This window comes from Lutra lutra, chromosome 6 (assembly GCF_902655055.1).
Source record: "Lutra lutra chromosome 6, mLutLut1.2, whole genome shotgun sequence".
NCBI lineage: Eukaryota > Metazoa > Chordata > Mammalia > Carnivora > Mustelidae > Lutra > Lutra lutra.
In genome coordinates, this window is record NC_062283.1 from 111,112,997 (window position 1) to 111,185,085 (window position 72,089).

Genomic DNA, 72,089 nt, shown 5'->3' on the forward strand with positions numbered 1-72,089 from the left:
GTAGGCCCCCACCTGGAATACTCCTCCCCTAATTTTGTCTGTTGAAATTCTGTTTATCCTCCAAGCTCTGATTTAAATACCACTAGAGGCCTTCCCAGATCCCCTCAGTTGGAATTCCTTCCTCTGGGCCCCAGGGTGTCAATAGCTCTGGGACAATTTTAAGGCTTGTTTCTTGGCCTTCCTCACCATGCAGATAGTATAAATTAGAATTGTATACCCAACATGTCACAGAACTTGGGTTTTGATTTCTAGTGACTGTTTTCTTTTTTTAATATTTTATTTATTTATTTGACAGAGATCACAAGTAGGCAGAGAGGCAGGCAGAGAGAGGCGAAAGCAGGCTCCCCACTGAGCAGAGAGCCCAGTGCTGGGCTCCATCCCAGGACCCTGAGATCATGACCTGAGCTGAAGGCTGAGGCTTTAACCCACTGAGCCACCCAGGCGCCCCTCTAGTGACTGTTTTCTAACCCAAGGCCCCAGACAAACAGCAATTTTTCTCAAGCTTTTTGCAAATTAGTGGGGAGTTTTTCTGGTCCCTTTTCCCCAGAGCAGGCCATGCTTCTTAGCTCTAACCTTCACTCCCAAGGTCCAGTTTGGCTCCCAGCCTGATGGGTTCCAGGTTGAACTGCTTATCCTTGAGTTAGCTGTCCCTCGGGCTTCCCCTTCTGGCCCCTTTAGGCTACTTTTGTGACACACTGCTCTGACTTTGGCTTCTTGGTGTCTGCTTCCTGCATCTTTACCTTTCTTTTGTGATAGGCTTGAATTATGACGTTGTCCTGTTTTATCCAGCATGTCTATGTTTTGGGAGCTATACGTAGGAACGATGATGCAGGGAGGGACTCTGGTCACACCAGACTATTCTGCCATGTTGCCTGATGTTGACAGAATGGTATAAAGCTCTGTTTAATTATGGAAGTCACAATTATTAACTCTATTTGAGAGAGCTCCTGAATATGCTTATTTATATCACTACTTCTCTAACATCTAGATATCTAGGGGTCCCACACAATATTGTTTCTGAACTTTTTCCAACTAAAGAAATAGAAACTGGTGAGGAAAGTTTTAGTGGCCAGCAATGACTGGGAGAAAGGGAGGAGATGAAGGGAAATTTCTAACTAATGAAAATGTAGTCAGTTTTCAATTACTTGGGTAGATGGCACTTTGCCATATGAAGATAACCAGGAAGTTATCACAACCTTATGCCAAATAATATTTAAATTATAATTTAGCATTCTAAGCCCCACACTTTGAGTACTTTTCATATAACTAAAGTGTCTGTTACAACCAGTGAAACAAGGGATAATTTATATTGAAAATAGTTTGCATTTTAACAGCTAAATATTATTTTACAAATCAATGGACTAGCTTTACATAATTTCAATCAAGTCCACAATAGGAGAATAATACAGGACTGTGGTTAGAAGCCATACATGGCATGGCATTATTTTATATTTCTAAATTTGGATCTACAGAAAATTAAGGCAACTTGATCAGTTATTGATAATGCTCACTTTTTAGTTGTCATGTACATATTTTTAGAGTTTGATATTATAAGTATCCTCCCTGAAGTTATAGCTCCCAGAGTGAATCCTTGAATTTATTCCTATACTATGACTGGGAAAACACGGAATTAAATCTTTTTGACAGATAGGTTCTGTTTACTGCCAAGGCTCCATGAGAACAGATACTTAGTACTATAAGGAATGTTAGCAAGGAATATAAAAAGTGGGGCAGAAAACCCAAACCCAAAGAATGATGAAGGAAGGGATCCTGACATTTTACTGTATCATGGAGCCACAGGGTTTTATGTCAGAAGGGTATTCAGAGATTGTGAAGAATAGCTTCATCTTTTTGACACCAGAAACCAGGCTTGGGAAAGGTAAAATGACTTGCTCAGGGTCACATGGCTAGAAGCAGGGCTGCAGCTGGGACCCAGGCTTCTTCCTACTCAGCTCCTCAGAGGCACATTCATTACTGGGATAATTTGAGGAGCTTTGTGTAATAGCACTTGAAGATAATGGGCTCTTTTGGAATAAATGTCTACATCTTGGCGTAATAAGCACCGCCTGTGTATGTGCAGCTTTGTTACAGAAGGAAGCAGACACATAATTGGTCTATTTTTTTCTTCTAGCTCTTGATTCTAAACCAGCTAAATGTTTCTAAACATTCTGTAATATAAGGAATTAAAACTTGTTTCTCATATTTTGTGAAGGATTTGTGTGGTACTATGTGGTATTTATGTGGACAAGTTGGGAATTGTGATGGGAAGCTAACGATGAATAGACAGTAAAACAAGAAAGATATTTTTCTTAGGTGACCTGATAAAACAGTAAAAATTACAGTGTGCATTTTAAGGAACAGCAGGGATCCTGACCCCCTGATGCATATAGCAATGTACTTTTTTTCCAGATTGGCGGATACCCAGCCTCTGCATTTAACATTATTGTTATCTGGCTGCTCACATAGACCCTTGCTTGGGAAGCATTCACCGGACCCTTGTTTGTGGACTAATTCTTCGCATCACGGAACTGACCAGTCCTGAGAAGTTGCTTAAATCTTTATTCCACAGTTGAACAAATAAACAAGAGTGAGGGTATAGTTTTAGACTCCCAAGTTGCTTAGCATATCTAGGATACTTTTCTGAAGTTCTAATATTGATCTAGGAGTGTTTTAAAAAATTACTATGGCAACAATCCCTATTCAGTGGGGGAAAGCAGTGCATTATCTATGCAAAGAAAAGTGAGAAGAGTATTTCGGATACTGCCTGCAGATGTGCCCTGGTCTCTTAGCATTATTTTTGCTGAGGACAGTGTCTGGGGAAAAAAAAAAATCCGAGAGTTACTCACTGACTCTGGAAGATATTAGCAATTCAAGCACTATGTCTTGGAAAACAGCATCTCACTGATTTAAGGTTTTCCACAAAATGAATACTTTCATTATACTTGAAGTCTATCAGGTTATCATGTGAGAACACCCTGAAAAAAAGATGTTTTCAGCCAGTAGCTGAAAATTGCTGCAGTGTATGCATTACAGAGATATAGCTGTAAGTGTTCATGAGGCATTCACCGAACAAATGTTTATGGAGCATAGTCTATGAGAAAGAAGAATGCTAGATGTCAACTCCATCAGCAAGAGTTTTAAGAGTCTACTGATGCTTTTTGAACATTTACAACCAAATTTTGCTTTTATCATTGAACAAGTCAAACCTCAGCCAAGAATGATCGGATTCAACATTTCACTTCTCTTTCTTCTGCACAGAATTTAGGAATAGTAGGTAACCCACTATAATTTTTGTTTAAAAAATAAGAAAACTAAGGTGAGTAGGTTGTCTAGATAGCATTAATCGCAGTGTAAATTGGGCAACTTCCAAAATTTGCTTAACAGAACACTTAAAATATACATGTATGCATTCATAGGTATACACATATACACATGTATTTATATGTGTGCAAGTACATGAATTATCTGGATTAACTAGGTAAGCAAATTACTCCATTGCTTTATGATTTGTTACTGAAGAATTGTCCTTGGGCCAGCAGCATCACCTGGGAACTTATTAGAAAGTAAGACTCTCAGCCCTCCCCTAAATCCACCAAATCAAATTGCCTTTTAACAAGATCCCCAGGTGATTCATATACAATTAAACTTTGAGAAAGACTGTTGTAACATATTTTAACCAGCAAAGTGAGTTGAGAGTTAAGACAGTTATCTATGGGGGAGAAAGCCTGTTTCAATTACCTAAAATTTTTAACAAGTGATGGTGGGGGGTGCCTGGGTGGCTCAGTGGGGTAAGCCTCTGCCTTCCCCTCAGGTTTATGATCCCAGGGTCCTGGGATCAAGCCCACATCAGGCTCTCTGCTCAGTGGGGAGCCTGCTTCCCCCTGCCTCTCTGCCTAGTTGCGACCCGTCAAATTAAATAAACTCTTAAAAAAAAAATTAATGTTAGGGGGATAGGTGAGGGGGGGTGGTCAGAATGTTAAATTATCTGGAAAGGTACCTCAATTTTCAGGACTTTTTTTTTTTTTTTTGCCAGTGTTGGTACTGCCATGATGACTGTTTAAAGGTGATCATTCAATATCTTTAATCCCTAATGGACTGGGAGAGTGTTATGCTAGATAGCACTGTTCATCATTTATTATACAGTGACAAAAATTTAAAAATTACAAAAAACCCCTAAATCTTACCATGTGGCTTTTCAACTTCAAAGCCTTGTTGGTATTTGTATATTCACATAAACTGATTTGTTTATTCCAAGCTAAGGGGTGAGCATGTACAAACTTGTGGAGGTTCAATGAAAAGAATGTGATGTTTAAAGCTTTTGTATTTATACTTTTTCATATACTGCTATGTTGAGCTAATCGTAATAATGATGATTAACAATTCCAACCATAATCAAACTTCCTAATCATGATTTGTAATGTCTGTGTCACATTCTATTGTGTTGATGCACAGAGATTGTTTAATCACTCTCTATTCAGATAGTTTCCATGTTTTGTCATTATAAATAATGTAGTAACAAACATTCTTGTACAATATTAATTCATTAAATTCATTTCCATAGCATAAATTACCATTAATAGAATTACTGAATTTAAGTATAGAATATTAGAGGGTTTTAAAAACTTGTGGAATTTAGAAAAGGTCTATAACATTTTGAAACCTGCATTGTTAAAGCATTCTAGCTTCACCACATCCTGCCAGCAAGAGAAATAATTATTTCCAAATTTGTTAATCAGTATGCAGCTCATAATTTTTCACAATAATAATTAAAACTACCATTAAAATTCACTTTTTCTCCTTTTCTTTGAGCAAAATTTCCCAACAGGTGTTCTGCAGCCTAAGCCATAAATGCACTGCAGGTGTGTTGATATATTGTGCTCAGTAATTTTCTGAGTAAGGCTGGAAGTAGCTAAAGCCTCCTGGAGAGTCACCCCCTACCAAGAACAGGTTGAGAGAAGTTTGGGAAGTACAGCCTGTGCTCACCGTTTTCCCTACTTTGGCTCTCTTTCCTTCTCTTCTTTTTAATAAAAAATTACTTTTTGAGCACTTTCATGTTTATAGAAAAATTGAGCAAAAAGTATAGCGAGTTCCCATATGGTACGGGAAACTCCATCCTTCCTCCTACTCTCTACCTCCACTTTCCCCTATTATTAAGCAGCTTGCATAATGTGGCACATTTGTTACACTGAAGAGCCAATATTGATATATTAGTATTGACTAACATCCATAGTTTACATTAGGGTTTGCAGTGTTTGCCAAATAATGCCGTATATCCACCATTACAATAGCATACGGAATAGTCTTCCTGCCCTAAAAATCACCTGTGCTCCCATTTATCTCTCTTCTCCTGAACCTCTGGCATGATTAATCTTATTATCTTCATAATGTTATGTAGTTGAAATTATACTGTATGTAGTCTTTTCAGATTGGCTTCTTTAATTTAGCTATATGCATTTAAGTTTCTACATATGTTTTTGTTTCTTTTTTATTTCATTTTGTTTTGTTTTTTTGGTGGCTTAATAGCTCATTTTTTCTAATTGCTGAATAATATTTCACTGTATGGATGTAACACAATTTGTTTATCCTTTCACCCTTGGTTCCTTCTAAGTTTTAGCAATATGAATAAAGCTGCCATGAACACATTTGTGTGAAGGTTTTTGTGTAGATAGTTTTCAACTCATTCTGAGAATATACCAAGGAGTTCAACTGCTGTATGATATGGTAAGAGTATGTTTAGTTTTGTAAACACTGCCAAACTGTCTTCCAAAGTGACCATACCATGTTGCATGTCCACCAGCAATGAATGAGAATTTCTGCTGCTCCATGTTTTTGCCAGCATTTGGTGTGTCAGTGTTTTGGATTTTAGGTATGTAGCAATATATCATTGTTGTTTTAATTCACAGTTCCCTAATGATATATAGTGTTGAGCATCTTTTCATAGGCTTATGTGCCATCTGTATTTCTTTTATGATGAGATGTCTGTTCAGATATTTTACCATTTTTTTTAATTTTATTTTTTATAAATCATATAATATATTTTTATCCCCAGGGGTACAGGTCTGTGAATCGCCAGGTTTACACACTTCACAGCACTCACTATAGCACATACCCTCCCCAATGTCCATAATCCCACCCCCCCTCTCCCAACCCTCCTCCCCCAATCAACCCTCAGTTTGTTTTGTGAGATTAAGAGTCACTTATGGTTTATCTCCCTCCCAATCCCATCTTGTTTCATTTGCTCTTCTCCTACCCCCTTAACCCCCCATGTTGCATCTCCTCTCCCTCATATCAGGGGGATCATATGATAGTTGTCTTTCTCCGATTGACTTATTTCGCTAAGCATGATACCTTCTAGTTCCATCCACGTCGTCACAAATGGCAAGATTTCATTTCTTTTGATGGCTGCATAGTATTCCATTGTGTATATATACCACATCTTCTTTATCCATTCATCTGTTGATGGACATCTAGGTTCTTTCCATAGTTTGGCTATTGTAGACATTGCTGCTATAAACATTCGGGTGCACGTGCCCCTTCGGAACACTATGTTTGTATCTTTAGGGTAGTGCAATTGCTGGGTCATAGGGTAGTTCTATTTTCAACATTTTGAGGAACCTCCATGCTGTTTTCCAGAGTGGTTGCACCAGCTTGCATTCCCACCAACAGTGTAGGAGGGTTCCCCTTTCTCCGCATCCTCGCCAGCATCTGTCATTTCCTGACTTGTTAATTTTAGCCATTCTGACTGGTGTGAGGTGATATCTCATGGTGGTTTTGATTTGTATTTCCCTGATGCCGAGTGATATGGAACACTTTTTCATGTGTCTATTGGCCATCTGGATGTCTTCTTTGCAGAAATGTCTATTCATGTCTTCTGCCCATTTCTTGATTGGATTATTTGTTCTTTGGGTGTTGAGTTTGCTAAGTTCTTTATAGATTTTGGATGTTAGCCCTTTATCTGATATGTCATTTGCAAATATCTTCTCCCATTCTGTCAGTTGTCTTTTGGTTTTGTTAACTGTTTCCTTTGCTGTGCAAAAGCTTTTGATCTTGATAAAATCCCAATAGTTCATTTTTGCCCTTGCTTCCCTTGCCTTTGGCGATGTTCCTAGGAAGATGTTGCTGCGGCTGAGGTCGAAGAGGTTGCTGCCTGTGATCTCCTCAAGGATTTTGATGGATTCCTTTCTCACATTGAGATCCTTCATCCATTTTGAGTCTATTTTCGTGTGTGGTATAAGGAAATGATCCAATTTCATTTTTCTGCATGTGGCTGTCCAATTTTCCCAACACCATTTATTGAAGAGGCTGTCTTTTTTCCATTGGACATTCTTTCCTGCTTTGTTGAAGATTAGTTGACCATAGAGTTGAGGGTCTATTTCTGGGCTCTCTATTCTGTTCCATTGATCTATGTGTCTGTTTTTGTGCCAGTACCATGCTGTCTTGATGATGACAGCTTTGTAATAGAGCTTGAAGTCCGGAATTGTGATGCCACCAACTTTGGCTTTCTTTTTCAATATTCCTTTGGCTATTCGAGGTCTTTTCTGGTTCCATATAAATTTTAGGATTCTTTGTTCCATTTCTTTGAAAAAAATGGATGGTACTTTGATAGGAATTGCATTAAATGTGTAGATTGCTTTAGGTAGAATAGACATTTTCACAATATTTATTCTTCCAATCCAGGAGCATGGAACATTTTTCCATTTCTTTGTGTCTTCCTCAATTTCTTTCATGAGTACTTTATAGTTTTCTGAGTATAGATTCTTAGCCTCTTTGGTTAGGTTTATTCCTAGGTATCTTATAGTTTTGGGTGCAATTGTAAATGGGATTGACTCCTTAATTTCTCTTTCTTCTGTCTTGTTGTTGGTGTAGAGAAATGCAACTGATTTCTGTGCATTGATTTTATATCCTTACACTTTACTGAATTCCTGTACCAGTTCTAGCAGTTTTGGAGTGGAGTCTTTTGGGTTTTGCACATATACTATCATATCATCTGTGAAGAGTGATAGTTTGACTTCTTCTTTGCCAATTTGGATGCCTTTAATTTCCTTTGTTGTCTGATTGCGGAGGCTAAGACTTCTAGTACTATGTTGAATAGCAGTGGTGATAATGGACTTCCCTGCCGTATTCCTGACCTTAGTGGAAAAGCTTTCAGTTTTTCTCCATTGAGAATGATATTTGCGGTGGGTTTTTCATAGATGGCTTTGATAATATTGAGGTATGTGCCCTCTATCCCTACACTTTGAAGAGTTTTGATCAGGAAGGGATGCTGTACTTTGTCAAATGCTTTTTCAGCATCTATGGAGAGTATCATATGGTTCTTATACTTTCTTTTATTAATGTGTTGTATCACATTGATTGATTTGCGGATGTTGAACCAGCCTTGCAGCCCTGGAATAAATCCCACTTGGTCGTGGTGAATCATCCTTTTAATGTACTGTTGAATCCTATTGGCTAGTATTTTGGCGAGAATTTTTGCATCTGTGTTCACCAAGGATATTGGTCTGTCGTTCTCTTTTTTGATGGGATCCTTGTCTGGTTTTGGGATCAAGGTGATGCTGGCCTCATAAAATGAGGTCGGAAAGTTTTCCTTCCATTTCTATTTTTTAGAACAGTTTCAGGAGAATAGGAATTAGTTCTTCTTTAAATGTTTGGTAGAATTCCCCCGGGAAGCCATCTGGCCCTGGGCTTTTGTTTGTTTGGAGATTTTTGATGACTGTTTCAATCTCCTTACTGGTTATGGGTCTGTTGAGGCTTTCTCTTTCTTCCTGGTTCAGTTGTGGTAGTTTATATGTCTCTAGGAATGCATCCATTTCTTCCAGATTGTCAAATTTGTTGGCGTAGAGTTGCTCATAGTATGTTCTTATAATTGTCTGTATTTCTTTGGTGTTCGTTGTGATCTCTCCTCTTTCATTCATGATTTTATTTATTGGGTCCTTTCTCTTTTCTTTTTGATAAGTCTGGCCAGGGGTTTATTGATCTTATTAATTCTTTCAAAGAACAAGCTCCTAGTTTTGTTGATTTGTTCTATTGTTTTTTTGGTTTCTATTTCATTGATTTCTGCTCTGATCTTTATGATTTCTCTTCTCCTGCTGGGTTTAGGCTTTCTTTCTTGTTCTTTCTCCAGCTCCTTTAGGTGTAGGGTTAGGTTATGTACCTGAGACCTTTCTTGTTTCTTGAGAAAGGCTTGTACCGCTATATATTTTCCTCTCAGGACTTCCTTTGTTGTGTCCCACAGATTTTGAACCGTTGTGTTTTCATTATCATTTGTTTCCATGAATTTTTTCAATTCTTCTTTAATTTCCTGGTTGACCCATTCATTCTTTAGAAGGGTGCTGTTTAGTCTCCATGTATTTGGGTTCTTTCCAAATTTCCTCTTGTGATTGAGTTCTAGCTTCAGAGCATTGTGGTCTGAAAAGATGCAGGGAATGATCCCAATCTTTTGATAATGGTTGAGACCTGATTTAGGACCAAGAATGTGATCTATTCTGGAGAATGTTCCATGTGCACTAGAGAAGAATGTGTATTCTGTTGCTTTGGGATGAAATGTTCTGAATATATCTGTGATGTCCATCTGGTCCAGTGTGTCATTTAAGGCCTTTATTTCCTTGTTGATCTTTTGCTTCGATGATCTGCCCATTTCAGTGACGGGAGTGTTAAAGTCCCCTACTATTACTGTATTATTGTCTATGTGTTTCTTTGATTTTGTTATTAATTGGTTTATATAGTTGGCTGCTCCCATGTTAGGGGCATAGATATTTAAAATTGTTAGATCTTCTTGTTGGATAGTTCCTTTGAGTATGATATAGTGTCCTTCCTCATCTCTTATTATAGTCTTTGGCTTAAAATCTAATTGATCTGATATAAGGATTGCCACTCCTACTTTCTTCTGATGTCCATTAGCATGGTAAATTCTTTTCCACCCCCTCACTTTAAACCTGGAGGTGTCTTCGGGTTTAAGATGAGTTTCTTGTAGGCATCATATAGATGGGTTTTGTTTTTTGATCCATTCTGATACCCTGTGTCTTTTGATTTGGGCATTTAGCCCATTAACATTCAGAGTAAGTATTGAGAGATATGAATTTAGTGCCATTGTATTGCCTGTAAGGTGACTGTTATTGTATATTGTCTCTGTTTCTTTCTGATCTACTACTTTTAGGGTCTCTCTTTGCTTAGAGGACCCCTTTCAATATTTCCTGTAGAGCTGGTTTGGTATTTGCAAATTCTTTCAGTTTTTGTTTGTCCTGGAAGCTTTTAATCTCTCCTTCTATTTTCAATGATAGCCTAGCTGGATATAGTATTCCTGGCTGCATGTTTTTCTCGTTTAGTACTCTGAATATATCATGCCAGCTCTTTCTGGCCTGCCAGGTCTCTGTGGATAAGTCTGCTGCCAATCAGGAAAATATTTTTACCATTGTACGTTACAGACTTCTTTTCCCGGGCTGCTTTCAGGATATTTTCTTTGTCACTAAGACTTGTAAATTTTACTATTAGGTGATGGGGTGTGGACCTATTCTTATTGATTTTGAGGGGGGTTCTCTGAACCTCCTGGATTTGATGCTTGTTCCCTTTGCCATATTGGGGAAATTCTCTCCAATAATTCTCTCCAATATACCTTCTGCTCCCCTCTCTGTTTCCTCTTCTTCTGGAATCCCAATTACTCTAATGTTGTTTCGTCTTATGGTGTCACTTATCTCTCAAATTCTCCCCTCGTGGTCCAGTAGCTGTTTGTCCCTCTTTTGCTCAGCTTCTTTATTCTCTGTCATTTGGTCTTCTATATTGCTAATTCTTTCTTCTGCCTCATTTATCCTAGCAGTGAGAGCCTCCATTTTTGATTGCACCTCATTAATAGCTTTTTTGATTTCAACTTGGTTAGATTTTAGTTCTTTTATTTCTCCAGAAAGGGCTTTTATGTCTTCTGAGAGGGTTTCTCTAATATCTTCCATGCCTTTTTTGAGCCCAGCTAGAACCTTGAGAATCGTCATTCTGAACTCTAGATCTGACATATTACCAATGTCTGTATTGATTAGGTCCATAGCCTTTGGTACCGCCTCTTGTTCTTTTTTTTGTGGTGAATTTTTCCGCCTTGTCATTTTGTCCAGATAAGAGTAGATGAAGGAGTAAGTAAAATACTAAAAGGGTGGCAACAACCCCAGGAAAATATGCTTTAGCCAAATCAGAAGATATCACAAATCGTGAGGGGGGAGAAAGGGGATAAAAAGAGGTTCAGAAAGAAAAAAAAAAAAGAAACAATTAAAAAAAGAAAACCAATAAAGAAGAAATATAAAAAGGAAAAAATATATATATATATATTAGATAAACTAGTTAAAAAACGTTAAAAAAGAAAAGGGTAGAAGTTAAAAAAATTTAGCAGAAGAAGAAAAAAAAATTGAAAAAGAAAAAAAATTAAATTAACTGCAAGGCTAAAGAATCATGGGGAGAAAGCCATGAGTTCCGTGCTTTGCTTTCTCCTCCTCTGGAATTTCGCTGCTCTCCTTGGTATTGAAATTGCACTCCTTGGTAGGTGAACTTGGTCCTGGCTGGGTTTCTTGTTGATCTTCTGGGGGAGTGGCCTGTTCTAGTGATTCTCAAGTGTCTTTGCCCCAGGAGGAGTTGCACCGACATTACCTAGGGCCGGTCTGAGTAATCCAATCGGGTTTGCTTTCGGGAGCTTTTGTTCCCTGAGCGATTTCCGTAGAGTTCCAGAGGGCGGGAATGAAGATGGCGGCCTCCAGGTCTCCGGCCCAGAGGGGCCGAGAGCCCGGGGCCCCACTCCTCAGTGCGCCCTCAGAGAACAGCGCCCAATTACTCCCGTCACCCTGGCCTCCAGCCGCGCTCCGAGCTGACTGAGCCTGAGACCGGTTCAAGGTAACCCCGAGATTAGAGCTCACTCCTCGGCTCTGTCTCTGTAACTGGCTTCCCCGTTCTAATACCTGTAAGCTCTGTGACACTCAGACACCCCCGATCCTTCTGTGACCCTGCGGGACCTGAGGCCACGCTGACCCCGCCTGGGCTTCACCCCGGTTAAGCCTCTGGAGCGATGTCCCTCAGTGGAACAGACTTTTAAAAGTCCTGATTTTGTGCTCCGTTGCTCCGCAGCTTGCTGGGAGCCGGCCCTTCCCCCGCGGTCTATCTTCCCGTTGCTTTGGATTCACTTCTCCGCCAGTCCTACCTTTCAGAAAGTGGTTGATTTTCTGTTTCTAGAGTTGCTGTTCTTCTTCTCTTTGATCTCCTGTTGGATTTGTAGGTGTTAGCAATCTTTAGATAAGCTATCTAGCTGATCTCCTGCTACCTGAAGTAGTCTCAGCCTGCTACTTCTCTGCCATCTTGACTCCTCCGCTAGATTTATTTTTATCTAAGGTGTTTTTTTTTTTTTTTTTGGTGCTAACATAAATGATATTGTGTTGTTATTTCAAATTCCAACTTTTCATTGATGGTATGTAAGAAAGCAATTGACTTTTATATGTTAACCTTATATCCTGAAATTGTGGTACAATTTCTTATTAGTTCTAGATTTTTTTGTTGATTCTTTCACATTTTTTATATAGACAATCATATCATCTACAAAGATAGTTGTATTTTTTCTCTGCCATTCTGTGTACCTTTTATTTCCTTTTCTTGTCTTAGTACATTAGCTAGGACTTCCAATATAATGTTAAATAGAAGTGGTGATAGCAGACATCCTTACCTTCTTCTGGTTCTTAGGGAGAACTCATCTAGTTTCTCACCATTAAGTATGATGTTAACTGTAGGGTTTTTGTTGATGTTATAGATCAAGTTGATGATGTTCCCCTCTTTCCTAGTTTGCTCCAAAGTTTTTATCATGAATGTGTGTTGGATTTTGTCAAATGCTTTTTCTATACCTATGGATATGATCATTTTATTTTTCTTCTTTTAGCATGCAGATATGATGGATTACATTAATTGATTCTTAAATGCTGAACAGTCTTGCATACCTGGAATAAATCCCACTTGGGATCAGTAGGGATGTTTTCTCTTTCCTTTCTGATATTAATAATTTGTGTCTTCTCTCCTTTTTTCTTAGTTATCCTAGCTAGAGGTTTATTAATCAATCTTCAGAAAGAACCATCTTTTGGTTTTGTTGATTTTCTCCATTGACTTCCTATTTCCAATTTCATTGATTTCTGTTCTAGTTTTTATTATTAATTCTCTTCCACTTACTTCAGGTTTAATTTTTTTCTTTTTCTAGTTTCTCAAGGTAAAAACTCAGATTATTGATTTTTTATTTTGATTTATTTATTATTTATTTTGATTTTTTATTTTAATATATGCATTCAATGCTATAAAACTCCCTCCAAGCACTGCTTTTGCTGTACCCCACAAATTTTGTAGGTTGTACTTTCACCTTCATTTAGTTTGAAATACTTCTTTTCCAAACCCTTGAGATCTATCTTTGACTCATGTGTTATTTGAAACTGTGTTGTTTAATAGCCAAATATTTGGGTGATTTTCCAGCAGTCTTTTCTTGATTTTCAGTTTAATCTGACTGTGGCCTAAGGACATCCTTTGTACAATTTCATTTTTAAATATCTCTTAAGGCATGTCTTATGGCTCAGAATGTGGTGAATGCTCCAGGTGAGCTGCTTGTTGTTAGATGGGAGTATTTTATAAATGTCAATTAGATCCAGTTGATTGATAGTGCTCTTCAGGACAACTGTATCTTAACTTATCTTCCACTTGCTTGATCTCTTAACTACTTAAAAGAAGGGTGTTGAGGGGCGCCTGGGTGGCTCAGTGGGTTGAGCCGCTGCCTTCGGCTCAGGTCATGATCTCAGGGTCCTGGGATCGAGTCCCGCATCGGGCTCTCTGCTCAGCGGGGAGCCTGCTTCCCTCTCTCTCTGCCTGCCTCTCCGTCTACTTGTGATCTCTCTCTGTCAAATAAATAAATAAAATCTTTAAAAAAAAAAAAAGAAGGGTGTTGAAGTTTCAATATAATAGTGGATTTATCTATTTGTCTTTCAGTTCCAACAATTTTTGCTTCACATATTTTGACACCTTGTTAGGTACATACACATTTAGGATGGTTATACTTGTTGGACAAAAATAGACTCTATCTATGAAGTCAAGAGTAATTGCCTAAAATTAATCCAAGATTTACAAAAAATCAAATAAAATACCTTTCAGCTACAACCTCCAAACAGTATTCACAATTCCATCCACTGTATTTTAAAGATTAAAAAAGGAAAAAGAGGAGAGGGGAGCAGGAATATGACAATGGAGTAGGAGGACCCAACGCTTGCCTTGTCCCATGAACACAACTAGATAACTATTAAATCATCCTAAATATCGCAGAAGTCAACCTGCATATTGAAAGTAAGTGGATGGAAAAACATTTATTATGCAAATAGATGTCAAAAGAAAATAGGAATATCAATACTTATATCAGAAAAACTAGACTTTAAAACAAAGACTGTAACAAAAAACAAAAAGGGGTACTATATAATAATAAAGGGGACAATCCAACAAGAAGATATAACAATTGTAAATATTTATGTACCCAACATGGGAGCACCCAAATATGTAAAACAATTAATAACAAGAATATAGGAACTAGTTGATAACAGAATAATAGTAGAGGACTTTAATACTCCATTTACATCAATGGACAGATCATATAAACAGAAAGTAAGCAAGGAAACAATGGCTTTGAATGACACACTGGACTGGATGGACCTAATAGATATATTCAGAACATTCCATTCTAAAACAACAGAATACACATTCCTTTCACATGCACACGGAACATTCTCCAGAGTAGAAGATTACATATTTGGTCATAAAACAGGCCTCAGAAAATACAAAAATACTGAAGTCAAGCCATGTACCTTTTCTGACCACAATGCTATGAAACTAGAAGTCAATCACAAGAAAAAATCCAGAAAGACCACAAATACATGGAGGTTAAGCAACATGTTACTTACCAATGAATGGGTTAACCAGAAAAATCAAAGGGGAAATTAAAAAAAACAATACATGGAAACAAATAAAAATGAAAACACAGCAGTCCAAAACCTTTGGGATACAGCAAAAGTGGTACAACGAGGTACGTATATAGCAATACAGGCCTACCTCAAGAAGCAAGAAAAATCTCAAACAACCTAACCTTACACCTAAAGGAGCTAGGAAAAGAGCAACAAATGAAGTCTAAATTTAGCAGAAGGAGGGAAATCATAAAGAGAACAGAAATAAATGATATAGAAACTAAAAAATAATAGAACAGATCAATGAAACAAAGAGTTGGTACTTCAAAAAATTAATAAAATTGATAAAACTTTACCCAGACGTATCAAAAAGAGAAAGGACCCAAACAAATAAAATCACAGATGAGAGAGGAGAAATCACAACCACCACCACAGAAGCACAAACAATTATAAAAGAATACTATGAAAAACTATAAACCAACAAATTGGACAAATTGGGAGAAGTGGCTAAATTCCTAGAAACATATAAATTACCAAAACTGAAACTGGAAGAAATAAAAAACTTGAATAGACTGATAACCCACGAAGAAATTGAATCAGTAGTCAAAAAACTCCTGACAAACAAAAGTCCAGGACCAGATGGTTTCACAGACAAATTCCACCAAACATTTAAAGAAGAGTTAATACCTATTCTTCTCAAAGTACTCCAAAAAATAGAAATGGAAAGAAAACTTCCAAATTCATTCTTTGTTGCCTGCATTACCTGATACCAAAACCACATAAAGCCACCGCTAGAAAAGAGAACTACAGGCCAATATCCCTGACAAATATAGATGCGAAAATTCTCAGTAAAATACTAACAAACTGAATCCAACAATACCTTAAAAAATTACTCACCACGATCAAGTTGGATTTATTCCTAGGTTGCCAGGGTGGTTCAATATTTTCAAATCAATCAACATGATACATATCTCAAGACACCAAAAGCCACATATGAAAACCCCCTGGCTAAGATCATCGTAAACGGAGAAAAACAGAGCTTTTCCTCTTTAGTCAGGAACAAGTTGGGGATGTCCTCTCTCCCCACTTTTATTCAACAGAATACTGGAAGACCTAGCCAAAACAATCAGACAACAAAAAATAATAAAAGGCATCCAAATCAGCTAAGAAGATGTAAAATTTTCACTATTTGCATATGATATGATACTATATATAGGAAACCCAAAGGATTCCAACAAAAGCTACTAAAACTGATAAACAAATTCAGTAAAGTTCCAGAATCCACCACCTGTTGCATTTCTATACACCAATAATGAAGCAGCAGAAAGAGAAATAAGGGAATCAATCTCAATTACAACTGCACCAAAAACAGTAAGATACATTGGAGTAAACCTAACCAAAGAGGTGAAAGACTTATACTCTGAAAACTATAAAACACCAATGAAAGTGAAGATGACACAAAGAAATGGAAAAACATTCCACGCTCATGGATTGGAAAAACAAATATTGTTAAAATGTCTATGCTACCCAAAATGATCTACACATTTAATGCAATCCCTATCAAAATACTGACAGCATTTTTCACAGAGCTAGAACAAACAATCCCAAAACTTCTATGGAACCACAAAATATCCAGAATACCCTAAGCAACCTTGAAAAAGAAAAACAAAGTGGAGGTATCACAATTCTAGACTTCAAGTTATCTTACAAAACTGTAGTAATCAAAACAGGATGGTGTTGGCACAAAAGTATATACATAGATCAATAGAACAGAATAAAAAAACTCAGAAATAAACCCACAATCATATGGCCAATTAATCTTTTTAAAATTTTTAAAATTTAAAATTTAAATTCAATTAATTAACATATATTACTGGTTTCAGAGGTAGAGGTCAGTGATTCATCAGTCTTATATAATACCCAATGCTAATTATATCATGTATCCTCCTTAATGTCTATCACTCAGTTACCCCATTCCCCCCCAGTTCCCCACTCCATCAACCCTCAGTTTGTTTCCTATAATATAGAGTCTCTTAGGGTTTATCTCTCTTTCTGGTTTTGTCTTGTTTCATTTTTTCCTCTCTTTCCTTATAATGCTGTTTTGTTTCTTAAATTCCACATATCTGTGAGATCATATGACAATTGTCTTTCTCTGATTGACTTATTTCACTCAGCATAATACCCTCTAGTTCCACCTACATCATCGCACATGGCAAGATTTCATTTTTTGATGGCTGAGTAATATTCCATTACATGCACATGTGCGTACACACACACACACACACACACACACACCATCTTCTTTATCCATTCATCTGTCTACTGACAGCTGGGCTCTTTCTATTGTTTGGCTATTGTGGACATTGTTTCTATAAACATTGGGTTGGAGGTGTCCCTTTAGATTACTACCTTTGTATCTTTGGGGTAAATACCCAGTAGTGAAATTGCTGGGTCATAGGGTGGCTCTATTTTTAACTTCTTGAGGAACCTCCATACTGTTTTCCAGAATGTCTGCACCAGCTTGCCTTCTCACCAACAGTTTAAGAGGGTTCCCCTTTTTTCACATCCTTGCCAATATCTGTTGTTTCCTGACTTGTTAATTTTAGCCATTCTGACTGGTGTCTGATCGTATCTCATTGTGGTTTTGATATGTATTTCCCTGATGCTGAGGGATGTGAAACATTTTTTCATGTGTCTGTTGGCCAACTGTATGCCTTCTTTGGAGAAATGTCTCTTTATGTCATCTGCCCATTTCTTGATTGGATCATTTGTTCTTTGGGTGTTGAGCTTGTTAAGTTCTTTATAGATTTTGGATTCCAGCCCTTTATCTGAAGGGTCATTTCCAAATATCTTCTCCCATTCTGTTAGTTGTCTTTTGGTTTTGTCGACTGTTTTCTTTGCTGTGCAAAAGCTTTTTATCTTGATGAAGTCCCAATAATTCACTTTTGCCTTTGTTTCCCTTTGCTTTGGAGACATGTCTAGCAAGAAGTTGTTGTGGCTGAGGTCAAAGAGTTTGCTGCCTGTGTTCTCCTCTAGGATTTTGACAGGTTCCTGACTCACATTTAGGTCTTTCTTCCATTTTGAGTCTATTTTTGTGTATGTAAGGAAATGGTCCAGTTTCATTTTTCTTCATGCAGCTTTCCAATTTTCCCAACACCATTTACTGAAGAGACTATCTTTTTTTCATTGGATATTCTTTCCTGCTTTGTTGAAGATTAGGTGACCACAGAGTTGAGTGTCTACTTTTGTGCCAGTACCATACTGTGTTGATGATTATAGTTTTGTAATAGAGCCTGAAGTCTGGAACTGTGGTGCCACTTGCTTTGGTTTTTGTTTATTTTTTTTTTCAACATTCCTTTGGGTCTTTGGGGTCTTTTCTGGTTCCATTCAAATTTTATGATTATTTGTTCCAGTTCTGTGAAAAAAGTTGATGGTATATAATAGGGATTGCATTGAATGTATAGATTGCTCTATAGCATCAGCTTTTTTTGTTGTTGTTCCACTGTGATTTATTCAGGACACATTGCAGCTCTTGAAAAGATTGACACATATTTTGAAAAAAAAAAAATCCTTCCATAGTTAAAATCTTGATGACATATATATGTCCATCTCCAAAATATTTCATGGAAATGTATAAATTTGTAAGAATATTATATTTCTGTGATTTTATTAAGATATGCATATTTTATTTTCCTGTGTAAGTTTAGGGTTTTTTTCCCTTTATTTTTATTTCTTTTCAGTGTTCCAGAATTCATTGTTTATGCACCACACCCAGTGCTCCATACAATATGTGCACTCCATAATACCCACCACCAGACTCACCCAACCCCCCACCCCCTCCCCTTCAAAACCCTCAGTTTCTCAGAGTTCACAGTCTCTCATGGTTCATTTCCCCCTCCAGCATTGACATTTTAACAATATTTTCTTTCCAATCCATAAGATTAGAACATTTTTACATTTCTTTGTGTCTTCCTCAGTTTCTTTCATGAGTGTTCTATAGTTTTCGGAGTACAGATCCTTTTCCTCTTTGGTTAGGTTTATTCCTAGGTATCTTATGGTTTTTGATACAGTTGTAAATGGGACCAACTCCTTAATCTCTCTCTCTCTCATTGTGTGTGTATAGAAATGCATTGATTTTATAGCCGCCACTTTGCTGAATTCCTATATGAGTTCTAGCAATTTTGGGGTGGAGTCTTTGGGGTTTTCCACATAGAGTATCATGTCATCTTCAAAGAGTGAGAGTTTGACTTCTTCTTTGCTGATTCAGATGCATTTTATTTCTTTTTGTTGTCTGATTGCTGAGGCTAAGACTTCTAGTACTATGTTGAACAACAATGGTGAGACAAGTGGTGAGAACAAGAGTGGACATCCCTGCTGTGTACCTGACCTTAGAGGAAAAGCTCTCCATTTTTCCCCATTGAGAATGACATTTGCCGTGGGCTTTTCTTATGTGGTTTTATGATATTGAGATATGTTCACTCTATCACTACACTGTGAAGACTTTTAATCAAAAAAGGATGCTGTACTTTGTCAGATGCTTTTTCTGCATCTATTGAGAGGATCATGAGATTCTTTTCCTTTTTTTTTTTTTTTTACTTAATATAGTGTATCACATTGATTGATTTGTGGATGTTGAACTACCTTGCAGCCCAGGAATAAATCCCACTTGGTTGTGGTGAATAATCCTTTTAATGTACTGTTGGATCCTATTGGCTAGTACTTTGGTGAGAATTTTTGCATCCATGTTCATCAGGGTTGTTGGTATGTAATTCTCCTTTTTAGTGAGGTCTTTTCTGTTTTGGGATCAAGGTAATGCTGGCCTCATAGAAAGAGTATGTAAGTTTTCCTTCCATTTCAATTTTTTGAAACAGCTTCAGAAGAATAGGTGTTAATTCTTCTTTAAATATTTGGAAGAATTCCCCTGGGAAGCCATCCGGCCCTGGGCTCTTGTTTGTTGGGAGATTTTTGATGACTGCTTCAATCTCATTACTGGTTATGGGTCTGTTCAGATTTTCTATCTCTTCCTATTGCAGTTTGCTAGTTTTTATGTCTCTAGGAATGCATCCATTTCTTCCACATTGTCTAATTTGTTGGCATATATAGAGTTCAGTCAGTCTTTGACGAAGTGGAAAGAATATCCAATGGGAAAAAGAATGTCTCTTCAACAAATGGTGTTGGGAAAACTGAACAACAGCATGTAAAAGAATGAAACTGTACCACTTTCTTACACCATATAAAAAATAAATTAAAAATGGATTAGAGATCTAAATGTGAGATCTGAAACCATGAAAATCCTAAAAGAGAACACAGGCAGTAACTTCTTTGACATCGGCCATAGCAACTTCTTTCTAGATATGTCTCTTGAGGAAAGGGAAACAAAATAAAAAATAAACAACTGGGATTACATAAAAATAAAAATCTTATGCACAGCAAAGGAAACAATTAAAAAAAAAAACCTAAAAGGCAACCTATGGAACAAGAGAAGATATTTGCAAATGATGTATGTGTTAAAGGATTAGTATCCACATTATAAAAGGAATTATAAAACTCAACATCCAAGAAATGAATAGTCCAGTAAATAGAAAAAAAATAGGCAGAAGACATGAATAGACATTTTGTCCAAAGACACACAGATGACCAATAGGCACATGAAAAGATACTTAGCATCACTCAACACCAGGGAAATACACATCCACGCTACAATGAGATATCACCTTACACTTCTCAGAATGGCTAAAATCAGCAACACCAAAAACAACAGGTGTTGGTGAGGATATGGAAAAAGGGGAACCCTCTTGCAGTGCTGATGGGAATGCAAACTGATGGAGCCATTCTGGAAAACAGTATGATGGGTTCCTCAAAAAGTTAAAAATTTAGCACTCCTATGATCCAGCAATACCACTGCTAGGCATTTACCCAAAGAATACAAAAATACTAATTCAAAGGAATACATGCACTCCAATGTTAATAGCATTATCTACAATAGCCAAATTATGGATACCGCCCAAATATCTACTGACTGATGAATGGATAAAGAAGATGTGAGATATGTGTGTGTGTGTGTGTGTGTGTGTGTGTGTGTGTGTATGATAGAATATTACTCAGCCACGAATAAGAATGAAATCTTGCTATTTGCAGTAATATGGATGGAGCTATAGAGTATTATGCCAAGTGCAATAAGTCGGTCTGAGAAAGACAAATATCATATGATTTCACTCATATGTGGCATTAAAAGAACAGACAAGCAAACAAGCAGCAAAGAGTTAAAAGAGAGAGAGAGAGAGAGAGAGAGGCAAACCAAGAAACAGACTCTGACTTATAGAGAACAAACTGATGATTACCAGAGGTGGGAGGGGGGATGGGTTAAATAGATGATGGGAATTAAGGAATGCACTTGTGATGAGCACTGGGTGGTGTACAGAAGTATTGAATCACTATACTGTACATCTGAAATTAATATTACACTGTAAATTAACTAACTGGAATTTAAATTATAACTTTAAAAAATAAAAAAGGAAAAGAGGAGATATACCACCAATTGAGTCAACCAGTTCTAAGTTTGGTGTGCAAAGTTTCTATCAAACAGTTGTAAAGAAGGGAGAATATCACTGTCATGTACAATGTTCAGCCAAGATAGACTGGTAGGGTAGAGACTGGTGCCATCATAATGCTCCCTATACAAATAAAACCAGTTATTAAATCAAGCATTAATTTAAAACTCAGATTATTAAGTATACATGATTAATGTATTTTAAAGGTTCTTAGATTTGGTTAACACATGATATTTGCATAAAAGCTGGTTCAACTCAGATGTAAGGGGAAAAAAAGCCATCTCAAACTTCGAAAAGTTAACTGATATTTAGAAATGGTGTCTGATCATGATGTCTAGTAATGATGTCTATTATCCAGCCCTCCCCAACTCCGGCTAATACTTGTCTTCTATAGGAGACTACTCTACCTATTAGTCTATTAATGATAAAAATTCAGAGACTGAAGCTCTGTCACAATCAAAGTGGTGCTTGATATATGGAATATGTGGACTTGGAGAAGCTACAAAACTTGTCCTTCATGAGAAAATACCAGAGCCTTGTCTGTAAGACCTAATCTCTTCATTGCAAAGTAATGGCAAAATTTTACTAACTCTTTACTCATAATACTCAGTTGGAGCTTCTAAAAGGTCTGCATTTCCTAGATTGTCATTTAGAGAATAGGAGCACAGAAACAAGTCCATTACATACAATATTATTAAAACCCCCTTTGAGACTCTGGCTTATGCTGAAGATGGAAGATGAGGGATCAGTATTATCTGACCACCTCTAGCAACTCCCCACACTCCAGTTCTCCAAAATCAGGAAAAAATATATGAGAAAACTGTTTTTTTCAAGACACTTGCCATCAGGCAATAAAGTAGTTACCTCTGAAAAATTGGAAATAAGTGAGATGAGCCTAAAGTTGCCTCAGTATATTGTCTTGAAAAAGTTTCCAGTCTGTGGCACAGGGAAGATGAAGCCAATCAGAGCCTTGTGGACTCCCTGATTTGAGGAGATGGAGTTAACATTGTATAATCATAAACAGGTCAATCTACCACAAAGACATTGCAATTATAAATGTAGATGCACCAAACAAGAGTTTCAAAATGTGTAAAGCAAAAGCTGACAGAACTGAAATGAGAAAGAGATGATTCAACATTATAGTTGGAAACTCCAACACCAATTTCTCAGTAATATATAAAACAACTAGACAGAAAAGTTAGCAAAGATATAGAACTCAAAATCACCATTAACCAACGAAATATCACTGACATTTATAGAACATTCCACCCTATAACTGGATACAGATTCAAGTGCCAGTGGAACACATACCCAAACAGACCGTATTCTGGGCCATAAAACAAAGCTCAGCAAATTTAAAAGAACTGAAATCATATAGAATGTGTTCTCCGACCACAGGGGAATAAAACTGTGACTCAATAACAGAGAGGTAATGGGAAAATGTCCAAACACAAGAAAACTAAAGAATACACTTATAAATAATCCATGGGTCAAAGAGGAAGTCTCAAAGGAAATAAGAACCTAGAAAAAGATAAAATAAATCCAAAGTAAGCAGAAGGAAAGAAATAAACATATGAGTAAAACTCAATGAAATTAAAAACAGAAAATAAAGTCAATGAAACAAAAAGCTCATTCCTTGAAAAGATCAGTAAAAGAAGTGACAAACCTGTAGAAAGACCGACCAAAAAAAAAAAAAAAAAAGAGAGAGAGAGAGAGAAGACACATTATCAATATCAGGAATAAAGCAAAGGATGTCATTATAAACACTGCAGACATCAAAAAGATAATAAGGGAATACTACAAAGAACTCTATGCCCATAAATATGACAGCTTAGGGAAAATGGACCAGTTCCTCAGAAAGCACAAACCACTAAAACTTACCCAACAAAGAACAGATCATTTGAAAAGCCCTACAACTTTAAGAAAATTGACTTCAAAATGTAAAAACCTGCCCCCCAAAAGATGTATCAAGGCCCAAATGGTTTCACTGAAGAATTCTACCAAATGTTTAAAGAATTAGCACCAGTTTTATACAACCTCTTCTAGAAACAAATACTTCTCAATTCAATCTGTGAGGCCAGCTTTACCCAGATACCCCCAAAAGACAAGACAGTACAGAAAAAGAAAACCATAGACAAACATCCTCAAGGATTTTGATTTTAAGTCTTTAAAATATTATTAGCAAGTAGAATTCAGCAACATATAAAAAGAGTTATACATTATGATTAAGTGAGGTGTATTCCAGGAATGCAAACCTAATTCAATTATCAAAAATAAATCAATATAATCCATCATATTAATAGGCTAAAAAGAAAAATCACATGATCATATCAATTGATGCAAAAAAAAAAAGCATCTGAGGAAATTCAGCACTCATTCATGATAAAAATTCCTAGAGAAACAGGACTAAGGAAAAATTCCTCAACTTTTTAAAGAACATCTACAAAAACCTATAGCTAACATTATATTTAATGGTGAAGGACGGCATGCTCTCCTTCTAAGTTGGGAACAAGGTAAAGATGTCTGTTCTCATCACCTTTATTCAACCTAGTACTGGAAGTTCTAACCAATGTAGAAAGACAAGAAAATAAAAATTATTCAAATTGGAAAGTAAGAAATAAAATTGTCCCTACTTGCATAATAATGTGATTATATAGAAAATGCCAAGAAATTTGCACAAAACTTCTAGAATAAATAAGTTTAGTGAGTTCATAGAACGCAAGATAAATGAACAAAAATCAATTGTATTTCTATACATGAGCAAAAGATATACAGAAACTTAAAGTGAAAATACAATACTATTTAAAATCATTTAAAAATAGGTAAAAAGATAACAAAATGTGCATAGCATATATGGTAAAGATTACAAAATAAATAAATCATAATTGGAAATTAATGCCATGTTAATGATCAGAAGATTCACACAGTAAAGATGTCAAGCCTCCTCAAAATGATATGCAGGTTTAACACAATTCCTATCAAAATTTCTTGTATATACTAACAGATTATTCTACAATTTATATAAAAAGGAAAAGGATCTAGTACAGATGAAAAAAATAAATTTTGCAAAAGAAAAATAAAGTGGGAGAAAACAATCTATTCTATTTAAAAATTTATTATGTAGCCACAGTCATCAGGACTCTAGTGTTGGCAGAGGGATAGACACATGGATCACTGAAATAAAAGAGAGAATCCAGAAATAGACTCACATAAATTTGGCCAACTGATCTTTGACAAAGGTGCAAAAACAATTCAATGGAGCAAGAACAGCCTTTTCAACAAACTATACAGGAGTAACTGGATATCCACAGGCAAAACAACAACAACAACAACAAACGGTACATCTCACACCTTATACAAAGATTAATTCAAAATAGATCACAAACATAAACACAAAACACAAAGCTGTAAAACTTCTAGAAAAAAACATAGAAGAACATCTTCAAGATCTAGAACTAGACAAAGAGTTCTTGATACCAATAGCATGACCCATCAAAAGAAAACTAATAAATTGAACTTCATTAAAATTAAAAAATTTTGCCCAGTGAAAGGCCCTATTAAGAAGTTGAGGGATGGCTGGGTGGCTCAGTCAGTTGCCTTTGGCTGGGGTCATGATCTCAGGGTCCTGGGATCAGCCAACATAGAGCTCCCTGCTCAGTTGGGATTCTGCCCCTTCCTCTCCGTCTGCTGTTCCCCCGTTTGTGTTCTCTCGCTCGCTCTCCCTCTCTCTCAAATAAATAAATAAAATCTTAAAAAAAACAAAACTGAAGTTGAAGTTGAAAAGACAAGCTACAGACTGGGAGAAAATATTTGTAAGCCGTATATTTGACAAAGGACAGTATCTAGACTGTCTAATATATCAAAGTGCCTAAAATATTTTTTAAGTGACATTACCAAATGTTGGTAAGATGCAGAGAAACTGGATCACTCATACATTGTTGTAGGAAGGTAAAATGGTACAGCCACTCTGGAAAACAGTTTAGCAGTTTCTTTTAAAACTAAACCTGCACTGAGGTGCCTGGATGGCTCAGTTGGTTGAGTGGCCAACTCTTGATTTCAGCTTAGGTCATGATCTCAGGATTGGGAGATGGAGCCCCGTGCTGGGCTCTGTGCTCAGTGAGGAATCTGCTTGAAATTCTGTCTCTCTCCCTCTGCTCTCCCCCACTCATATACACATTTGCTGTCTCTCTAAAATAAATAAATATTTTTAAAAATAAAAAAAAGAAACATGCACTTAGCGTACAAAAGCAGTTGTGCTCCTGTCATTTATTCCAGAAAACTGAAAGCTTTGTTCATATAAATATCTATACACAAGTGTTTATATCACCTTTATTTGTAATAGCTAAAAACTAGAAAATCCAGATGTCTTTCAATAGGTTAATGTTAAACTATGTTTTATTCATACCTTGGAATACAACTCAACAATAAAAAGGAACATACTTTTGATACACATAGTACACTGAGTAAGAAAGAAAAGGCTACACACTATATGTGCACCCCAAAGGATACACACTGCATGATTACATTTATAGAGCATTCTTGAACTGACCAAATTATAGAAATGAACAATAGATAAGTGACTGCCAAGGGTTAAGGAGGGGTTTGAATAGCAGAAAAGTGGATGTGCTATAAAAGGACACCATGAAGGGTCTCTGAGGTGAAGAATATATTCTCTGTTTTGATTGTATAAATATTAAATTATGCTTGCTATTTTACTATAGTTTTGCAAGATGTTATCTTTGGAGAAAACTGGGTAAAGAGCAGTGAATCTTCTCTATATTACTTCTTACAACTACATGTGAATCTACAATTGTCTCAAAATAAAAAGTTTAATTTAGCAAATAGCAACTGTGCGTTGCTTACCAAAAATACAACTCAAATAGAAAGCCACAACGAGGTTAAAAATAAAAGGACAGACAAAGATATACCATGCTAACTTTAGTCAAAAGAAAGCTGGCTTAGCTATTTTAACATAAGAAAAAAGTAGATTTCAAAGTAAAGAATATTACCAGGGATTAAGAAGGTTATTTCAGAAAGTAACTGCGTTATTAATCATGAAAACATAAAGATCTTAAACATTTATGCCCCTAATAATGGAACCTTCAATATATAAAAAGTAAAAATTGATACAGCTGCAAGAAATAATGGGAAAATCCACAATCATAGTTAGAGACAGCAATACCCCTCTCTCAATAATTGATAAAACAAGTAAATATAAAATCAACAAGGATATAGTTGATTTGACAAACACTATCAACTAATTTGACCTAACTAACATTTATAGGACACACCACCCATCAAAAGTAAAATACACTTTTAAGTACACAGGGAAATTTACTAACATAGACCATACTGTAAACCAACTAATCTCAATAAACTTAATGAAATTAAAGTAATACAAAAAATGTTTTTGACCCTTACATAATTAAATTAGAAACCAATAATTAAAAAAATCTGAAAATTCCCAATTTTTAAAAACTAGATACCTAAATACCACACTTTTTTTTTAAAGCTCTTATTTATTTATTAGACAGAGAGACACACAAGAGAGGGAACACAAACAGGGGGAGTGGGAGAGGGAGAGGTGGCTTTTCCACTGAGCGGGGAGCCTGATGTGGGGCTGGATCCCAGCACCTTGGGATCATGACGTGAGCTGAAGGCAGACGCTTAATGACTGAACCACCCAATACCACACTTCTAAACAACCCATGGATCAAAGAAAAAATCAAAATAAAAATTAGAAAGTATTTTGAACTGAATGAAAATGAAACAACAGCATAGCAGAAACAGTGAGCTAATGCTAAAGCAGTACTTAGGAAGAAATTTATAGCACTGAACACCTATATTAAAAAATAAGAACAGTCTTAAATCAATGACTTCATCTTTCATCTTAAGAAACTAAAAAAAGAAGAGTAAACTAAATCCAAAATAGGAAAAAGAAAGATTAAAGAAGAAACTAATGAAATAGAGTATAAAAATAATAAAGCCATTGTAATCAAAAGCCAATTCTTTGAGTGTATATTAACTAATAAACTAATATTAACTAATAAACTAATAAACTTCCAGCCAGACTGAGAGAAAAGGCATAAATAACTAAGATCTGAAATGAGAGATGACATCATTATTCTACAGATATTAAATGGATAATAATGAAATATTATGAACACTGTAATGACAGTGAAATTGACAAGTAAGATGAAATGGAGTCCTTAGAAGATACAAACCGTCAAAGCTCACCCAAAAAGAAACAGACAACCCAGACCTTTATCTATTAAAGAGATGGAATTTGTAGTTAAAAATGTTCCCATGAAGAAATATCCAGCACAATAAATAATTCACAGATGAAATGAACCAAATATTTTAAAAGACAATAATGATAATTTACCACTTTTCCAGAACAGTGAAGAGGAAAGAATATTCCCAACTCACTCTATAAGCCCAGCACTGCACTACTACTAAAACTAGACAAAGATATTACAACAAAAGAAAACTACAGATAATATCCTTCATGAACATAGATATAAATGTTTTAAACAAAGTATTAGCCAACTGAATGCAACATTACATAAAAATGATAATACATTATGCCCAAGTAGGTTTCATCTCAGGAATGCAGTGTTGAGTTAACATTAGATAATCAACAAATATAATTCATCATATTAAGAAACTAAAAAAAAAATCATCTCAATGACACAGGAAAAAAACCTTTGACAAAATCCAACATACAGTCCTGATTTAAAAAAAAATTCAGCAAACAAGGAATAGAACTTGATAAAAAAAACAACTGTAAAATATGTACAGTTAACATCATATCTAATGGTAAAAGACTGACTACTTTCCATCTGAGATCAGGAAAAAGACAAGGAGGTCTACTTTTACTACTTCTACTTAACTTTAGACTGGGAGCTATGGATATTTCAATTAAGCAAGAAATATAAGTAAAATATATCCAGATTGGAATGGAAAAAGTAAATGTGTCTATTCACAGATGACATGATTGTCTATGTAGAAGAGCAAAACCCTTGTACAAAAAAATCTATTAGAACTAGTTAGTAAGTTTAGGAAGATTGCATTATATGAGATCAATATACAAAATTTAGTTGATTTTTATATACTAGCAATGAACAATCAGAAATGAACAAATCAGAAACAATCAAAAATAAAAAGTAATACCATTAATAAAACAATTATATATGAAATTCTTAGGGATAATTCTCACAAAAATATAAAAAGTCTGTATGCTAAAACTATAAATCGTTGCTGAGAAATATTAAAAAAATATAAGGAGATTTACTTTATTTATGAGTCTGAAGACTCACTAATGGTAAGAGTTATATTATCCATAAATCAAAGAATTCAATGCAAGCCCAATAAAAATCTTAGTAGATTTTTTTGTTGGAACAGACAGGATGACTTTAAAATTCATATGGAAATGCAAAGACCTAAAATAGTCAAAAAAATTTTAGAACAGCAGAGCAAAATTGAAGGACTAAAACTACCTGATTTCAAGACTTATAATAAAGCTACAGTAATCACAACAGTGTGATATAGGAGTAAAAACAGACATTATCAATGGAACAGAATATAGTGCTGAAATGGACTCATGCATATACAGATAACTGACTTCTGACAATGGTACAAAGGCAATTTGGTGAAGATTTTTTTTCCCAACAAATGGTGCTGGACAATATCCATATGTTAAAAAGTGAAATTCAAACCATACCTCTGCTCATTAAAAACAAAACAAAACAAAACAAACACCCCTAACTCATCCATAAAAACAAAAACAAAGACAAAACAACAAAAAACTAACAACATCCATAGAAGAACAAATAGATAAAATTGGCTATATAAAAATTCAAATTTTCTGCTCCTGAAAAGACACAGTTAAAAGAATAAAAAGCCAAACTACAGACCAGATGAAAACTTGGCAAAACACGTATCTGACAAAAGACTTTTATCTCAGATATATAGAGAACTCTCCAAAGTCAATATTAAGGAAACAAAGCAATCTAAAAAATGGGCAAGAGACTAGAACAGACACTTCACAAAAGGCCAATTAACACATAAAAAATGTCTAACATTATTAGGCATTAGCGTAATGCAAATTAAAATCACATTAAGATATTTCTTTATACTTATTAGAACAGATGAAATTTAAAAGCATGACCAAACCAAGTTTTGGCATGGATGTAGAGGAATTAGAACAATTTTACACTTCTGGGAAAATGTAAAATTGCACGACTACTTTGAAAAACAGTTTGGCAGTTGCTTACAAAGTTAAACATACATTTACCATATGATTCAGCCATTCTACTCTTATTTACCCAAGACAACAAAGCATATGTCCACACAGATTTATCTACCAGAATGTTCATACTAACTTTATTTATAAGAGCTCTAAATAAGAAACATTTCCCCAGTGTCCACGAACAGGATAAAAAACTGTGTTAAATCCATACAATGGAATACTATTCAGCAAGTAAAAGAACAAACTTATTAACATACGTGACAACACAGATGAATCTCAAAATAATTTTGCTGAGTGAAGGAAGCCACACAAAGGAATACATACTCTAAATTCCATTTATATAAAATTCTAAAATAATACAAACTATAGTAACAGAAAGCACATCAGTGGCTACCTGGGACAAGGGAGTGGATATAGGGAAGTGAAGATGATTACAGAGGGAATGAGGAACTTTTTGGAGTAAAGACTATGTTCACTGTTTTGACTGTGGTTATAGTTCACAGGTATTTACATATATCTCAAAAATCTCTTAAAATGTACACTTTGGACATGTGCTGTGTATTGTATGGCATATCTCAATAATCCTATTTTTTTAAAGATTTTATTTATTTATTTGAGAGAGAGAGAGTATGAGAAGGGGGAGGGTCAGAGGGAGAAGCAGACTCCCTGCCAAGCAGGGAGCCCGATGCGGAACTCGATCCCAGAACTCCAGGATCATGACCTGAGCCGACGGCAGTCGCTTAACCAACTGAGCCACCCAGGCGCCCCCTATTTTTTTTTTTTAAGATTTTATTTATTTATTTGACAGAGAGAGATCACAAGTAGGCAGAGAGGCAGGCAGAGAGAGAGAGGGAAGCAGACTCCCTGCTGAGCAGAGAGCCCGATGCGGGGCTCGATCCCAGGACCCTGAGATCATGACCTGAGCCGAAGGCAGCGGCTTAACCCACTGAGCCACCCAGGCGCCCCCTATTTTTTTTTTTTAAATCTCATTTTGGGACAGATTCTTTACTAGCATTTCAAAGCCCTCAGTGTATTTTTAAGGTGAGTACATGTGAACTGCAAAACTTCACTTTTGGGGGCGCCTGGGTGGCGCCCAGTCTGGTATGACTGGGCCTGAGTATACCAAAGAATAGTATATGTATTATTAACATATAACCTGAAACTATGGGATAACGCCATAGTTATAACACCCTGTGGGGTTTGTGCTGTGGTAGTGATAAGGAGCAGAGTTAGAGGTAGAATCATAAAGAAATGAGACTACTGTGGGCAGTAAGCTTTGAGTTCAGAAATTAGGACAGTTTAGGCTTGTCACCTAGAAGTTTGTATTCAAAATGCAGGGTGAAAGGCACATCTATTTGGAGGAATTCAATGAACAAAACAGGAAAGAAGGTGAGTTGGGTTTGGAGTGAGTGTGGGTAAAACAGTACTGAAATGGGATTATGAAATAGACTTTGTTCCTGAGTAACCAAGGGAAATGAGAGTACTGGTTCTTACCATGGACTCAAAGGTAAAAGAAAGAGGCACTCTATAGTCACAAAAATTGCAGTGGAAACCCAAATCAAGGCAAATTCTAAAATTGGTTTATGTATTAATTTGGGGTACATGTAGTTGAGTGGGGCTACGCACCTATAACCTGAATTATTACAGACGGCACCTTATTCAATCATAGAAAATGTGGCGTAGAAAGCCCTATAAATAGAGGGATTTGAGAGTTACCATCTGCCTTCTATCAAGACTTATTCACAATGCAACACTTACTTTCACAAAATGAGACCACATTTCTCTAGAATATGATTTAATTTTCAAAGGCCTTTTCAACCCTTGTTATTAAAGTAGAGAAAGAACATCTTTTGGGCACTCCTCTTTCCCTGAAACCTTGTAAATTCTTATTGCTGTAAGGCTTTTAAAAAGAAGGGCCTTTGTGGGCAGCTGTATTAGATGAGAAAATAAAGGGATGGGAGAGGATGAGGCTGAAATAAGAGCATGAAACTAATAAGTGAACATGTGATAGTTTGAGATGATGTGACTATTTGAAACCACCATGCCTATATACAAAAATCCAGGGGGCTTCCTAGAGTTTCTACCACAAAATCCCTCCACTGTGGAGAAATACAGTTCTAACTGATGGACACAGAATGAGGTCACAACAGGGGTAAGGGTGCCAAACGAAAATATAGGAGAGAAATTCTGTTTTTAGAAACTTGCATCAGGAAGAAGGTTTTTTTTTTTTTTTTTAATGGTAAATAGGATAAAAGTGAGGGCCTTCTCTCTGGGGGATTATAATGTGGAATCCTTTTTTATCAATTCAAGAGTATTAACGTGAAAGTAAATTTATCTCCCAGACACCTATTTTCATAAATACAGTAATGTTAGTAACTTTGTAAAGTAATGTTTTAGCAATACTTAGAACCGTTATATTAACTGGAGGTACATATGCATTTTTCATGGTCATCTTTTCACTGGCAGTGGTTTTTCTCTTCTGGTTGTGTGTGTGTGTGTGTGTGTGTGTGTGTGTGTGGTCATCTCAAGCTGCCCACTGGATATTTCCACTTGACTTCCTTTGATACCTCCAACTTAACTTTAACCTTAACCTTTTGATCTTCAACTTAACCTGTCTAAATAAAACACCTACCTATTTTCCTAATTCCCTTTACTTGGCTCCTCTCCCTCATCTATTTTAGGCGGCTAGTCACTCTATTTTGTGAATCCTTCCTTTGTAGTTTCATTCCTTTTTTCATTTTTATGGCGATCCTTTATTTAGGCCTTTGTTATCTTGTGTTTTTATCACCAATCTTCAAATTGGTGTTTCTTTTTAGAGCACTTTTGAGGTCCTCTAAGGTAGATAATGGGATCAGATAAAGGAATTTTTTTTATAGCAATCTACCTATTTTTTAAAAAAATTTTTAAATTTATTTTCAGCGTAACAGTATTCATTGTTTTTGCACCACACCCAGTGCTCCATGCAATCCGTGCCTCTCTAATACCCACCACCTGGTTCCCCCAACCTCCCACCCTTCAAAACCCTCAGATTGTTTTTCAGAGTCCATAGTCTCTCATGGTTCACCTCCCCTTCCAATTTCCCTCAACTCCCTTCTCCTCTCTAACTCCCCTTGTCAGATAAAGGAATTTTACCACCTTGAGGGTATGCCAAGTTTACTCACACAAAGGAAGTTCAAGGTAAAGTCAGCCGAGGAGAGATGAGATAGTTTTTTGGGTGGAGTGGAGAAGAGTCACAGAAGACTGCCAGGCAGGGTAAGAGATGAATGAACTGAAGTGAGGCAGGTCTGAAGACTGAGGATGTTAATTCTTGGTCCTTGGTATCCAAAGGTTAGATTAGGGTCAACCCCTTTTGATAGTGTGTCCTCAATATTTACCTTTCACTTATTTGTGGCTTCACCTGGAGATAGTGTAAGTTTGTTGAGGACAGATATACTTTTTCTTAACTTAGATGAATAACACAATATTCATAGTATTTTATGAGTGATTTGTATTGTTGCTATTAGAGATAATATTTTCATATTCTTTATTTCAGAGTAAAGTCTTTTAGCTCCTTTTTGAGACCTTTAATTTTCATTTAGGTTATCTTTGAAGCTGTTTATTTGGCCATTAATTTTTCCTTGAGTTAAATTACGTATCTTAGAGTTTTTTTTTTTTTAATTTTATTTATTTATTTGACAGAGAGAGATCACAAGTAGGCAGAGACAGGCAGAGAGAGAGGAAGGGAAGCAGGCTTCCTGCTGAGCAGCGAGCCCGATGCGGGACTCGATCCCAGGACTCTGGGATCATGACCTGAGCCGAAGGCAGCGGCTTAACCCACTGAGCCACCCAGGCGCCCCCGTATCTTAGAGTTTATGGGACTTCCTTTACCCAAAAAGAATATTTTCAGAAAAATGTGTCCTAAATTGATTTTTGAAGCACTCAACAATGTTGCCTGTGAAATACTACAGTTGTTGTTGTTGTTGTAGTTGTTGTTCTTCTTTTTAAGGGAGAGTGAGTGCGCAGAGGGGAGGGGCAGAGGGAAAAGAAGAGAGAAAGAATCTTAAACAGGCTCCGTGCCCAGCATGGAGCCAGACGTGGGGTTCAATCGGGACCCTGAGATCATGACCGGAGATCAAATCAAGAGCCTGACACTTAACTGACCGTACCACCCAGCAACCCACCAGAGATCTTCTTTCCAAAGTTTGTATTTGAAAACAATATTTTTCTCAGCATTTAAAAAGGAAAAATTTTGACTTATTAATTTGACCATGACACAAAGGTCTTTTTATTTCAAGATCATTCCTAAATTTCCCACTTTATTTTCCCTCCTAATCTTCTCAGGCACTACAGTATTTTATGGTATTTTTAGTTAATATAGAATCTTACCAGAGACTCCCTCCCAGTACCAACTCAGACTTTAATACTGATCAGTTTTAGCAGTTCTTGTCTTTTACTTATCTCAGCTAGAAGACTTTGTAAGAAAAATGCAAATAAAAATTCCTGCTTTTGTTTCAAGTAATCTACTTTTCTTATAAATAAGTGGCTCTAAAGACCCTCCTAACACCTTTCCCAGTTACTTGCTTATCTCTTAGTCTTCCTTTGCTGGATATACATATGTTCCAAACGCCAGAGTTTATGCCTTAAGTTTGCTTTGCAGTAGGTTATTCTTCAGCCCATGTCCCATAGGAATTGACGTTAAACCCCAAAGTATGGGATAATATCATATAGAAGCATAGGCAAATGAGCTCTCTCTCAAATTTCATATATAAATCTACTGAATAGTCATCAATATTCTATTCATCATCTATTCACCAATATTCTCTTACTACCACATTGTAGCTGTTAGATCTACTCAAATTTGGAATAACAAGGTAAAAAAAAATTCAGCCTTAATTTTTTTTTTTTTTTTTTAGTCCTTGAACTCTTAACTCTCAATTACCCCACTGAATGCTTCTTCATTGTTAACTTTATATTCTATGAATCACTAAGCACTGAATGAGCATTCAGGAGGTATGGTTGTGAGACACTGCTTTAAAAATAATTTGCTGGGGGCACCTGGGTGGCTCAGTGGGTTAAGCCTTTGCCTTCAGCTCAGGTCATAATCTCAGAGTCCTGGGATCAAGCCCCACATCCGGCTCTCTGCTCAGCAGGGAGCCTGCTTCCCCCTCTCTCTCTGCCTGCCTCTTTGCCTACTTGTGATCTCTCTGTCAAATGAATAAAATCTTTAAAAAATAATAATAGTAATTTGCTGGATGATCTTACCTGAGCCATTTACTGGGCAGCCAGTTCTTAATCTCCTTACTTAAAAATTAGGGGATTGGAGTATTATAGGATTTCTAAACTTCTGACTCAAAAAGTCTATGTTTCTATTCCTAAAGAATCTTGAATTAATTAAAGCAGACTTGTTGAAATTACCACCACCAATGGAAGGAACTTAATGGAATTTCATTTCTTTCTATAATATAATTGGACATATAGATACTGAATACCATTAAGAGGGTAAGGGGGAAATTGTACTTACCTCTAAGATTTTCTGATTCAAGTGGCAATGCCAAGGTATTCTTGCTTCTAGTCTAATTCAACTTTAGCAAAAGACAGGATTTCTTTTTGGTAAAATAATTGATTCTTGGGTTAAATCAATGTGTGGGTTAATGGATTATTGTCAGAGAGTGGCCTCTTAGCACTTTATTCTTGGCCTGTTACCCTTTTTAACATTTGTGTTAGTGACCTGAAAGAAACATATTTCCCAAATCAAACCTGGGTGGAATATCTAACATAAGACAGCAGAATGAGAGGTCAAAAAAACATCAGCGAGGCTTAAAAAACAGGCACAAAAGCAAGAAGACAGAAATTGACAGGGACAAAGGTTACATTCTAGATTTGGTTCCCAAAACATCAGCTATCCAAATATGGAATGGAGTAGAAAAAGCTTGACAATAGTTGCAGGCTTCCCTTTTCCACTCTCTCCCCATCCCCCAATCTAGCATGAAGAAGCCCCACATGGAATTGATGAAACAGCACAGAATCTTAAAACAGAAACACACACTCAAGTGTATTATTAACAAAAGATTCAAATCCGAGAAAGAAAGCGCTTCCTATATCCTCTGCAAATCAAGCCTCTCCTGCAGATATGGATCTAGTTTGGGGCACCGTACTTAATAAGGCTATGACAAATCCTTCTTGATACATGACGAGTTGGATAATCTGTGCGAGGAATTTGAAACCAAGTCACACGAAGAATGCTTCAGGGTCTAGGGATATGGTTTGCGGAGGAGTACACGTAGGAAGGACGAAGGTATCTCATACGAGAGAAGCGTGAGCGAGAAACGCCAGTAGCTGTGGCTCGCGGGTTGCTTAGTAACGGAGGCCGTGCGCTCGGCTGCCGCCGCCGCTCGCGCACCTGCGACGCCGGAAAGCAAGCGGCGCGGCCCAAGCGCCGTCGGAAGTGCCGAACGAGGTGCAACGGGCGACCCCGCGCGTGTTCCAACGGCACTTGGATCGCAAGTGGCCTTCTGCTCGCCGGTGACGAGCCGTGACGCCTCAATGGTTGCCTGGCGCGGCTCTGGGGTTCGGAGTCTGGCGGCTCCTGTCTTCGACGCACCTCTTGTCAGGAGCCGGCGGCTGCGACTGCGCCTTGGTCGGCCGTCGGGGCCGAGAACCATGAGCCCCGGGGGCGCGGGCTGCTCCAGGGGGCTGCTACTGACGGTCGGCTGGCTGCTCCTGGCTGGCCTCCAGTCCGCATGTGGGACGAACGTCACCGCCGCCGCCCAGGATCCCGGCTTGGCCCGCGAGGGCGAGGCCGAGGGCGAGAATGAGGCGGAGGAGGAGAGCGAGAGCGAGAGCGAGGCTGAGAACGAAGCCCAGTCTGTGGCTGAGGAGGATGGTGAGGGCGGGAGGCTCCTTGACAGGGGCCAGTTGAGGGCAAAGCCCTGCCCTCGGTCCGAGGACAATGAGAATTATTATCCCTGTTAACATCCGTAGAGCTCTCTTGCAGACAGCCTCGAATTTATACTTTTTTCATATGCCTAATGGCCTTGAACAGAATGTGCTAATTCTCCAAGGCCACAGCAAGAAAAACAAATAAGCATGTACATAAAAGTTGTTACAGAATTGCTGCTAAATATTGCTCTAGAGAAGGAAAAAGATGCTCCCCCTCCACTTTTTTAAGGGGTACGAGTCAGGAGTAACCTCTCACCCACGGGAATTACTTTGACTCCTTGCAGTTACACGTTTTTCTTTCCCATTGTAGATTTTTTTTTTTTTTTTCCTGTTCCAAATTGCTTGAGGTCTTACTCCTTTCCACGTTTGCTCTTTAGCTTGGAACTCCAAAGAATTAAGAATTCCCCTCTGTGACACATCTTAGACCAAAATGCTGCAAAAATGCCCAGAAGCCCCCTGTCAGCTTCATGCAGGTCTATACTTGAGCACCTCTGTAGCGTGGTGGTGTAAGATTTGTACACTCAACTTCCAAGCAACTAGTGGTTTTGTTGGGTACCTGGAGAATGAGACTGTGCTTGGTCCATAAATTTGCCTTATTCTGTTGGCTCATTAAGCACTAAAACTTGACAAGCTATTATACATGTTATATTGGTTAGTAACTCACATCCTGGTAGGTAGAAGTCCAGCTGCTGGTTTGCAGCCTTTGAAATCAGTAGAAATGATCCCCTTTCCCTGTAAATAAACCGGCCAAGATTCTTTTACTATCCCTGGCAATCTCTTGTTTTCTATACATATAGAATAGGTGTTGTATTTATCTGCTTTTCTTTTATTTCCTGATGACAGTGGTTTTCAGCTATGGAAAGAAATTAGCCATCTGAGGTTAATGGTGGGGTGGAGGTTTGCATTGCCTTCACAACATTAGATTACAAGGAGCTTGGAGAGGTCCTTGACTTTGGAAATGTGAAAGAGACTAGACAACAAACATGTTCTAAAATTTAATAGCTGTTGCTTCAGTCTAGTTTTAAAAGTTGTTGAATTAGTTTTAGTACTGAACTGTTCTACCTGTAAAATGCTAAATAGAGTAAGCTAAACCCAGGCAATGAAGTTATGTTGTCTTGGATACAAATTAAAATGTAGGCAAGTTACTTATTCTCTTGTCTCAGTTTCCTGATCTGTGAACTTTGGAATTTTCTATGTACAATTTTATGCGCAGTTGCTTTTTCTGGGGAGAGTGAGAATTCAGAACTGTAAACAGTCGGAGGTGTGTAAGATTGGAAAATTTCCAGAGCCATTATTAAAATTTGACAAAGCCCCTTTTAACTCTCAATGGACCACAAAAACATTCATTACTATTTGCTATCAAATGGACATTTTTTTTAACTTTTAAGGCATTTTACAAGTAATTTACAAAAGTAAGAATAAAGGGTTAATGAAAACAAATTTGAAATTTTAGTGAGAATGTAAATATAGAAAACTCCAAATTTTTATTCCATATTTCCTGGTTTTGAAGATATATATATCCCAAATGGGAAAGATACTTTGAAAGCAACTAAATGCTCACTAATTGTTATGCATGAGTCTAGAATGTATCCATTTTATAAATACTGATTCCAGACTTCAAGTACATCTCTAATAGATTCTAGTTTATTACTTTGTGCATCCTCAACACACAATACTTTCTTTAATTTTTTTTTTTTTAATTTGACAGACAGAGATCACAAGTAGGCAGAGAGGCAGGCAGAGAGAGGAGGAAGCAGGCTCCCCGCGGAGCAGAGAGCCCGATGCGGGGCTTGATCCCAGGACCTTGGGATCATGACCTGAGCCGAAGGCAGAGGCTTTAACCTACTGAGCCACCCAGGCTCCCCTCACACAATACTTTTGAAAACTGAAGCTATGTATTTTGTTGATGAGGAGACTACCATGTTATTTACTCCATGATTGCAAAATGTTTTCATTTTAGGCTTAAAAACATCAGTTAGAATTATTGGTCCAATGAATTTTATTCATTTCTACATCATCTATTTTCTTTTAATCACCTTTGTTTACATACCTGCCATCATGATCTGTCCATTTACAAACCTGTTATCAAGTAAATTTTGGTGGATAAACAGCTTTAAAGAAGAAGGAATGTTGTCCATAACCTTTTAGCAAAGCAGTATGGTCCAGCTTCTTTTCACAAAACATTTCAGGATCAAGTCCTTCCTATTGAAAGACTAACTAGATGAGAATACCATATATCCTTTTCATACTTAGAAGTGAAATATTAATTCATTGATTCTTGAGTTAGAGAAAATTCATCTAGGATATTCATCTAAGTTACCATCATCTCTCGCTCATTTTGCTTATGCAATCAGTTTCACCATCATCAGCATGTAAGGTGCTGCTCTCTGTTTATCTTCTGATTAATCCAACAACTGTGAAGTTTTTTATCTGTCAATTTTCTTTCTACCTTTAATGGACCGAAAAAAAAAAAAAGAATGAAAAATTCAAAAACTTCAACTGTGTTCAGTGCAAGCTGAAAAAGACTTCCAGAAAGGTGTCTCCAGAGTTCTTTTCTATCTTCCTGAAAGACAATGCAATACTAGGGGCAAAGAAATAAGAAAACAAAGGATTCTTTAACAGCTATGATTTATTTTACAATTTCATCATCCTTCTAGGCAATTCCAAACTTTCTTCCATTTTATAACTAATATTTAATATTCCAATATTATTCCATATTATTTATTATATCCTTTAACAACACATAGTTGGGAATAATCAATAAGAAATAATAAAATCCATCATTATGGATGATGAAATAACAAAATGTTTAAAAATGTAGGAAAAATTACTAAAATATTGTGTTAGATTTATACTCCTACCTCTTATACTTCCCCATACCTTTTACACTTTTTATACTTTCTGTATACTCTATAAACTTTTATAAATCGATGGGTGTACCTCTACCTATGCCCTTAGATTTATAGTTCTCCTATACCTATATCCTTACATTTATAAAAGGGACGAACAATAGACCTACATAATAATTGCAAAATAGAATGAGTTTCATTCTTTAAGTTTTATCCTATATAAATATAACTGTATTTTCTCTTTTTTTTGGAGCACCTCTAAGGAAGAATAAAAGTTATGAAATATCAACCTTATATATTAACTCTTAAAAAAGGGATTCAAAAATTAATATTGGACCCTGATGGTATATGCCAACAGTTAAAGTTGTGCTGTCCAGAATTGAAGAAAACATTCCAAGATCTGGTCAGAACAAAAAAAGTGTAGAATCATTATCTCCATCGTTATGGATGACAGGCTTTTATCAGTAAAGTCTAAAAACCAAGTAGATTTTTAGGGTGGCCTCTTCACAGTCTTGATGCCTATTGAACTTACTATTGAAATCTCCACTCATTTTCACCTATTCTATCAAATTAAGACCACCTATCATATTTTGGGGACAGTTACTTTTCAGCTCTATGTGCAAGACTTACTTCCTTAAGGTTTCATTTTGTTAGACTCATGCAGTATTCCACTATGGCACTTTTAGAGCCAGATTTATCTCTGAACATATTTGATATATTTCCTAGTTTTTCAGAATCTGTGGACTCAGTCAGTATGATACCAGTATTTTCTAGGTCATTAATAAAAATATTAAATAGGACAGAATCCTGTGACACATTATTCCTTACACATTAACACCAACCAGTTAGCATCAGTGGATATTACTGTTTAATGAGTTACAGATAAAAATTTATTGACAGACCATATTTTTCCTTTTTACTCTGGTATATAACAGAAAATTTTGACAAATACAACACTAAACTCTGGATACATGTAATTTCTCTGGCCCACCATGATAGGATTCCCATAAAAAATGGAGGACATTGAATGACCTAATGGGCACTCAAAGCCAAAAGGGACTTCAGAGATCATCTTATTAAATCCAATTTTTTTGAAGTTAGGAGAACTTGAGTAACTTTCTCAAAGTAGCATAGGTAGTGAACATAGGGCTGATTAATTAATAGTTTTTTAGTGACTTTTGAAAAGAGGTTATAAAAGTCTAAAGGTATTAACTCATTCTCCTACCTGTGTTTTCTATGTTCAAGATTAAGCTTTTAATTTATATCTCATAATGTGCCAACAGAAAGTATCCAGGCATCTCAAGCAAAAACATCATTTCAAAATTGATCCTGATAGTCTGAATCATTTCCCAAAGTCAATATTGATTTATTTAACATACATACATCAAGAGCATACGATGCATTCAGGGAACTGTATTTGGTGCTTGTAAGTATAGAATAGCAGTGTTTATGAAGGTATTGTCTTACAGAAATCAGAATAGGAAAATGTGATGTGCACTGAGTGTGAAGTTATGATATCTTAAGCATGTTTATAGCACTAAAGTTACAGAATGTTTTCACCTATGTTGTCTCATTTAATTCTTACAAATATTCTCATTAGAGAACCATCAAATAAGATAGGTTCTCCTTTCCAAATTTTTGCAGAATAGCTAACTAGGCCTGACAGAGTTTATGTAATTTGCTCAAACTCAGTTGATTAGTTGTAGAAACAGCAATTTGGACTTCAATTCCATTGCACTTTCCCATGTAATATTGTTAATTTAGGATACAATGCTTAAAAAAATTTTAACACCTCATGTAATATTTTTTTATTTTGAGATATTAGTCCTAATCTGCTATGAAGAATTGGTTATATCCTATAGCTGGTGGAAATAATGCCAAACTTCAGAACAATTAGAAACAGAGAAACTTGTGATTTAAAAATCAACAATACTTAACTACTCAAATACATTTATATTCCTAAATTATCCTGCTAAATAAAGTGTTGAAATAAATTCTTGGAAATAGTTTATCATCTTAACCTAAGAATGTGTAGAACCATTCTACAACATAATTTTATTTTATTTTTTTTTTAAAGATTTTATTTATTTATTTGACAGAGAGAGATCACAAGCAGGCAGAGAGGCAGTCAGAGAGAGAGGAGGAAGCAGGCTCCCTGCTGAGCAGAGAGCCCGATGCGGGGCTCGATCCCAGGACTCTGAGATCATGACCTGAGCCGAAGGCAGTGGCTTAACCCACTGAGCCACCCAGGCGCCCCTCTACAACATAATTTTAATGGATTTTTGGTATAAGGACTTATTTTTGATGGAAATGTCGCACTCAAATCTTTCTGAAAAATAGAGAATAGAAAAAGTTGGGCCTCACAATTGATTGGCAGGCTTTTGTTTTGTTTTGTTTTGTTTTTTGATCTATAGAGCTTTAGCTCGCCATGTATTGAGCTGATGAAAAAAAATTATTTTTAATTTTATAAAAGTTTAAATATAGACATTTTCAAAGTGTTTTCTAATTTAACTCATCATTTTTTTAATGTTTTTTTAAATTTATTTTTTATTTTTATTTTTTATAAACATATACTATATTTTTATCCCCAGGGGTACAGGTCTGTGAATCGCCAGGTTTACACACTTCACAGCACTCACCCCAGCACATACCCTCCCCAATGTCCATAATCCCAGCCCCTCTCCCAACCCCCCTCCCCCCAGCAACCCTCAGTTTGTTTTGTGAGACTACGAGTCACTTATGGTTTGTCTCCCTCCCAATCCCATCTTGTTTCATTTATTCTTCTCCTACCCCCTTAACCCCCCATGTTGCATCTCCACTTCCTCCTATCAGGGAGATCATATGATTTAACTCATCATTTCAAAGGTTTAAGCTTCTTTTGATTTAAGCAATAATAGAAAATATATACTAGGAATGACATTGCTTTTCTGATTTAATAAAACTAAAAACTGTCTGCTTCCCATATGATAAGTGCTTTTATCCCTTATCCTCAAGTAAGAGTATTTCCCTTTGAGAAGTTTTCGTATGATTAAATAATGTATCTTTGCACTTTATGTTTAGTTTCAAATACGACAGTAGTCAAAGAAGTAGAATTTGGAATGTGCACCGTTACATGTGGTAAGTAGCAAAGAGCAGATAAATCAACAATATTATATTTGGTGGGGGGGAAGAAGGTAAAAACTGACAATTTTTGTTTGTAATTTGTGTACTTGCATTTACCTCTCAAACTATAATTTATACACAAAACTTGAAAGGTAAGATATTTTCAGTTCACAACCTGTCTTATTTTAAGCCAGCCCCGATATTTTTTTTGGCATAAACTGCCTTCACCAAGAAAAACTTTATCTCACAGATGTTCAGAAGCTGAAGGATCTTCTGATGCATCTCACAGATGTCTTCCCACACACTGTGTGGCAAATCAAGAAGTTTGCCTATTTGTAATAGTCTCTTCTAAAATCTACATTTCTCCAATTCATATGTTATGTCTTGGAGAAAAGAGATATTAGTTTTGGGGGGAAGACAATATTCAAAAACTATGAGATGAATGGAAACTGGACATAAAGTCTCTTACATGGGGGTGGGATTAAGGCTACACATACTATAATAGACCAGTGTTTCTCAAACTAAAGTGTTCACCCTAAGTGCCTACAGGGCTTGTTAAAACACAGACTGCTGGACCTACCTCAGAGTTACTAACTCACTAGGCCTTTGGAGGACCCAAGAATTTGTATTTCTAAACAAGTTCACAAATAAAGCTGATGCTGCTGGTTAGAAGACTATCTTTTGACAACCACTTTGAGAACTACTGAGAAGACAATAGATAATTCACAATGAAATTAAGTTTATTCTAAATAGAACTGCCTTGGAGAAAGGATAGTGAAGTTAGAGAAAGAAAAACCAAATGGTAAGAAGACAGAAAAATCCATGCAGACCTAGAGCAGGATGATTTTTTTAAAGAAATATACCTGAATTATTTATATTTGAGTTAACATATTTTTAGGGTGGCAAAATAAATCTAACATAAAATTTAGTACTTTAACAATTTTTAAATATTCAACTCAGTGACATTAAACATGTTCACATTGTTGTGTAACCATTACCACCAACCATCTCCAGAACTTTTTCATTATCCTGAAGTAAAACCTCCATACCCATTAAACACTAACTCTCTGTTCTCCCCTCCCCCCAGTCCCTAACAATCATTATTCTACTTTCTGTCCCTTGAGATAATTTTTTTTAAAGATTTTATTTATTTATTTGACAGAGATCACAAGTAGGCAGAGAGGCAGGCAGAGAGAGAGAGAGAGAGGAGGAAGCAGGCTCCCTGCAGAGCAGAGAGCCCAATGCGGGGCTCGATTCCAGGACACTGGGATCATGACCTGAGCCGAAGGCTTTAACCCACTGAGCCACCCAGGTGCCCCCGTTGAGATAATCTTAAACCCATTTTTTACCTTAACCTTAGTGGGTCAGTCACAAATGTAATAAACTTGTGAATATTCATTTGTAATTTACTTTGCTGCCTTGAGAAATTTCACAGAATTATTTTTACGGGAATTCTAGTAATTTTTGTTGTATTACTCTATTATTTAAAGATGTGTTTCAGAAATTATATATTTATTCATTCATCAAGTGATGTTTTGAATTTTGCCCACTATGTGTCATGTATTGTTTTAAGAGCTAGAAAAAAGCAGAGGAAACTCCTTGCCTTCAAGGAGTGTATATAGGGGCAAAGACAAAAAATAATATTAAAACTGGCCTCATAAAATGAATTTGAAAGTTTTCCTCCTACTTCTATTTTTTTTGAAACAGCTTCAGTAGAATAGGGATTATTTCTTCTTTAAATGTTAGGTAGAATTCTCCGGGAAGTCATCTGGCCCTGAACTCTGGTTTTTTGGGAGATTTTTGATTACTACTTCAATTTCCTTGCTGGTTATTGGTCTGTTCAGATTGTCTATTTCTTCCTGTTTCAGTCTTGGTAGTTTATAAGTTTCCAGGAATGCATCCATTTCTTCTAGATTGATTAATTTGTTGGCATATAGTTGCTGGTAATGATTTCTAATAATTGTTTCTATTTCCCTTGTGTTAGTCATGATCTCTCCCCTTTCATTCATGATTTTATTAATTTGGGTCCTTTCCCTTTTCTTTTGGATAAGTCTGGCCAGAGGTTTATCAATCTTATTAATTCTTTCAAAGAACCAGGTTCTAGTTTCATTGACCTGTTCTAATGTTTCTCTGGTTTATATTTCATTGATTTCTGTCTAATCTTTATTGTTTCTCTTCTCCTTCTTGGTTTAGGCCTTATTTGCTATTCTTTCTCCAGGTCCTTTACATGAAAGATTAGCTTGTACATTTGGAATTTTTCTAATTTTTTTGAGAGATGTTTGGATGGTTATGAATTTCCCTCTTAGGACTGCCTTTGCAGTGTCCCATAGGTTTTGGATCATTGTGTTTTCATTCTCATTAGTTTCAATAAATTGTTTAAGTAGTTCTTTAATTTCCTGGTTGACCCACTTATTCCTTAGCAGATGTTCTTTAACTTCCAAGTGTTTTGAGTTCCTTCCAAAAGGATGGGGTGCCTGGGTGGCTCAGAGGGTTAAGCCTCTGCCTTCAGCTCAGGTCATGATCTCGGGGTCTTGGGATCGAGCCCCACATTGGGCTCTCTGCTCAGCAGGGAGCCTGCTTCCTCCTCTGTCTCTGCCTGCCTCTCTGCCTACTTGTGATCTCTATCAAAAAGAATTATTCACCACAACCAGGTGGGATATATTCCTGGGATGCAAGTATGGTTCAACATTCAGAAATTAATCAACATGATAGAGCACATTAATAAAAGAAAAAAACAGGAACCATATGATCCTCTCAGTTGATGCAGAAAAAGCATTTGACAAAATACATTATCCTTTCCTAATTAAAACTCTTCAATAGAATAGGGATAGAGGGAACATGCCTCAATAGCATAAAAGCCATCTATGAAAAGTCCACAGCAAATACCATTCTCAATGTGGAAAAACTTAAAGCTTTTCCCTTAAGATCAGGAACACAGTAGGGATGCCCAATCTCACTATTATTGTTTAACATAGTACTAGAAGTCCTTGCAATCAGACAACAAAAAGAAATAAAAGGCATTCAAATTGGCAAAGATGACATGATACTTTATGTGGAAAACCCAGAAGCCTCCACTCCAACGTTATTAGAACTCATATAGTAATTCAGCAATGTGGCAGATAACAAAATCAATGCACAAAAATCAGTTGCATTTCTATACACCAAAAATTAAGCTGAAGAAAGAGAAATTAAGGAATTGATTCCATTTGTAATAGCACCAGAACCCATGAGATACCTAGGAATAAACCTAACCAAAGAGGTAAAGGATCTATACTCTAGAAGCTACAGGACACTTAATGAAAGAAATGGAGGGAGACACAAAGAGATAGAAAAATATTCTATGTTCATGGATTGGAAGAATAAACATTGTTAAAATATCTATGCTGTCCAGAGCAATCTATATGTTCAGTGTAATCCCCATCAAAATACTGTCAACTTTTTTCATGAAGCTGGAACAAACTATCTTAAAATTTGTATGGAGCCAGAAAGACCCTGAATTGCCAGGGGATTGTTGAAAAAGAAAACCAAAGCTGGGGGCATCACAATGCCTGACTTCAAGCTCTGTTACAAAACTTTAATCATCAAGACAGCATGGTTTTGGCACTAAAACATACACAAAGATCAATGGAACAGAATAGACAGTGCAGAAATGGACCTTCAACTAATTTTCAACAAAGCAGGAAAGAATATCCAATGGAAAAAATACTGTTTCTTCAATAAGTGGTGCTGGGAAAACTGGAAAGCCACATGCAGAAGAGTGAAACTAGACCATTCTCTTACACCATACACAAAGATAAACTCAAAATGAATGAAAGATCTAAATGTGAGACATGAATCCATCAAAATCCTAGTGGAGAACATAGGCAGTAACCTCTTTGACATCAGCCATAGCGACTTGTTTCAAGACATATCCCCAAAGGCAAGGGAAACAAAAGCAAACATGAACTTTTGGAACTTCATCAAGATGATAAGCTCTTGTACAGCAAACGAAACAGTCAACAAAACTAAGAGGCAACCCACGGAATGGAAGAAGATATTTGCAAATGACATTTCAGATAAAGGGCTGGTATCCAAGATCTTTAAAGAACTCAAACTTAACACCCAAAAAACAAATAATCCAGTCAAGAAATGGGCAGAATACATGAACAGACACTTCTCCAAAGAAAACATATGACTGGCTAACTGACACCTGAAAAAATGTTCAACATCACTAGTCATCAGGGAAATACAATCAAAACCACGATGAGATACCAACTTACACCAGTTAGAATGACAAAAATTAACAAGATAGGAAACAACAAATGTGGGCAAGGATGTGGAGAAAGGGGAACCCTGCTACACTGTTGGTGGGAACATAAGCTGGTATAGCCACTCTGGAAAACAGTATAGAGGTTCCTCAAGAAGTATAGAGCTATCCTACGACCCAGCAATTGTACTACTGGATATTTACTCCAAAGATTAGTGAAAAGGGCATATGCACCCCAATGTTCATAGCAGCAATGTCCACAATAGCCAAACTGTGGAAAGAGCCAAGATGTCCTTCAACAGATGAATGGATAAAGATGTGGTTTGTATATACAATGGAATATTACTCAGCCATCAGAAAGGATGAATACTTACCATTTGCATTGACATGGAAGGAACTGGAGTGTATTATGCTAAGTGAGATAAGTCAAGCAGAGAAAGGCAATTATCATATGGTTTCACTTATATGTGAAACGTAAGGAATAGCGCGGAGGACCACAGGGGAAGGGAGGGAAACCCTTCCCAAATGGGAAGAAATCAGAGAGGGAGACGAACCATGAGAGACTCTTGACTCTGGGAAACAAACTGAGGGTTACGGAAGGGAAGCGGGGGTGAGGAGGATGGGTAACCAGGTGATGGTTATTAAGGAGGATATGTGTTGTGATGAGCACTTGGTGTTATACGCAACCAATGAATCATTGAGCACTACATAAAAAACTAATGATGTATATAGATTAACTGAACATAATAAAAAAACCCAAAACAATAATATTAAAACATATGTCAGATGCTGATAAATTCTAAGGAGAAAGATACCTTAAAAGGCAACATTTTGCATCTAAAATATTTTAAAATATTTTCAGTTTAAAACAACTATTTAGAGGAACAAAAGCACTTAGTTGAAAATTCTATTGAACTCTCAAAACAGTATTTTAGCAGTCAAAAAGTTTTCTTTTTCTGGAATACCCAGGCAGATTTTTAGTGTTACTTGGAGTTACAGAAAATCTCACACCTACACACATTATCGCAATGACCTGCATTTGGCTAAATAAATTCATAAATAAACTTGCTTGGAAAATATTTATGCATTTCAGAATAAGGCTGTGCATCTAGAGAGGTACTTTTTATAAATTCAAGTGACGCTATACTGCAGCCATTCTTAGGCATCTCTTTTTTTTTTTTAAACATTTTATTTATTTATTTGAGAGAGAGACAGTGAGAGAGAGCATGAGCGAGGAGAAAGTCAGAGGGAGAAGCAGACTCCCCATGGAGCTGGGAGCCCGATGCGGGACTTGATCCCGGGACTCTAGGATCATGACCTGAGCCGAAGGCAGTCGCTTAACCAACTGAGCCACCCAGGCGCCCTCTTAGGCATCTCTTTTAATCAAAAGAGATCTTTCCTCAAAGAGTACACTTATGATAAGCACTGAGTAATGTATAGAATTGTTGAATCATTATATTGTACACCTGAAGCTAATATGACATTATATGTTAACTCTACTAGAATTATAACTGAAAAATTAAAAAGAAAAGAGATCGTTCCTCTTCCAACCTTTGATCTCCTTATCTTATGTAGAGTCCTCTCCTTTGCTACTCAAAGTTTGGTTCACAGACCAGCTGCATCATTATCATCTGGGAGCTTGTTAGAAATGCAGAATCTCAGAACCTACTCCAGACCTACTGAATCAGAATTTGCCTGTTAATAAGATTCACAGGTGATTGCATGCACTCTAAAGTTTGAGAAGCACTGTTTCAAGTCATCTCTAGACTTAACTCTCCCTTGCCCTTGAGAATGGGTTTATGTCTATGGCCATACCACGCTGAATGCACCCGATCTCGTCTGATCTCGGAAGCTAAGCAGGGTCGGGCCTGGTTAGTACTTGGATGGGAGAATGGGTTTATGATTAACATTTTTAGGGGCTGAAAGAGGGAATCTGGTAGACATGGAAATCAAGATGGATTGTTCCTTAGCCTGTGGCTGCATTCTCTTATCACAGATCACTTGCCATAGGACATGTTTGACAAGATAGGACATTTTATCATGTTCCTTAATTCTGTGGTGAAAAGCAAACCCAATGGAGAGCTGAGATCTGTTAGTAAAGACTTGATTTCTTGTTGTAAAAAAGTGTGGTAATTCTCAAGAGAGTATCTTGTTTTTTCCCCATAAATAAGGTTTTATTGGAACATGCAAACAAATAAAATATAATTTCAGGTATTTGACAACATTTATTAAATTTAGGGGCACCTGGCTGGCTCAGCTGGTGGAGCATGTGATTGATTCTTTTTAAAATTAACATATAATGTATTATTTCCCCAGGGGTACAGGTCTGTGAATCCTCAGGCTTATACACTTCACGGCACTCACCATAGCATTCAAGAGATTATCTTGTTAGAAATTGAAATTTGGTCATTAATACTTTGTCCTCCTTTATTTAATACAGAGATCTTAGCAACCTAAATATTAAAAAGCATATATTTATGTTTTAAAAGTGTTTTTAAATTAATTATTTATTCAACAGAGAGCGAGAGAGAGAACAAGTAGGAAGAGCAGCAGGCAGAGAGAGAGGGGCAAGCAGGCTCCCCACTGAGCAGAGAGTCCAAAGCGGGGCTCGATCCGAGGACCCTGAGATCATGACCTGAGCTGAAGGCAGAGGCTTAACCCATTGAGCCACCCAGGCTCCCCTTATTTATGTTTTAAAATGTGATTTTTGGATTGTCCTTCAGAGCTCCAAGACCACTTCTAAAACTTCCTTGGCCAGACAAATTTGGGAGACCCCGCATCTTACTATATTTCATCAAATCTAAGACTTTGGTCAGCTATGAGAAGCGTATTTTATGCACCTCTGAAAAAAGAGAAATGCTGCTTATTTGTCACATGCTGTCAATTCTAAGATAAATTCTGATTTCTGATTTTAAAGGTGTTAAAAATCTAAAAATTTTACATCTTAGAGCTATGCAACTTCACACAGAATAGCTCATTAATTTACTAGCATATTTAAAAAAAGTTCCCCCCAAATCCTGTAATAAGAAGGACAATTTAATTTTAGTTAATATATCATTTTCAATGTGTATAATTTTGGAATCCTTTTTCTTATGGTGACAACTAGAGGAACTAGTGTTTCATGTAACTTACTTTGGGAAATGCTGTTTTATGAAATAATTCAAAATGAGGGGCATAAAAATATTCTAAGCATTATCACTCTGAATTTAGGAATTTAACTTCTGAAATTAGAAGAAGAGTCTCAGAAAAGATCTAGATGGAAAAGTAAAGAAAGTGGAATGAATTTTTCTTAACATTTGCTGATTTCTTTCACCAAAGGTGTTGGTATTAGAGAAGTCATACTAACAAATGGATGCCCTGGAGGTGAATCCAAGTGTATTGTACGGGTAGAAGAATGCCGTGGACCAGTAGATTGTGGCTGTGAGTTGGACTCTGTATTGGAGGGAGATGAGGGGGAAGACTTTACTCTGGGGAAATAGCCTTAACCTCAGGTTGCCATGGGTGGAAGGAATTGAGCAATTGATATATTGAAAGGAAATTATAATAAAACTTAAAATTCCACTTCTCTAGACAGTTAAAGCTCAGAGTACCTTTCTGCCTTTGCCTTACATTTGTCAGTGATGTCTAAAATTTAACATATAGTCTCCATAATATACACTGGAAGCTTATTATATTCAGGGTCTCTGGTCAAGGCTGTCCTATAGTGAAACACTTTTGACACTTTGGTAATGACATTTTATGAGTAGATTGGCAAACTTTAAACTGCGAACTTTGAAAGCTGTTCTTTATCATATTATACTACTTTGAGATTTCATTATCTCTAGTCAGGGTGGGGCGGGGGTGTGGTCCCTAACCAGTAAATTGAAAGCCACTAGCAGATCTCAAAGTTTAATCTAATACATCACTGAATTGGTTGCCCTTGCTATTTTTTCTGCTGAAGGAACACAGCTATGGTATTTCCCACCCGCTTCTTTTGGTGACTTTGCTTTGCATCCATCACTCCTCTCTACTCGTCTACATTCAAACCCTCAATAATAATTTTGAGAACTTCCAGCATATAGTTGATTTTAACACTGAAAGTGGCTTTTAAAATTAGCCTTTGTATAAAACAATTTATAATGCCTAATGGTATATATGTATTTAATTTTTCTTGTTTTTAGGGGGTAGACCAGTTTCAGAAAGTCTTGAAAGTGTTAGACTAGCATGTATTCATACATCTCCTGTAAATCGCTTCAAATATATTTGGAAACTTCTAAGGCCGGACCAAGTAAGTAATAAACACATGTAACGAGGTGATTGCTAGTGAGTGATAAAATTTTTTTCCCAGTGCTTGATGGCTATCAGAAAACTCTCTCTTTAGAAGCAGTTTGCAAAAATGAAGTTAAAATCTTACAACTTTGTTATTATTGAGATTTTAATTGAATTGGATTTTAATGCAATAATAATTGCATTATTTTTTTTAAAGATTTTATTTATTTGACAGAGATCACAAGGAGAGAGAGAGAGGAGGAAGCAGGCTCCCTGCCTAGCAGAGAGCCCGATGTGGGACTCGATCCCAGGACCCTGAGATCATCACCTGAACTGAAGGCAGAGGCTTAACCCACTGAGCCACCCAGGCAGCCCCAATAATTGCATTATTAAGTGGGGCTGAAACTGTACATATGTCTTGGGGTCAGCTATTATCAGAATTTAAAACATCCCTTTTATATAAAGTATTCTATTTTGGAAGCAAAGTTTTTATTTGTATGTATAGGAATTGGATGATGATAATAATAGCTAACATTAATGGAGGGCTTATTAAATATCAGACAACATCAAGCGCTACAGTTTCTTTTAACCCACATAACAATCTATGAGGTAATCCTTATCATTATACGCATTTTACAGATAAGCAACTGAGAAGCAGAGTGTATCTTGTCCTGGGTCACACAGGCAGAAGTGGTAGGATTATTGATGTCTGGATTGTCTGACTCTAAAATCCATGTGCATAATTAATTATTGTCCTAGACTGAGAGATAATGACTATTCTTTCCTTATGGGAAATAAATTGTTTCCTGATCTTAAGTTTACATGAAGAATGTTGGCACTTTTTTTTTTTCCTTTTTAAATAGCAACCCATTATCCTTGCAAATGATTCAGCAATCCTGGAAGTACACAGGGAAGTTCATCCCTTGGTTTTTGAGTGTTCTACCTTGGATAATAATGAAATAATAGCATCTGTGAAATTCACAGTCTATACAACAAGTGGTAAGTGCCCAGTAATGTTTTGGTTTGCTTATATCAAATTCTAAAAAGCAACAAAATCATCTGGAGGGCTCCTTGAACCAGACTGATAGCCCCACTCCCAGAGTTTCTGATTCAGTAGATCTAGGGTGAGATGACACAATAGTTCACATTTCTAATAAGTTCCTAGGTATTGCTGGTTTGGAGGCAACCTCTGGGAAACCACTGGTTTATATCATTTAGACTTTCTACAAGGTGGTGCTTAATTTCTTTTTCACAAATTAGAGTCAGATGTGTTTCACTTTGGGGAACTTGGTGCATTCCTGAAGCATCTCCAAAGAACAGTTCTCTAACTTGACTTATAATCTCTTACTTCTATCACAAAAGTGAAAACGGGTACATGGAATCCTCATGGATGCTTACAAAATTTTTGATATAGTAAAATAATAAAATTAAGAAACATCAAAACATGGTTCTTCAAAAATTATTCATTTGAAGAAAATATTTTTTGATGAAATAATAATGCAGTCCTCAATATATGTCACAAAAAACAAATCTTGTCTTGAATATAATTTTACACATGAGAAACTGTGCTTCCCTTGCAAAATGGATCCATGTGCATGTCCTTTCAGTTTAGACTATGATATCTAATATATCCAATTATTTCTTTTTGTTCATTTTGCGCTTAATCATTTTATTATGGTTGTCATTGTTGTTGAAGGTATGAGGGGGTTTGGTCACAAGTTCTTTTGAGAATCCAATCAAGGCTCAGGAGGTTTTTCCCAGAAAAATACCCACATAAACAAATATGCTAAAAGCTACTTTTTAAGAGAATTCATGGATTCCTTGAAGCTTTTTCTCAATCCCAAGTAAAGAATTTATGCTATAGTTTATTTTTCAGCATAACACTTTTTATTAAAATGGAAATAAGCTAAAGTGTTTCAGGGCTGACTTTTAAAAATAAACTATAAGTTTCTTTAATGTTTTTGCTACCTTTAAAAAAAACATTCATGGTGAAAGCTCATAATCTTAAGTTGAGATATCAAGTGTTATTAAAAGGATAATTTCAATAAAGTGCTAAAAAAGGCAAGAAAGGACCAAACCTCATCAAACTAAAAAATACCTCAGTAAGTACTAGTTCAGTATATTAAAACTTTTTGGGAGCCATTCTCGGTTTTTGTCCCCACAGCCTAGTCCTTATTAGGACCATAGCTCCTCATGTGATTGCAAGATTTTTAAAAAATTTTACTTTATTTTATTTAAATTTAGTTAACATACAATATATTATTAGTCTCAGAGGTAGTGTTCATTGATGCATCAGTTGTATGTAACACCTAGTGCTCATTACATCACATGCTTTCCTTAATGCCCATCACCCAGTTACCCCATTCCCGCCACCCCCTTCCCCTCCAGTAACCTTCAGTTTGTTTCATAGAAGTCAATATGCATTTGACAGTGTGTAAGCTAAGGGCTAGAACACAGATCCTGAAATGTTAGCCCTTAAATGAAACAAAGTTGACTTCTCTCTTTTTAAAAAATTTACTTATTTTTAAAAAAAATTTTTTAAATTTTTAAATTTTTTTTTATTTTTTAAAAATTTATTTATTTTTTTGCCTTGGCAGCTCATAATACTTTTTTTGTTTTTTTTTTAAACTTTATTTTATTTTCTCAGTGTTCCAAGATTCATTGTTTATGCATCACACCCAGCAATATGTGCCCTCCTTAACACTCACCACCAGGCTCCCATCCCCCCGCCCCTCTCCCCTCCAAAACCCTCAGCTTGTTTCTCAGAGTCCACAGCCTCTCATGGTTCGTCTCCCCCTCCAATTTCCCCCAACTCCCGACTTCTCTCTTGTAGCAGTCCAAGGCTGGTGGGTTAGCTCTGTCATCTCAGTACATGATCTGGTTAAATGACAAAATGTTTCTAGAACACTTTGGTATCAGTTAGTTCTTTTAAAAATGACAATTGGGAATACCACTGTGATAGACCCTTTTGGCTGTTTGGACATCAAATAAATATTTTGTTTATAAATGTCAGCACAGTATGGTACTGCCTTGAAACAAGTACACAATTAAAATATCTTTAGGGTAAATATGGTTTAATTAATGAAAATTTCCTATCCATCCTCTATACATCAGATTTTTCACTTCCACAATAGTTGTCTTTATAATTAGGCATTGTTATGGATTGAATTGTGTTTCCCTTCTCAAGTCCTAACTCCTAGAACCTCAGAATGTGACTGTGTTTGGAAATAGAATCATTGCAGATGTGATTTGTTCAGTTAAGATAAGGTCATACATACTAGTATAGAGTGAGTCTTTAATTCACTATGACTGGTGTCCTTATAAGAAGAGGGAAATTTGGACACAAATACAGAAAGAGAGAAGAGAATGTCATGTGAAGCCACAAAGACACACAGGGAGAAGACAGCCGTGTGAAAACAGAGGCAGAGACTGGAGTTATATTGCCATAAGCCATAAGGGAACATCCGGGGCCACCAGAAGTAGGAAGAAGAAAGGAAGAGCCTTTGGAGTGAGGGTGGCCTTACCAATACCTTACATTCAGACTTTTAGCCTCTTGAACTATGAGACAAAAAATTTCTGTTGTATTTAAGTCACCCAGTTTGTGGTACTCTGTTATTGTGGCCCTAGAAAACTAATGTAAACCTTAGCTTAGTTTTCCTAAGAAGTGAGAATATTGAAATTCAGTCTATTTTTCATTAAAAAATTTCAAAAGGAAATTCAGCCTATTTTTTTTTTAGGTATAAAAGTAGTCTAGATATAAAAGTGATCCTTGCAAGAAGACTACCCTTGAAATAAAGTAAAATCTTTATACCTCTCACTCTTCATCCTCTCGTGGCTAGTATTGTAGGGTAATGAATAAATGGAATGGAATTTTGCATTTCTTCTTCTCAGGTTTTAATCCTAAAAAGTGTCTTTCATTTTAGCTTAAAAAACAAACAAACAAACAAAAAAAACCCCAACTCATTGCTTCTGTCAATCTAAAATTATAAAAAAAAAAAAGATTTGAAAAATCCAACGATGTTGGAATATAGATATGATGTGATTTCTCTGTCACACTTGGAACTATTTAGTGAGATCACTAATTGAGTTTATAGCGCTGGAATAACTAAGGAAAATGAAAAATTGTACTCCGTGGTGTTTAAAGAGTAGGATGAAAATCCAGACAAATAAGCAATTGAGAGTGCCCATATAGGAAACTGCTTCTGGTAGAGTGGTACTTACCAAAATTAAAATATTACAATATATAAAACATAGCTTGGCAAATCATTAAATGGCCCTGAACGTTGGTTCACTTATCTGTGTAATTCAGTAGTTCCATCTGGTGATCTCTTTGGTCCTTCTCCACACAAATTCTTTAGGATCCTATAATTTGGGGGACTGAGAAGAATCACAAGAAAGCTATATAATTGATAAAGTAAGTAATATTTGATGCAAATTGGCTTTTCACCAATTTAAAGTGTAGCAATGTTATAATACATACAATAGACTGGCTGTGTCTCTTAAATAGACTTATTTGCAGGAAAAGCAGAAAGATTTGAGAAAATAATTTAAAAGTGTTGTGTGGATATTTGTGTAAAATTAAACTGTAAACCCTATCTTACAACATATATAAAAATTAGACATATGTCATTGTCCTAAATGTAAAATCTAAAACCATAAATCTTTAAAGTGGAAACACAGGAGAAAATCTGCATGATACTGGAATAGGCAAGGGTTACTTAGTTATGACTCAGAAAACAGTCACCATAGAAGGGAACATTGATAAATTAGGCTTCATCAAAATTAAAAACTTTAGTCCATTAAAAAAATCATTAGAAAAATGAACAAGCAAGCTAAAACCTGAGAGAAAAAAATTCACAAAACATGTATAACCAGTACAATCAGTTTGGGCAAAGATCTTAGAGTTTCTTGGAAAACTAAAGTGTAACTCTACCCTATGACCCAGCAGTTCCACTCTTAGGTGTTTAAGAGAAGTGAAAAATGTATGTTTGCAAACAACTTGCATAAAAATATTCATAGAAGTTTATTTATGATGGCTTAAAGATGCAACAGCCTATATGTCCATCAGTAGAAGAATGAATAAACAAATTGGAATACTACTCACTTACAAAAAAGAAAAACTATTGATACATGCAAAATTATGGGTGTATCTTTAAAACAGACTGAGTAAAAAAGCCTCACAAGAAGGAATACATAGTGTATGTTTCCATTCCTATGAAGTTCTAAAATAGGCAGAACTAATCTGTGGTGGAAAAGAAAATCAGTAGAGTAGTTCCCTCAGGAGGATGTGTCAGGAATTAATTGGGAGGGGCTCAAGGAAGTTGATGGGGTATAGCAATATTCTGTGTCTTCATAGGGTTTGAATTACATATGTGTGTTTGCATTTGCCAAAACTAAGTAAATGTACACTTAAAATCTTTGTGCAATTCATCATAAGTTTTACTTCAAAAGAAAAAATGTAAGCAAGTATTGAACTTGTTTGATATGCCTGTTGAAGATTTTTATGGGAAGTGTGCAGACATTAGCAAATTATGTTATAATTCATTGAAAAATAAGATGGGTCAATGAATTTGTAAAAGGATGGGTAAAATGGATAACAAAATGTTGATGGTAGTGTCTAGGTGGTGGGAGTACAGGATATTCATTATTCAGTTCTTTTGACTTTTCTTCATGTTTGAAAAGGACATTTCAAAGGTGATGGTCAAGTTTACTAATAATAACTTTCTTTCCACCAATTCTTCTGTGTTTAAATTTTTTTCAGTTTTTTTTAGCTATAAAGTTTCCATTTAGATATATCTCTTTTTTTTCCAGTGGTAATAATCATCAGGTGTGTGTTTTTTCTCTAGAATTGCAAATAAAAAGATCAAGCCGACCAGACACTGATGCAGTCCTAGTTTTTGTGCTGACCATAGGAGTTATTATCTGTATATTCGTGATCTTTATACTTATCTTCATAATTATAAACTGGTAGGTGAAGGGTTGAACTGAGTCATCACCCTTACTTGATGTCCTCCTTGTTGTCCCCACCTCCCCGCTTGTTTGATGAAACCAAAGCCCTGACCATGAGGTCTCCCACATGTGTCTTGAAACAGTCCAACACCCCGTATACCTCCTGCAACTATTCTACATCAGGCTACCTGAGCTCATGACTTGCTTCCCACCATGAGAGAGAAATATGTGCAATGTTTATAATTTTACATAGTAATTGCAAAAAAAGAGTTTTGAATGAATATGTGTATTGTTCAGTTGTAGTTTTCACAACTCTAAAACTTGGTTAGTGTAACCTACTCTAATTTTTTAAAAGATTTTATTTATTTAATACAGAGAGAGGAAGGGAGAGAGACACAGAGCAAGCACAAGCAAGCAGGGGAGAAGCAGGCTCCCTGCCGAGCAAGGAGCCCAATGTGGGGCTTGATCCCAGGACCCTGGGACCATGACCTGAGCTGAAGGCAGAGACTTAACCAATTGAGCCACTCAGGTGCCCCAATTCAGTTTTTTAAAAGAATATTTCTAACACTTACATGAATATGGTCTGAGGACTCATTTACTACCATAAATATAGTGGATACACCACAAACTAAAAATAAATTATGACTAAGGAGGCACTTCTAAATATAGAAAATTATATATATCTACTTAGTTTTGGTTTTCAGGTTTTTTTTAAGATTTTTATTTATTTATTTGACACAGAGAAGGGGAAGCAGGCTCCCCACTGAACAAATAGCCTGATGCAGGGCTCCATCCCAGGACCCTGAGATCATGACTTGAGCTAAAGGCAGAGGCTTAACCCACTGAGTCACCCAGGCGCCCCTGGTTTTCAGTTCTTGATGGACTTTTTTTTGTTTCTGTTTTTTCTCCAGGGGGGCAGTCAAGTCTTTCTGGGGAGAAAAAGCCTCAACAACTGAGATACAGTCTGAGCTGAGTTCAACAAGATACAAAGATTCAACTTCTCTTGACCAATCACCAACAGAAATACCTGGAAATGAAGATGATGCTTTAAGTGAATGGAATGAATGATATATGGATGATCTATAAGAAAACAAAGGAGAGTAGGGAATATCAGATTCATTACTATAAAAATAAAATATATGGTGAAATACTTTAATAATATTGCAAATGATTTCCCACAGTCTGAAGGTTATGAAATATGAGAAGGGGCTGTTTTAGTCAGTGTTATCTTTGTGATGAAGTGATCAAAAATTATTTTAATTTGTTTTCAACATTTGCCATTTCAGATAGTTACTTGGTAACATTTACCTAGGGGTATACACACACACATAATATTATAAACACATTTGTGATCAGTTCAATCACTTCTAAGGTGATTTGCCTGTTTTGTCCAAATAAGAAAAATGTAATATAGAAGATGCCTTGCATATTAGACTTTTTCCCTTGTGGGATCGTTGGGTTGAGCAACTAAAGCAAATCATACTTGAGAATTTCTGAAGGGCATATGACAGACATACAAAGAATCACTTGTCAGGCATGAAATAATAACAACAGCAGCAGCAACAGCAACAACCACCAGCAACACATAGTAGCTATATTAGTAGCTACTATTATAGCTATATAATTTTATAATATTATATATTCTATTATATCTATATAATTTTATAATATTATATATTCTATAGTATTATTATATTAGTAGCTACTAATATAGCTACAGTTATAGCTATATTAGAAGCTACTATGTGCCAAGCATCACTCATAGCATTTGACATTATTTTAGGTAATGTAATTGTGACTGTATATAAGAAATCTGTAAGGAGGAACTGGGGTGGAACTTGGAGATGGATGGCTGAATAAATGATACAAATTTAACATGCTCTGTGTTTCTCACAGAAAAAAGTAAATTAAGGACTTTTGAATGTCCACTGATAAGAACCTTCATTTTGTTTGATATACAGGTGAAAACACCTCAAAGCCATTTTTTCTTATTTCTGAACATCATCATTGTCATTTCATGGTGTGTCATTATGTGATACAGTTATGGCCAACTATCATGTAAGATATCAAGGCACTAGACAGTTTGATTTGGTAGATTTATCAGAAATAAATTTTCAGAGGTTATGATAGTAGCACAAAATACACTTAATTTTTTATAGATGAATTATATGCCAATTTTATTCCTCTTATTATATATCTTATATAATTATATATCAGGCCCATGCCTGATGACAGCAGTAACTCTGCCCATCTGTGAAGGAGACACTGTAAATGGGCATTATTGTATATGTCCCTCTAGTAGCTGAGAAATAGGTTGTGTTGTGGAATTATCCATGCTTTCTATTTTATATTTGTATTTGAAAGGAGCAATGGAGAATTGGCTGGAAAATGATTGTTATCTGTTGTGGGAATTCCACTAGAGACTTCAAAGTGAAAAGAAATTGTTTTAATAAAATATTCCAAAGTAATTGTGTTTTTTTGGTGATACCCCTCTTCCTCCCAGACAAGTGTGAAAAAAAAAAGTCAGGTTTCCTTACTTCTTATTCCTGATTAAATATGGCATAGGTGCTGAACATTATTGAATGGTTATTATTATCCTTATTTTTAGAACCATGAGTAGCAGTGGTTTCTAACTGTATTTCAATGACCATTAATGTTCAGTCAGGTTAACAGGTTTAGTTGTCTGTGCTGTTCACTGAATATTTCTGTCTACTCTTCAGGCAGATGGTCTGGTGGGGGCCATGTAACTAGTTCTGACCAATAAGCTGTGACCCAAAATTCCAAGTGTCACTTTCAGACTAGAACATTTCACCGTGAAAGCATCCAGAGCTTTTCTCCTCTCTGCCAGAACAAGCAGAAATGCTTAGGTGGTGACTCTTCTGACACCTTGGATTCCCAGAGTGAGGTTCACATGGCACAGAATCTCCAGTCAACCAACAATAGACATGTAGCATGAGATAAAGTTAAGCCTTGTTATTTTAAGCCACTGAAGGTTAGACATTGTTTGATATAGCAACTTTATTAAGACTATCCTTCATGACATATAAATGTCTTCTGAAAAACAGGTTTTCACGGTCAAAGAGTTGAAGACTTCTTTAGTGCAGAACTTCCCATCAATATGCTATGCACAATTGTAACTCTAAGAAGAAGATGAAGGTGTAATATTTTTCAAATTTATTGGTGGCCTTTGGAACAAAAGTGAAAGCATGCATGAATGTAATACTATACCAACTCAGAAATGCAGTTTTGAGCAGAACTGTCTGATAGGTCTCTTTATAAGGAGTTAGGGTTCAGGGAACTAGTCTTTCACAATGTGTAACACATTGCATATCAGCAGTACATCTTGACTATAGTAGCACTTTCTCTTTTAGATTTATCTCGGTGTTACTCAGAACTTCCACTGGTCAAGACTTATTTTGATGGCCTTGAAATCATCCTATTCCCAAGAGCAAGGCTACTCTCTTACGTACTATGACCACACTGCTCTAGTTATCATAACAAATCTTATATTGAAGGAGATTAAAATATGCCTGAGGTCTTCTGAAATCACCCCAGGTCTCATGAAGACCTTCTGTCATCTGCCACTTGGTCATAATCTCTGTGTTGGGGGTGATCTATTTCTGCCATGGTGCCTGAGGTCTCCATTGCATACCACTAAAGATTAATGGGGCCAGTCACTTCCCTCTCCAGGATGACTAAGCCAGAGACGTCTTCTAGTTCTTATCTACTCCCAGATTCTAGACATTTGTTACTTTCCTTGGTCATCAAAGTATCCACAGGGAAAGCCTTGAGGTTTGCATTTGGATCCATGAGGTAAATGAAGCAAAACAATAATGTATCCAAAAGAAGCCTTCCTTTTGTACCCCAAGGCATCTCTGCATATGTAGAAGCAGGGTTTTTTGAAGTGTTCATATAACACCCTACTCACCAAAAGAATCTTCCATTTGTCCTTTCATTCAACTAATCTTCATTGAGCCATTCCTATGAGCCAGGTACTGTACTAGGCATTAGGAATACAGTTTGGAAAAAAAAAATAGGTTCTTCTTTGGAGTTTGTCATTTACCCAAGACACAGACATTACAATTAATCACAACTGGGATTCACATATTAAAGAAAAGCTGCAAGCTTCTGTGAATTGTATTAAGGGAAATAACATTTAAAGGAGATTTGAAGCCTGAATAGGTATTACCCTGGATAACAGGGAGAAGGGCCCAGGTAGAGGGAGGAGCAGGAGTGAATGCCCTGTGTGTGTGTGTGTGTGTTTACATATACATAAAAAATATTGCCAAATGACATGAGAAACATCAAAGGATTCAGTGTTGAAATTGGTACTTTTGATTTTTTGCTAAACCATATATGCCCATAACTTTCTGAACATTTATTATTGGCTTTTTTGTTTTGTTTTTAATGTTTTATTTATTTATTTGACAGACAGAAATCACAAGTAGGCAGAGAGGTAGGCAGGGAGAAGAAGGGAAGCAGTGTCTCCACTGAGCAGAGAGCCCAATGCGGGGCTCGATCCCAGGACCCTGGGATCATGACTTGAGCTGAAGGCAGAGGCTTTAACCCACTGAGCCACCCAGGCACCCCTATTAGTGGCTTTTTGATAGATGACTGTTGATCCTTTCCTAGATAAGGTGGTCAATATTTAAATCTGGGTTCATTTGAGTCCTCCTGAAATGCAAGATCTCCTTAATTAGACCTAACTATCTTCCATACTAGTTTCTAATTCACTCATATTATTCAACTAAGATCTAGAAACAGGAGATTAAGAGTTCCCAACAATGATTAGGGTTGGTTGGCATACCTCTGGGCCAGCAGCAAGTGATAAGATGATTGATAGACATATTAGGCTAAAGTTTCTGACAACTTTGGACATGACATATAATGAAGCAGATAATGTTATTCATCTTGTTGAAATACATTCCAACTTCCTTCTGTTAACATATGCATAATACTTCAGTTCAAAATGACTTTCTTCCCAGAGTAGTTCTAATACAAGTTGTATGTTCTCTGTTTCTGTCTTCTTGATCTCTTAAAAATTGATGTGATTTTTCTATTTTGGTTCCACTTCAACTATATTTTAAATCTACTTCTTCAGTTTTTTTTTTTGTTATATCCTGGAGGACAATCTTTTTGGAATTCATAACCCATCTCTGTTGTGATCCACCATCTGTCTCAAAGAACAGAGAACCCATTTACATGGTTATTTAGGCTTTGAGGTTACCACAATTTTATTATCTGTGATCAAGTCATTTGTATGATGGAAAACAGTTTGTCTTTGACAGTTTTCTGATTCTTGTTGAAAATAAAACTTGGATATTGAATATCGGGAGTTTTTTCACCTTTTAAAGGAAATAACATGCAACAAAGGGACACATCTTTCTCTGATACTCAATTTCTACATTTTGTGAAAATATCAAGTGCATTTAAATTAATGATAGGTATTCAAGTCTTTTTTCTTGAAAAGAATTTTAGGGTTAAACAACAATCATTTAAATTATGCTCTTAGAGACTTATACTAGTTTATTATTTTTTTATTATGTATTTATAAATATAGATCTTATTTAAAATTCTCTAGGCTCTATAGTGAGTATTTTCATCAAAAATGAAGTACATTAGTATCTCTGCTAAGTGAAACTTGCATGAGCAAAGGTTCAAAGGTGGCAATTAAATTGTTGTTTTTATGTGATGACAGTGCAATATGTCCTTGAGAAATGTTTCCACAGCTGAAAAGGATTTTATGCTGAGCTATCTATAAGGCCCACTGAATTTCTTTTTTACCAGATACATTTTTTTGGTGTACATTATTTGTTGAGGACAATAGAAACATCACATCTTCCTTTCTATACATTAATCTTCTCCTTTTTCTTGACAGATAAGGTTTTCTTCCAGGCATTACTGAGATAAAACTCAAGGTGCTTTTGGACACCCTGTTTGGGTTTAAGCCCTCTCATCAAAGAGGCATTGTGAGATTTGTATTATTTACACAGTACCTCAAGGTAACACCAATAAGTGCTTTACAAGAAATAGAAATCATCTGACAGTAATGAAATCATGTTCTTCCAGAACAAACAATATAAGGCCCTAGAGGTAATAGGGACAAGAAAGAGTACAGTACAAGCAATACTCTTTTGTATACTCTGGGGGAAAGAAGCACACAGAATACAGTTATTAGAGCTAGCAAGCTTCATAAAGTGGATATGCTGGGTTTCTTTGCAGCAGCACTAGGAGCTGTATTGATGCACATGAGTTGGGAGATCTGTGGGGGAGGATGACGTAGAGTGTTGGCCTGAAGTTATGAGTGCCTGAGTCTGATAGTTGAAGATGCCAGAGTTGATGTCAGGGCCAGAGGAAGGAGTGGGGGTGGGATGTGGACTGGGGGCTTGTAGGAAGGATGAGGAAGAATTGCAAACAGGTGGAGTCATGGAAAGGCTGGAAGGTGAAGAGAAGCCAAAGCAGAGTGGGAGAAACATAGTCTGAACAGCAGGAAAGGAAAATGGACTTGGCAGTAACATTTGGCAGAGACTGGAGTAGGGAACTGATGAGAAAGAGGCCAATGAGAAGGAGTTTGTGTAAATCAAGGCAGGATGTGATGAGTGTCTTGGCAGCAGAGAGAATAAAAAAGAACAGATTTTAGAGAAAAAAATTTAAGTAAAGCTAGATGTGAGGATATACAGATAAAGAGAACACGAACCCAGGAGCCAAGTTCAATCTATTTCTGTTGTTAGCCTCCCTCTCACCTACTCTTATGTCAATTTGTCCCTATTTTACAAAAAATCTTCCCCTGACCTTCAATAACACTGTTCTTTTTGTTGTTGTTTCTCATCTATCTCTCTGTCATTTTTTTTTTATGGCTTTAATCCCTCTCTTGGATGCCTCTAATTATGTATCTCCAACTTGAACAGATCCCCAGAGCTTTAATTTTGCCTCTCTGCTGTTGGATATTTCCTCATGGTACACTGCTATCGTCTATAAAATCAAAATTTCCTTTGTACGTAAATTTTTAAAGTACTTCCTCTGTGATATTACTATCCTCCACTCACCAGGCTCAAAATCTCACCTCTACATACCCAAGTAGTCACCAAGGCCAGCAAATATCTCTCCAGAATCTGTTCTTTCTTCCCATTCCAGTTCAGACTCCCCTTTCCTTAGCCCTCCGAGGGCATCTCTGCCAGCTACCCCTGGTCATTCAGCACCCTTCTATTAAAACATTGGTCCATTTCCTATGTGAAGAATTTTACTTTATTACTTAAGTGTTTTCTTCTTTCTTTTTTTTTAAAGATTTTATTTATTTATTTGACAGACAGAGATCACAAGTAGGCAGAGAGTCAGGCAGAGAGAGAGGTGGAAGCAGGCTCCCTGCTGAGCAGAGAGCCCAATGTGGGTCTCGATCCCAAGACCCTGAGACCATGACCTGAGCTGAAGGCAGAGGCTTAACCCACAGAGCCACCCAGGTGCCCCTACTTAAGTGTTTCTATAGTTTGGCCCATACCCAATGTGAACTTTGTCTTTTACCCCTCCTGTGTGTGTATCTTTACCTTTAACAAAATGGATCCATCAAATCCCCCTCAAGCATCTCTGGTGTGATATCCACATCTTTGCTCTCATTTTTAAATTCAGAACTCTTATTGTCTTACTCCCTCCATCCCTCATTTTCACTTCCCTTTTCATCTAAATCCTGGCCGCACTTCAAGACTTTTCATCCAGACACTTCCTTTTTACCACTGTACAGGTTAAGCTGCTATGATAAAGAGACCACAATATTCAATAACTCAAATAATGTAGATATTTACTTTCCTATGCAATGGTCTAGGTAAGCAGGCAGTCTGGAATGGCCAGGCTACTTTTGTGTATGAGATAAATCAGAGTTTTTTTCTATCTTATCATTCTACTCAATCAAATATTAAGAGCTTTAGTAAAGGCAAAGTGTACAGGTCCATGTTCCAGTCTACAGTAAAGGCAAGAGAGAAAGCAGTGGATAAAGCAGATTTTATTGAAAAGTGTGACTTGGTAGTTGCTCACACCATTTACCATTCCATTTTATTAGGCAGTACTTAGTCACATGACCACACTTAGTTGCAAGGGAGACTGGGAAATGTGGTATCCATCTCGGAGTCTGATCCCAGGTAAATTCAGTGCCTTACTACTAAAAGGAAGAAGAGGAAATGCTGGAGGGTGGGAGATTCGGAGAGGTTGTGAGGAGGGGAGAGGGAATTAGCATTCTGCCCTACAACCACAAACCCTGTGGGGATCTCTACTGCCTCTAATCTTCTGTACTGGTCTGCTTATATTGAACTTATGTTCCTTTCTTTATTCTTTTACATTTTTCTTAACTCTCCACCTAAATTACAAACTCCTTAAGGACTCTAACAGCATGATACAGTCTTTGTGTCTTATATGTCTAGCATAGTACTTGGTACATAGTGGGTGTGTAAAAATGGTCATTCTCACTAAATATGGTGGTGGTTATGCCTTTTGGATCTGAAAATGATTGGAATTTATGGCATGAGTTGAGAAAGAATATTTTGAACAGTACATTAAAACTTTTTGGTAGGCAGAGTGTCACAAGCTTTGAGAGGGCTGAAGAGTGAGTGTGTAGCTGCTCTCTAGAAGTGAATACTCTCATATAATGAGGCTTAAAATGGGAAATGTTAGGACCCAGTATTCTCTATGTTTTTTTTTTTTTTATTTCTTTGTGCTCATTAGGAAGGTTTTCCTACACACTTAAAAGTGCAAACATGGGGCACTGAGCCTGGGTGGCTCAGTCAGTAAATCAGCTACCTTCAGCTCAGGTCATGATCCCAGGGTCCTGGGATAGCACCAGGCTCCCTGTTCGGCAGACAGCCTGTTTTCCCTCTCCCTCTGCCTACTTGTGCTCTCTATCTCTCTGTCAAATAAATAAATACAATCTTTTTTAAAAAGTGCAAACATAATGCATGCTTCTGGCTGCCATGTCCAATTCAAGGGTTGTCTTGGGTGGACTATTGAATGGTTGATTTACAAAATAGAGGTAGTTCCTTCTCCCCTTTGTACCCAACCACTGGCAGCACCAAGGGAAGACTGGGAGTTGAGTGAGGGGCAGTGTCCCTTTTAGACCCTCATAATTTTACCAGTTTCCATTCTTTGATATGAATAATAGAAGATTCCTCAGTGCTATGCAAGCATAGCTCTCCTTTTCCCTGTACTATATACTAGAATGTTGCACCTAATTCCTGCTTTTACAGAAACTCTAGAGCTAGGATGCCCAGATAAGTAAGGTATTTGTGCCTTCCCAGATGCAATGGATGGAAAGACAACAGAAGAAAATGATCTAATTGTGGGGCATATACTTTGTATACATATTAAAATTTTAACCAAAAATGCTTCAACAGGGGCACCTGGGTGGCTCAGTGGGTTAAAGCCTCTGCCTTCGGCTCAGGTCATGATCTCAGGGTCCTGGGATCCAGCCCCACATCGGGCTCTCTGCTCAGCAGGGAGCCTGCTTCCCCTTCTCTCTCTGCCTGCCTCTCTGCCTACTTGTAATTTCTGTCAAATAAAAAAAAAAAAAACCTTTAAAAATGCTTCAACATCATTTGGCTAGTCTTCCTGATGCTATGTGAGATGTCCTCAAGTAGTATGATAATCAACAGACCTGAGGGATTTGTGTCCAGGCTTGTGATCTCACTGAATCATTGTCACATCTGTGTGAGGTAAGTCTTAGCCTTCTTTTAAAGATGAGGAAACTTAAAGCTAAGAAGAGGTTGAAGAAATTACCCAATATATATGAGTGTTAAATGGTAGATTTTAGCTCTGGTTTTCTGACCTATGTCCAGCTTCCTTCCCACACCCACCACTAATTTATAGTATGCTACATTTAAGATGGCGATAAGATAAACAAATTCTGAACATAAATCTGACTGATATTTCCAAAAAGGAAAGCAACATTGAAATGCAAAGCCACGGAACCCAGTGAAATCAGACATCAACTGTACTCAGGTTGGAACTTAGGTGAGACCTAACAGAAGCCATTTTGTAGCATTTTAAAGAAAATAGAGTTAAAACTCCCCATTACTTCAGAAGGCTAATGGTCATGGTTCTAGATACTAAATTGCTATAGGCAAATTTCAGACCAATATTTTGACTCTGTCATCTATCTGAAAAGCTCAAATAAGCAATGGAAGATGGCTGTGAGAGCAGAGTGACGGCTGAAGGATTTCAGAAAAAAAGAAAGAAGGGATTACATATGAATGGACACAGGGCTATCATTTTGTTGGTTAGGGGTGAGTTCAGGATTCAAAACTCTATAATAGAGGAGTGAAAGGAGTCCTAAAAATACAAGGAAATGACCATCTCAACAAGGAAAGTGGAATCTAGGCACATGAGAAGATAATTGACTACAGATGGCCAAAAAGCAATTTATACCATTCATTAATAAAGGTAGCCACTTTGAATGAAATTGGCAAAACCTAGCACCAAGATCATTTCATAAAGAACTAGAAGAAATGTGAGGTACTGAGACAATCACTTAATAACTTAAAGGCTTCTAGCAAAATGGAGGGCTCAGATGAGTCTGGGTGACCAAAGTTTTTGAGGTGGGAATTTTAAACAAGGGACAATGACCATGGGTGGTGTTAATTTCACTAAGGAGACCCAACTGGATCCCAGCTCCTCTGCTGTGTAAGAGTACATAGAACCTTTAATTACATGATTAAGAAGTGTTCAAAGTATGCTTTCATGGGGCTCCTGGATAGATCATTTGGTTAAACCTCCTACTCTTGATTTCGTCTCAGGTCATGATAGTAGAGTCATGAGATGGGGCTCTGTGCTGGGTGTTGAGCTGCTTAAGAGTCTCTCTCTCTCTCTCCTTCTCCCCTCTGCTCATTCTAATGCACATACAGTCTCTCTCTCTCTCTCTCTCAAAAAGCCCAAAAAGCAAAATACGCTTTCACTAGAAAAAAAAAATAAAAGCCTTTATGTTATTAAATTGTTTATTAGCAAATTGATACAATTTCATAATATGTCTGAAATCTGATATTATTCTGGTCCAAGGGATCCACCACAGAGATTTGCTTTCTAGAAAGAAGGATATTGGGAAAAATATATCCATCAGCATATATATTTTTCTTTTTAAAGAAAATCTGGTAGGATCAACTGCTTTTTGTTTTAACAGTGGAATTGATAACATTTATGGTAACATCAGCATATATTGCTTATGCCTCTTTTTTCAGGGTGTTGTACCTGAGATTGGACCTTCCATTTTTTTTGACAGGGTGGGGGATAAGTCTGAAACTTCTATTAGAGGTGGGGATATGAGTTCAACTTTAAGAGAAAAGTGTCCCGGGGCGCCTGGGTGGCTCAGTGGGTTAGGCTCAGTGGGTTAAAACCTCTGCCTTCGGCTCAGGTCATGATCTCAGGGTCCTGGGATCGAGCCCCACATTGGGCTCTCTGCTCCGCGGGGAGCCTGCTTCCCCTCTCTCTCTGCCTGCCTCTCTGCCTGCTTGTGATCTCTCTCTCTCTGTCAAGAAAATAAATAAAATCTTAAAAAAAAAAAAAGAGAGAAAAGTGTCCCCTTCTTGTATTGGGAAAACATCTATTTTAACTTCATGGTTAAGCAAAGATGAAGCAAGAAAAAAATTGTTTTGTTTTAAGTGGTAAAAGTAGGAGGGACAAGTTCCACCATGCAGTCACAGGTTTGCCCCCTTTGTGAAAGGAGTTATAACTCAGCAGAAGCTTCTCTGAGTCTGGGAGTGAGAGGAAGCCTTTAAGAGGTCAAGGGCTTAGACTGGATGAGAAAGAATGCTCAGGTTGGCACTGGTGTCTGGGAAGAAGATCACGAGACACCAGAAGAGAGGTACCAATAAGGAGACCCTGGAGGTGCACCATCTAGGGGCCTTGGGCATAATCTAGTTTTACACCAATTGTCAAACCTTTTGTAATTTCTTTAATTACCTTTTGTGTTTCCTAAACCAGCAGTAAGATTTTGCTAAATGTGATGGTCTTAGCTGAGCTTTGGAGAAGTGAGGGATGGATCAGTGCCTACACTGAGAGAAGTAGTAAAAGGAAGGGAGCAGCATTGTGAGGGGACCCAGGGGTTGGTAAGGGGTCAGAAGGTGATAGAGTACAGACAGGTGTGAGCAATTTGCAACATTCCTGGTAGAATCAGTGAGGGAAGCCTTGTAAAGGGCTTGACTCTGGTGGTCAAGTGCATTGGGAGCTTGAGAGGTCATTATCCAAGCCTTAGAAAGAAGCACCATCTTTGAAATGTGGAAGGGTAAGAGACAGCTGGATTCACACTTTCCCACAAAAATGCCAAAAAGTGGGGCACCTCGGTGGCTCAGTGGGTTAAACCTTCTGCTTTCGGCTCAGGTCATGATCTCAGGGTCCTGGGATCAAGCCCCACATCGGGCTCTCTGTTCAGCAGGAAGCCTGCTTCCCCCTCTTTCTCTGTCTGCCTCTCTGCCTACTTGTGATCTCTCCCTGTCAAATAAATAAAATAAAATCTTTAAAAAAATACTAAAAAGTTTTCCTCTCTAAAAATTTTACATATAAATATCAGTTCCAATTGCCAACTAAATAAATATTAAAAATTATTCGTTCCTGTTGACTGGTTCATACATATCTGGATAGAGTTTTTCTCCCATTGATTTTTCCTATTCTGCTCTGTCCGAACCACAGGACTCATCTAGATGTTGACTAGAGTTAGACTATCATCTCTTTCTGTGCAGGCTGGAGCACCTTCCTCTGGAACTCGTGAATTTCCCTTAGGTCAAATTGGATACCTGCATACCTGAGATCTCTAGAGCTGGGTTCCCCCTTCACCAGTGCCCCTAAACCAATATAACCCTCATCTCTCCTCTGCCATTTCTTCAACATTCTAGAGGGCAATCAGAGATTGGAAACCCAGACAAGGCAGTATGGGAAATTGTTGCAACTTCAAGGACTCAACCCTCATTTAGTAGCCTTTTGGGGAGGCTGGGGTAAACTTTATAAAAGATAAAGTATTCTTGGTGAGCTAATTCCTGGGAAGTTTTATTGGCCAGATGGCATCTTCTATGCATGTTTTAGTTCAAGGGCAGCTCAAGAATGGGAAATCTTCAAAAAGAATTGTCAACCAAAAATGTCACTGTATTTTGTCTTGGGGTCTCAGCTCATCAGCACATTACCAAAAGGGACCAGCAGAGGAGGGCTATCAGATGCTACCTAGATCAGGAGTGTTGTTCTCTGTGATCATCTGTGGCTTATACCACCACAGATGGGTTCCTCACTGTGCTTTGGAGAAACTTAACTACCTAAATTTTACCCACCAGTGAAGCTAGAAATCTGGAGAAAAAGAATTTCACTCTAAACCAATTAGTTGAGATCCGCTGGAAAAAAAAATCATGATAAGAAAGTCATTATGCAAATATCAGGTAATCCAATAAATTTCAGATTAAAATAAAAAACCTATAAGGGGGAAGGAGGCAGTCTCAAGAGTTATGTTTTTTTTTTTAACAAAAATGTACTTTCTATGCTATTGTTGCTGCTGCTACTGCTGTTTTTAGCATTTCCTGTTCTGATAATAGAAAATAATATGTTTCTGAAAACCTATTAACATTTATCAATTTAAATGATATGGGATTTGAGGTTAGACACAGAAATGTATTGTGTCTCTGTCATGTATTTTGTGTATGACCTTGGGGAAATTATGTACACTCTCCAAGTTTATCTTCCATTATCTGTAATTATATCTACCTTTCCGGGTTTTGAGAGAGGTAAAAGAGATGCCAGGATAGAACACTTATATGTTGTGCAGTACATCTTAGACACAATAAACAGCAGCTGTTATTATTATCACTACTATAGTTTTTGTAACTACTGCAGAGCAAACCCCACATTCAAAAAGTTATAACAGCATATACATAACATAATGAAATCTTGAAACCACATTTACTCATTATAGCAACGTATAAGTATCGATTTTATTTGCATGATTCAAGTTCCTAAGGAATACCAGAAGTCCCAAAACACAATACACAGACATTCATATTCACAATAAAACTTTCTATTACAGACAATTGAGGAAGAAGACAGAAGTCCCTGACCACTGGGAGATGGTCTGGCACTCACAACCAGGCCAACGTGTTCTGCTGATCACAAACAATTTCATAGAAAACCATCAGCAGACCAAAACATGAACATGGTCCAAACCACAGAAATAATCAAATATACCCCTAACCTGTCTAATCTGAGTGGTTGTTGATTCTTTACCAATCACAAATTTTGCCTTGCTAAATTCTTCTCACCTTTTAGATAAGAATTATTAGGGTACTCAGTTACAAAAATACTGCTGTTTCCTGACAGCATTTAATCTAAAGAAAAGCCCTACTTCCTTTAGAGTTTCCCTTAGAAGTTTCTAGACCCTGATCTGTGATTTACAGCATTAATAGTTACCGAAGTCTCTGGGACCTGCGTGGTTATTTCTGCCCCCTTCAGAAACTTATTTTTCTACTTGTGGTAAACTCAAAATTCATTTTTTGTTCTTGAAGATCAGGAAACTTATCAGGATATAGTTTGGTATTGATTATTCTGTATCATTTTTTCTAGGTCAAGGTTTTTCTTTCAACCTATAGATTTAGTTCTATCAATTATTCCAGAGGAGTTTTCTTCTATTGTATTGTTGGATACTTTTCTCTGTTTCATATGTTCTGTTTTATTCTTCAGAAACTCCATTCATGTGTATGTCGCACCTTCTCTGTTTGGCAGTTAAGCTCTCATGTTGATCACCTCTGTCAAATCATACTCCCTGCTTCTACTATATCCACCCACTCCCAGCTCCCTGATACATAGCCAGATCTTGCTCTTGTAATTACAACATCCTTGGATGGAGTTTTTTGGATAGTGTCACTCACTTTAGCTTCTCAGTATTTTGCCAACAGCCTAAGGAAGTACATGTTGTCTCTCAACACTCTTATTTATTTTGACCCCAATTTTATAATGTTTGACAGATATTTTATAGTGTGTAATTTGAGGTTGTGCCCCCATCTTGTTGTATCCTTTTTGCTCTTTTGGGTAAGTTTG

At 36.8% G+C, this 72,089-nt stretch overlaps 1 protein-coding gene and 1 long non-coding RNA gene across 2 annotated transcripts; one reads left to right on the forward strand and one right to left on the reverse strand.

Annotated features, from left to right (window-relative positions):
* Positions 1 to 12,199: 12,199 nt before the first annotated feature.
* Positions 12,200 to 35,302, reverse strand: LOC125103101 (uncharacterized). The gene is made up of 3 exons (XR_007128283.1): positions 35,239 to 35,302; positions 12,683 to 12,688; positions 12,200 to 12,214 (listed from the first exon to the last, which is right to left on the reverse strand). It is a non-coding gene; the product is annotated as an uncharacterized LOC125103101 (long non-coding RNA).
* Positions 35,303 to 36,227: 925 nt separating this feature from the next.
* SPACA1 (sperm acrosome associated 1) lies at positions 36,228 to 58,645 on the forward strand. The gene is made up of 7 exons (XM_047734888.1): positions 36,228 to 36,600; positions 42,566 to 42,622; positions 50,172 to 50,273; positions 51,014 to 51,120; positions 51,965 to 52,100; positions 56,948 to 57,068; positions 57,962 to 58,645. The coding sequence occupies exons 1-7, from the start codon at positions 36,261 to 36,263 to the stop codon at positions 58,116 to 58,118; spliced, it is 1,020 nt and encodes a 339-aa protein (XP_047590844.1). The 5' UTR covers positions 36,228 to 36,260; the 3' UTR covers positions 58,119 to 58,645.
* Positions 58,646 to 72,089: the final 13,444 nt, after the last annotated feature.

Excerpts from the sequence above, each read along its gene's own strand:
- SPACA1 (XM_047734888.1), top strand. The coding sequence starts at position 36,261 with ATGGTTGCCTGGCGCGGCTCTGGGGTTCGGAGTCTGGCGGCTCCTGTC. Across the intron at positions 50,274-51,013 it reads TGGACCAGTAGATTGTGGCT|GGGGTAGACCAGTTTCAGAA; the intron begins GTGAGTTGGACT and ends TCTTGTTTTTAG. Across the intron at positions 52,101-56,947 it reads CACAGTCTATACAACAAGTG|AATTGCAAATAAAAAGATCA; the intron begins GTAAGTGCCCAG and ends TTTTTTCTCTAG.